This window comes from Homalodisca vitripennis, chromosome 3 (genome assembly GCF_021130785.1).
Source record: "Homalodisca vitripennis isolate AUS2020 chromosome 3, UT_GWSS_2.1, whole genome shotgun sequence".
Taxonomy (NCBI): domain Eukaryota; kingdom Metazoa; phylum Arthropoda; class Insecta; order Hemiptera; family Cicadellidae; genus Homalodisca; species Homalodisca vitripennis.
The window spans coordinates 128182451-128254539 of NC_060209.1; the positions used below are offsets into that span (position 1 = coordinate 128182451).

The window sequence follows — 72089 nt, forward strand, 5'->3', positions numbered from 1 at the left end:
AATAAGTCATAGGAAATGTTTTCGGGACGAAGCGCATAATGCTACCCCGCCAACCCTCTCGCCTATCATCACACACTCAAGGCCACGCGCACAGGTAAATTCCTCGAACTGTATATCAAGAAGGCTCTTACACTGATTTAACAATCATTGTTTTCACATTGAATTGCCAACTACCCACTTTGGGTTCCATTGTATACTTCAGCGTAGTTAATGAGAATAAAATAACAGGATCAACATCAGTTGTAAAACAGAGCTGTAACATATATTTTTATACCACGTGAATTTAAACGGTTAAATTACTTAATTTAAATTTAATAGACACCAAGAAATTAGAAGAAGTATATTAATGTCTTATGATGTCGTGGTTAACTATTGAAAATTAACCAATAACTCATTCGACTTACATTAATTTATTTATGTAACAAATAATGACAGTTTTATTTCAATTCAGAGGAGAATTATCATTTCCAATCCAAACCAAAAACGGTTCTACGAACAAACGACTAAATACTGTATAGTAATAACACTTTCTTTTAATTTTTTGTAAAAACCGGTTTTTTGCAAGTTTATAAAATTTAATTTACTTACAAAAGGAACTACGTGTTTCATGCTACAGTTGAATTACTTGAATAGAATAAATACATTAATTTGTGACCCCTAGTTTTTATTATAATATAAGTAAATAAAAAATGGTTATAATTAATTTTGAATACAAAATTGCAGTTAGATGAAAATATCGATTAAAGCAACAAGAAGGTAAAATTTACACTTAAAATTCATGGCTGAAAATAATAAAATATAAATATAATAATATGACGGTATATTATTTATTCAAGAAAGAATTAAATCCAATAAGCAAGGAGCATCTACAATGTATTGTAATTTTTTGAAAATACTATTACATGTTATTGAAAATTTCAATAGTCTTCAAAGTGCGTTCATGAGATATAAAATACCTAGGCTACCATTCGTAAGACAGGGATTATCCTCCTAAGGGCTATAAGTGTAGTAGTACATATATGAGTAAACCTTGAAGAATTGTACATAACCCGTTTAGTTAGTAATCATTTTAATGTTTTAACACAAAAATTTATAAGTATAAGTGTATAGTTTAACATTTGTATGGAGGTATTGATTTTTATATGTAATTAAATGTAATGCATATATTTTATATTTAGACATTTTAATTAGTATTTCACATAGTAACCTTACATTATCAATGGCATGTTTAATACATTCGGTACCAGCACTTATTCATGAGTGAAATAAATGTACAATTTTAACATATTTTTAATAATAAATAATACTGTTGATTTAGACCTATGTGGAAACAAAATAATCTGAGTAAATCTGTAAATTAAAATATTTAAATAATAGAAACGTGACCAGTGTTGGATTGTAACTAATAGCCCACCGGTTCCAAGAGAAGTGTGGCGGGAACGATCAGCTGGTGAAGATAAATAGAGTCACATTGTGGGAATCGCCGGTTTACTGTGTCAGCGAGTGAGCGCGTGTTTCTTAGCATGGCGCTCCTCTCCTGCCGTGATTTATATCTTCTTTAAGAGAGCATTATCTCCTATTTATTTTCCACTGTTACAGGGTCACGGAATTAAAACTATAAAGGTTTCCGTACTACTCAAGAGTAATATAATTGTGTAAGAATCTTATTATAATCAATTGTCAAATTATCAATCCTAATAATTGATAAATACTTGACGGATATTCGATATCTAAAATATAGGCTTGTAATTTAAACTATGCTTTGTTTACGAGTATTTTTGTAGATTATTAGCTAAAACAGATAGTTATTTCTTCACAAACGTAAACGTTATATAGTATATAAGAAGAAAAGCTCATCACGTATTAGCATTTTAGTATATTTTGTACAAAATTTATTCGTTTCCAGTCATTTATACGACTTAAACTTATATTTAAGTCAAAATATTGGTTTATTAAAGATTTATTAGAATTTAAATGCCAAATGAAATTATTTATGTATACTATTTGAAACAGAAATTTCTGATTGTAATTGAAGGTAATTCTTTTGCTGTTTTGTAGCAGTCATGTCCTTGTATGTCATCAAATACGGGATCTGTTAAGAACGATAGTCAATATTTAACCATCTTGAATCGTGAGAGTCGATATTATGGTGCTTCATATAAAAGTATTGCTTCGTACGATATTATTTATAAAACATTGTATGAAGAAACTTATTAGGTATCTATGAAGTGTTTTAAGGTAATTTTGTTATTTTGCATGAGATATGGTGTAATTAGAAAGCGTATGTGGATTTATGCTATTATACAGTGAATTAAAAATGTGTGATAGCTATAATTTTGGGAAATGTAATAGGTATAGTTGTTACGTTGATTTTTATATTGTTATAGGCTCTCATTTAAATTAAACAAAACACTGCTCATTGGTCGCCTGAAATTTTAGAACTAAGATAAACTAGACCTCAGCACAGTTGCACCTAGGTTTCCCTTTATGCTTTCTATAACTCCAAACTAATCAAATATTTCAACAAAAGTTCAAAAATAGAAATTATTTACTAACAAGTTAATATACTAATGTATTTTAATAAGCAGTTAAACATTTCTATACACAAATTAACATAAGAAAAAAGGTTCGAATAATCTAAACCTGTCACTCATAACACCGCTTTCAAGACATAAATCAATAAAAAATGTGTTAGTAATATATATTAGACTGTCATACTTTGCCAGTTCCTGTCTCAACTTTTTTACTACAGTAATATTTTTATGCTTATGTTTTATACCATAGGTATAACCACATGCCCATAAAAATAATCGATTAATCCCATAGGTTTATGGTAAAAATGTATTTCAATTTTGTTTATAAACTCAATTATACTTGAAATATTGCATACAACCTCATTATAGCCTGTTAAGCGATACATGGTGTAGCATCTCCTTCCATGCTTATTGTTCATAAAAATGATTTAACCGCAATGATGTATATAGAATTAATTTAATGGTACGATGCATAATATTAGGACGTTTCTGGATTCCAGCTGAACTTGGACAATACATTTTCAACTGGACAAAGTATAATTAACTCATGTGACTTTGATCTTCTCCATTACAGTATGATTGACTCTTAGTTGTTGCGCACACGTGGCTCAGCGCATAGAAAAAAACTAAAAAGGTATTCATTGTAAAATTCTGATACTAGGTTTTACTAATAACAAATAAATACTGTCTGTAATTACAAAGTGTAAGTATTAATTTGCTCCTTATAAATATATTTTATATCAAAACTTTTAGTGTATTCGCCGTCAGTTGGCATCCTAATTTTAAACTAGGTACGACAGGTAGGAATATTTTACAAAACAATATATTTATAACATACAAGTGAGTTATCAAATTACATGTTCTAAGTTAAACGATATCCACTAACATGTATTTTTATGTTCCTTCTTGCGCTAAACCAAATGACATAAATTCTTCCGAAAATGACATAAAAGACACATCATTTAGCTATAATAATAAAATTATGTTGTAATAGATGATAAATCAAGGGTAACACTTAAGTTCACAATAAATGAGTGTATTATGAGTGATTTTGTTAATAAAATCATTCCCAAACAAACACAACCTAATAGGTAAATAACAAATAAACAGTAAATTAATCTAACAGTAAATCAATAAGAGTATAAAAACGGTTAGCCCGGAAAGTAACATCGATAAATTGTCTCTATAGGCTCTAGACTCTGTTTAAAATACTCAAAAAGGCGTATAGTAGTGCTGTGTGTTATTTGTTTTTGTTTTTCGTTTCACTACAAGGAAAGTGAAATTATTTAGTAAAAAACTAAGAACCAAGTTTCTGGGTTAGTAGGCAATTTTATTTTTAAATGAATATTAGTCTAGCATTAGCCTACTGTACCGTAAATTGATTAATTAAATTTCATGTAATGTAATTTACGCAACCTAGTCAGCCAGTATAATTTAATATTATTTTTATCCAGTGTTCCGGAACTAAATTATTGGGCGGAGTAGTAACTACCTAATTGGCACGCGTATGAATATTTTCTTCTAACCCTTTGTAGCAGCCCAACTACGTGACCGATCAGACCTCGCGCGCTTTGTCCGTAAGTACAATTTATCTTTTCGTATTATTAAATTAGCCCTTTGATGCCAAACGTATAAAAATGAATATAACGTAAAGTAAAGATGTAAATAGTAAAGTAACGTACCCTTGAAGATCTTTTATTTGCTTGATTGAGATAGATAAAAGTTGTGGCGTCATCCTTATGGCGAACACGTTTTTATAAATAGTAATTTGTATCATTAAATGGCTAATACCGTCGCGAATTTGTTTTAGGCGAGTTTACGTGTCCCACGTGTCTCACGGCTCACTGAGCATATATTATTTGAGTAGATGGCTACCAGTTTCCTAACTTCTACTCATCTTCTAGTAACCACCGACTAGACATAACCCTTCTTAGACTACAGCGCCATTGTCTCGTGCCATGACGCCGACACCCGGGTTGTGAGTCTACACATTGCGAAGGGAAGTAAAATCTTTATGTTTTATAAAGTAAAACGTCGTAGGCATAATTCCATAGAACATTGGATATTTTAGGCCCACCTAGCAGATATGCAATTTTTAGTTATTATATTCTAATTGGCAGCAACGTGGCATTACATACTTTTCCTTTACCATCTAAAAGTGGTGCTTGTAAGTTTTCATAATTAAATTGAACTTATGAGTAAACTTTGCAATTCGAGTATTTATTACTACGACCTCAGAAGTCACCACCCCCATGTGTAATCGTCATACGGTACACTACTTTGTTACGAACTCGTTTATATCACGTAAGTCTTTAAATGGCTCTGTAAAAATGTATTATTACAGTTTTTATAGGATCAGTGGAATGTGTAGGACTTAAATTATTTGTGGTTTACATATGTTAAACGCAGTATGATTTTATAAAATACTGTTATTTTAGCTAAAATACCGCTTGAAATATCTACTTCTCTGGGACAATTAAATAGATTTTTGAAAATTAAACAATTGCTGGATGATTCTCGCGGAGGTTAACCAAACACGGAGAAATAAACGTATGCTATATGAGGCTATAAAAATTAATTATTTTTTGAGCTCCACCATTATCTTTTGAAAAGTAAAATTACACTGAAATGGACTATATCTCTTATGATAAAGGTGTATACGGAGTTATTAAACAGTAATAATTATGTACAAATATGATAAAAATATGATCAAGTAATAAATACAATATATTCTTGGTGTTACCAACAGTATTTTTTTCAAATGTTAATTTAAAAATTTTATAAACTTAACTGTTAGGCAATGTTAATAATTTTACTAAATGCGGAAACCTTATAAATAATTGCTAAAGGAATTATCACTGGCAATGTAGCTGCTGGTCTGGTACTGCCGCACATTGATAATGCAAGTTCAACCCGTATATGTGGCCATCGAACATGCTTATACACTTTCCACCTTATACTATATTTATATTGCCTCCTTCTTTATTCTGTGATAAATTTCTACACAGTCTCGTGGGTTTTGAGAATAAAGGGATTAAGTTTAAATAATGTGTAAAAAAGGTCCATCAATATTTTGGTATAACACTAAATTGTAGATTTTTCCCGTTTTATTTAAGGTCAGTAATTTGAATTGATATAAAATGTTTAATTTAACTGAAGTGTTATTAAATCACATTTTTGATAAGCAACATGGAGAAAATCGTATACGACATACATAGTTGAACCATTCTTACTCCTATACCTCGTATCGATAAACATCTTCAATAACATAAAATATAATCTAGGACGATTGTCTAAGATAGTACAACAATAAACGTGTGACCTATGATATTAATGTAACGTCATGCTCTACTAGATAGAACGGTTGGTGGAGTGTCATCACTATGATGTTCTGTTTAACTAGCTCTTGTCTTGAGCTCTTGATATACTCTCATGTGTACATAACCAACAATCATACCAAATATAAATAATTTTGATATCTAAATTACAATGACTATAATAAATATATGAGCCATGCTGTTATATTAGTTTCTCTTTTCTGTTCTTGAATAAGTTACACTCAATTCTATTGAATAAGTCCTTTTAGGTTTTACGTTTTGAAGTAATATGGTATCAAACAAGGTTAGTGGAGTATACAAGTTTTAAGTGGCCGTTAAGATTATTAGAGATATTATAATTCTTCGACAATCCGCATTAAGTATTAAATTCACAATAATACTAACATACCAAAACACCATATGATTACGTTGTTGTCTCACCTTTGTATATATATTGCTATTTTCAATTCGTTGAGGTGGCCAATAAACTTATCAGTTAATTTTGAATTTACAAGAAAAATTCCCGACCTAAGGCTAGTATAAATCACTCTATTAAAAAAAGATATTTTAATATAAAAGCTTATAGAGTTCAAGATCAAAATACATAAATATCTTCTATGCTGATTTGCCTACGTGAGATTTCGTTCACTTTAAGTTATATTAATAAAAAGTGATTTTTCAGTAAACATACGTTTTTCCTTTTGAAATAGTTTATAAGCATGATTAGAATCCATTTTAGGTATGTACCGAATTAACTTAATGCATGTGGTTAGAGGTCTGTGAGATCGTAGTAATCCCAGAGACAATTATAAGTTTGATTGTTCCAAATAAAGTACAAGCTCCTCTTTTAAAAATTACACGAAAAATTAAACTTTGCCACGTTGTTGCTAAAATATAACAACAATGATCTTAAATGATATCTTGAAGTGTGAGTCTGGTAGTTCCAATTTTCTTTGGAATCTTCGTATTTAATCATTGAATAACACATTAAAATTATTTTCCCTCGCGTTGATGTCGATTCACACACCGTGGCGTCAGCATCTTGGGTTAAAATTGCAGATGTAGACACAAAAAGGGAGATTAGAAAGCTAGAAGTCTAGAATACTGGAAGTTGAACAAGAACGGTATTTTCCATTTATCGAGACAACTTATAATCACGACGACGTGGTCTCGCCGGAAGGACATCACCACGACTAATATCTGTATTATTGTGACAAATAAAACACAAATAATATTACTTGGAATCATAGGTAAATTACTTTAGTACGTTGGTAATATAATGTTCTAGCAATTTAGTGACCTTAAAATGTAATGTCACAATCCTTTTACTTAATTCCGAAATGTCTGACAGTATTTTAATAACTTAATACCTCTACTCATCATCCAACTAGTTAGTTACTTATCACTAACAATTTCAGACAAACAATTACATGTGAAATGGTGATAAATAAGTTCGTGTTTTGATAATCAGAGATATGTATTTGTAGATTTTCGTTAATTGCTACTAATATAGATAAACAGTTTTTTTTTATATTAAATGTGAAAATTTAAATTGTTTCAATAAATGAAATGTCCGTTATATGCAAAATTTGTTTCTTACCAACACTTTTTCGTTTTTTTTTTTTACCGTAGTTTCCGTGCACAAACAGATCAAATGATTACAGTATTTTATAGGATTAACATTTTATTATTGAAAGCAAAACAAAAGCCTTTATTGGATAATTTATCTTCTATGCGTTTATCTCAGGCCTAACAACAATAGGTGACTGCCTGGTGGTGACGTGGAGCCATACAATGCATTATATGGATGTCCTTGCTGGCGTAAACCGTTTGTTTTATCCTTTAGGACGTTGATAAAATTTATTACGTTCACATCAAGTAATTATTAAAACATAGATTTCTATTCATGGAAACTTTGTCAAATTGATGGTAGGATATTTAAGATTTTTCAACTGAACACAAAAGAGCAATGTGAATACAGTAGGAATAGTTAAATTATTACCTATGCTTTTTGATGTATCGCTTATAAATATAAAATACTACTTACAAATAAAACCATAGTTCAGAATCTTTTTTTTATATTTTCAATACATTAATATGTATGTATTAAAATCAATTACTCGTAAATTCTTTATGAAATTGAACACCAATCGGTAATAAGGTTTAGTTTTTCGTTGGTTTATACTTATTATACATTAATAAAGACACAATACAATTTAAAGAATTAATTATATACTATAGTAGTATATCAGTTTATTGCCCTAGCATTTTATTAAATCTCGATATTTTGTAGGAACTTTCCATAAAATTTATCCGTGATATTTTCAATACTTCGTGCGCGTACTTAGAATTTACCTCACTTAGTTACCACTCACCTCATGGCTGATTGGCTTTCACAACATTTAACCCTTAAACGTATCGGAAAATTACCGTTTTGTCAAGTGTTGAATATTTTAATTTCACTAAAGGCCGTACAAATTTGTTGTAATATTATACATAAAACATGTTATTTTACAAGAAAGAAGGTTGATTTATTTTAGGTTGAAGTATTTATATACTTTTGAGGACGGAAAGCAAAATGGTACCCATTATAAATTGAGAATATTTTGAAATACTTACTAATAATATTTGTCTCTACCCATATCAATTATGTATATATATATATATATATATATATATATATATATATAGAAAATATATATAGAAAATGGCATGCTCTATTGAGTGTTGGTGATTACTTCAGTGATGAAGAATGACGAATATAGTTGTTCCTTAGACTGCTAACTTCATGTCATTTGTCATTAATCACACTGTGTTAGTGATTTTAGCGAATGAGGATAAATGAATATGTCTTTTAACTTTATATTTTCTTGGTATAAGGTATAGTTTGTGGAAAAGAATGTTTTGAACATACCATATATTATTACCTCACTTTAAAATATTACAAGCAGACACTTTTATTACATTGTAATCGTACTGTCACTTACATTTACTTTATACGAGTAAGATGAACATGCTTGCATTTGCGAAATAAGTTATTTGTGTGACACAGAGTAACACTTTCTTAACAACTCATAAAGCTAACATTCGCTGTACACAAGCATAATATTCGTGGCTAGTGAAAACTCTTGACCCTGCACACTGCTACTCAAGGGCCCTTGCAGGCTTAGAGTACCCTTCCGACTCGGTTGGCTCTCTCATTTGTTTCATCGGTATTTAGGATGACGTTTCATTTATGATACCAATTAAAGACTTAAAATATTCAATCTATCTTAAAAATCTTTATTTCTATTATAGTATGAAGTAGTAAAATGTGTCTTTAGGGGAAATGTTTTACAAAAATAATATAATGACTTCGCTTTTCTTTGAATATGATTTAACCATTTTGTGTCGTGGTAAAAAATAAGTTCGGGTAGGATATTAAAAAAATAAGGCATTATCAAATTTTAGTGATGCGAAAATACTATTCTTGATTTTAATTAACATTACCAATTTTAACTAAAACAAATGTAGCCGCTTTTTGGAGGCTATTGTAGGCAAATGTTTTATGTAGTTTAGAGTGAAATTTTGTAAAATAACACTAAGTTACTTTTTTAATATTTTAATGTCACATCGCATTGATAGATAAAAACTATGTTGACATATGCAACCCAAACTGTATAAAAATAATAAAGAATTGGTTTTTGGCTTTGTAGTAAAATATTAAATCATATTTTTTTATAATGGCTCTAAAATACTGGGTGTCCCAAAATTACAGGACCGAACCTCACCAAATTGTTCAGGAGGTCAAACTGAACGAAAAATGTCATATAATGTATAGTCCTATCTAGCTTCGTTTACCTTAGATCGGCCATTTTGTTTTTTACATACAAGTAATTTTATTTTCAATACGGGTTTACCGATTTTCTTGAAACTTTGCCATTTAAAATATTAAAACCTAAATAACCTGAAAACCAACCGTTTTTTTAATGGCCGCCATTTTGAAAATACACATAAGATTTTAAAAAAAATATTTTGTTTTACAACCTTATGTTCATGTTTATAATATTTATGCCAAGTTTCAACAAAATCGGTAAACCCATATTGAAAATAAAATTACTTGTATGTTAAAAACAAAATGGCCGATCTAAGGTAAACGAAGCTAGATAGGACTATACATTATATGACATTTTTCGTTCAGTTTGACCTCGTGAACAATTTGGTGAAGTTTGGTCCTGTAATTTTGGGACACCCAGTATACGTAACCATATAAAATACAATCTAGGTAAAAAAGGGGCAAAAGTGGGATATACGTTATTGACGGTTTTAGTTTAATGCTTTAGCAATTTAACAGTTCCACTGTTTGGGCTTTTGCTTCGTCCTGTGATTATAAAAGTATATTTTCTAACTAATCAAGTCCCTTCTGTTTTTTTGCGGCAGGGAACTATCCCTAAGAATTTTGGAAAGTGTCTACGTCGGAAATATCTGTAATTTACCCTTTTACAAGTGAGTGAGTGTAATAAGATACTTTTTTGTTATTTTGAGAGCTTTAGGGTACTCAAAACTTTGCACGTATATTTTCTGGATTTTTGTATTTATGTTTCGCATCTGAACATTTGGATGTAATGCTTGGAAAGTTGGAAGTCTTTGTTCCCTAAACTAATAAGTATTATTCAAATTTTTAAATGGTTTTTGTTTTTTGACCTTACAAATATAACATAATACTAATTTAACAATGCATAGCATATTAGCACTTTTTGAGGACTCTCGGTTAATTTTACCATAACGAATAATAAAATTCGATCTACACTGAATAAGGTGAGCCAAAGAATACAAGACTTGACCATTAAATTCATTAAATGAGGAGCTTCTACGTGTATCATACGGCATCTACCTCATATACCTACAGTATGTAGATTATTGAGTTTACACAGAGATTCAGGTTAGTAACTTTCGTAAACAGGGATTTGTGCATTTTATTAACTATGAGACTCGTATTAAATGGCTTTATATAACCATTACAAACTAAATACATAAGTGGTATTTCGATACATTCGAAGTAGCCTACCGTACAGGTAATATATGTTCATTGTTTTTATATGTCATAAAAATTAGAAAGGTTTAAACACAGTTCTTTGTTCTTAGATCATGGAACATGAATGTTTCAGCCGCTGAAATGCTGTTACGTTCAGTCGTATACGAGAAAGTTTGTCAATCATCAACAATGTCAACTTCCCAGTTGGTGAAGGCCGGTAACTATGCATGCAATATATTGTTGTGGCGTTTGTATAATGCGAACTATGCAACTATTGTTCTTTCAAAGCTCATGGAATATTGAGGGTATAAGTCAAAACACACACTTCTTACTGTAATCACCGAGAATATGTTATTACATTGTTATTAATATTGTGAGTGAAAGACACATTACGACAACTTATTTGAAATAAATATTGCTCTCAAAAGTACGTAATTTAAATATTAATCCATACAATTCATGATTCGTTACAAATTAATTGATTCCTTAAGATTTATTTCATACTATAGATATAATGTTTTACTGACTGAGCTCTCACTGGCGAATCATATTAAGTTGCAGATAACAGCAGCGACTGAAATTCTTGTAAACTTAATTGTAAGAAGAGCATATTATTCTTAGCCTTGAGCTGTAAAATATGACGCAACGGAATTGTAGTTTATAAGGAATTTGAAGTAATAAACTGGTGCGTATTACTATTATAGACATAGTTTGTAGACCACAGGTTAACTTCTCTATTTCTCTTTTTTCCGTAAATTGAATTTCGCCAATTACCTCACAACACAAAAGCACAATTGAACAAAGGCGGCTGAGAAAGCGACCGCACCGGGTAATAAACTGTGAAAGAGAGCCAATAACAATAAGAAGACGTTTTGTTTGCAGTGAATATAAACAGTAGCGTTATAGTGAGATGCATTTATGTGACTATCGTATTGCATATCGTAAAGCTTGCCTTAATGAGGCATGAGCAAATGCCCTGAGTCCTATTTCTCCACTGTAAAGATTACGTCTTTAGGTAAATGTGTTTTTGCAAATGCCTTTCCATAAAATATACATATGATAAAACCGTATTTACATTTACGAAGAAATTGTGGTTTTTTAAGGCTAAGTTGACTTCTTTGTCGGTGAGACTCATCTTCTCTCTATAATTGGCGATGCAGGTGTCTCCGGTAACTCAGGGAGAGTGTAAGGCTTTGCTTGAAAGATGGTACCCAATGCGTAGCAGCCGGGTGGTCCTTGGACACCTCCATACCCAGCCCTGTGCCTACATACTTCACCATGGTGATACCCTCTTCAGGATTAGACGAGATGCCTCTGATTTCGATATTATTCCTCATGGCATATTTTTTAGCCTTTTCGTACGATCTTTGAGCTCTCCCACCTCGTTTCTCAGGGTTGTATTTTTTGCCCGTAGTTCTTTATTTTTCTTCAGCACAGCAGCTAGTTTAGACCTAATTTTTTTCATAACATGATTAGTTGTGTCTATGGAAGACGATATGAAGCTCATAGACGACTGTACCTCAGATAAGCCTTGTCTATATAAGGATATATCTATCTATATGTATTAGGGCAACGCCCCTAAACCCTTAACCATTTTATTAGAGTTGATACTATAGAATTTATTAGACAGGCATTTATAATAATATAAGCATCGAATATCACATACCTGTATATACAACAAGTTATTATGAGCTTGCGGGAGTTATATTATTTGCAAAATTAGGACAGACAACCAGCGAGATAATGATTTCGGCCCTATCAAAGGGTGTGTGAATCAGCCACGCATTTAATCGATTTTTAAATTCATATAAAAGGAGAAAACATAAAATGTTGTGATAAAGAATATAATACAAGTAGGAAATTACTTGAAAAGCAACTTACATTTAGAGTAAGATTTCCAAGAGTTGGTGTATACCGTGTATTGCAATTTTGTAAAAAAAAAACGCAACATTTATTGACTTTATTTAAATGCCTTTAAATAGCATTTTAACTAATATTTTTCAGATTTACATCAATATGACAGAATAAAAAGCTAGTGCAGTAAAGAACCTTCTTTATATACTCCATGATGTAAGAGTAGTTTAAACACTTCTAGCGTCATATAATTTATTTGACAATTTAAATTTATTTGAAATCTCTGTAAACCGTTAAAATACTTTTAGCCTACACAAACAACGCCTAACCTTCCCTGCTCAGCAGCTTTCTCTCCATGGAGTCTAATTAAAATAAAACTTTTCCTTTGCCAGCGGCGTGTTGTTGACAAACAGGCCCCACCCTGTGATGAATGATACAAGTTAAATGTTCGTGCAGCAGCTGATGGTGTCCTGCGATAACGACTTCAGTTTATACGAAACTTCGTATTGAAAATACTGCAGTAATGTATATGCTTATGTTTGGTTCACTTTCTCTTCAAATAAAAAGGTTTATGATAATCTACATGTTTCTGAGTAGGAACAATATACTAAAATGGTTAGCATAAAATGGCCAATAGCATACTAAAAATCAATAAAATCTTATAAATATGTAAATAACTATCAACCGAGGTGCGCAGTTTTTCAATCTCCATTTTGTCCCACGCTACTACAACCTTAGAAGACCCTCCAACCTATTAAAATATGTACAACAGTAAGTAATGAAATATAATTTTGAGAATCAAATGCGAATTTGAATATTGTAAGGTAAAACAATTCGATTATCAGTGTCTAATAGTCGAAATTCACTTGATTCTAAATAAATAGTTGACTTTATATATGAATCAAATTCAATTTTTTTTAAATCTGTATATTCATTTATAGTACTTTAAAATTAAATACCTTTAACAAGTAATGCACTAATACGTTATTATATAGTAATTCAATAGTAGTAATTATATAGTAATTCAAATGACGTTACAACAATTTAATGTTACATTTTAAAGTTTAACTAAACACTACTCATAGAAATTTTAAATTTAGAAATAATTTTTTTATATATTATGTTATTATATGCCTATCCTCTGATTTTAAAAACTTAGTTATATAATAACTTTGGTTTAGATAGCAATATGAATTAGTAGTAGTTCTCTCGTTCAAATATTGATTCGTTCTCTGTTACTCATAGTCTATTGACGTAGAAAGAAAATATATTAATGAGTGAATAAACTCTAAAATTGTAAATGCAAAAATAATCATTATATTATGTAAGTTCACAACATGAATTTTAATTATTACAATGATGGAATGAACGCAAGATTATAAAATGAGCTCGTTATTCTGTTTGCGTGTTGACTATTCATTGAAACAAGCTCAATAGTTATATAAAAATGTAGTTATTAAACGTAATTCTTGAAAGCTTTATCCTCAAATCTAAGAAACTGTAAAGATACATTAGGGCAAGACGGTGCCTTCTCAGCACAGGCAGACAAACTGCTGACATCTAGTCTGAACAAACTTTTTCTGTAACAAAACTACTCAGCGATTCTTTAGAAGATCGATCGCACAAGGCAATGAATCTGAATAAAACACTTAAATAAATAAAACTTGTGCATACTTTTAAGCTTATTATTAGACATATTATGTTCCTGATACATTTAAGAATAAACAGTTTTATTTATGGCCATATATTTTAAAAACTTAACGTGCTGTAACAATTCTATTATGTTCTTTTAAAACAAACTTTAAATTCCAAACGTTTACATTTCTGCCATACATTACTATATGTATTATTTTGTAAATGTTATAAAATTTAATTTAAAGCACTGTGAGTGCTTTCCAAAAACGTTATTGATTCAAGAATATCACTTCATATGTCTGCCAAAGCTAGATAACGAATTAGAACTCACATAGTAGTGGTGAACTATGCTATATTCACTTTGTACAAGAAGAATGATAAGGTCAAGGTTAGAAACCAACTCCTGTAGATTTATCGTGAAGTAAAGAGTAATATTTTGGACATGACACCTTTAGGAAAGTTTATGTAGCTCTATTCTAGTCAAAGCGCAATAGCCTGTTATGTTAAAACTTAACTGATGATATGATTTAAAACTAAAGGATGTATTATCGACCTTTTACTTCTTTCTCTCGCCATTTTCAGTTGTTGATGATATGCTCCTAAATATCCTTTGGCATTCCTAGATTTCAATGATACTTTGGCTCGTTATTTACTCAGTTTTATTTCTAATCATCGATTCAATCCTTAATGAAGGAGAGTAACTTATCAAACCAGAAAGAGGATAATACACCTCTGTACCCTCATAAATTGGATTTCAGCTTGTACATGTCGCTTGTAATACTGCCACCCCTCTCCCATGTTTTTTAAAATTTAATTTCAAACAAAAAGTTTGTTAATATTATTATTAAGATTATTATTCCTCTACTACGGTTATAATTAATCTTTTTCCTCATTATGACGAATACTGTAACAATAATTTGTTCCTATCTAAAAACTGATTATGTACATCCAGAAAACCATTAAATGTTAACACATTAGTTAAAATTTCAGTGATAACGTAACACAAATTAAAATCAATTGCTATAGATCAGTACCATTTTCCCCATAGTTGTACTTAATACGTCCCATTCTTGTGTTTAATCTCACAAGAAACGGTATAGGTACGGTACTTAAGTTTACATTCTGATACGAGAGTGAAGGTCAATTTTCCAGTCAAACGGACCATCCTCCAATAAAAAGGGATAATAGATGAATAACGTTGTTGGATGGGGAACAGTTAATGTGTTGGATCGCTTTTTCGATGATCCGGCCGTGCGCACCCCTCTTTATCTGAACGGTGGATGGGAGCGGCGACTCTTTTCCACTTGTCAAGTGGGTTCTGAACTTCTCCACTTATTATTGTTCTGGAAGCTCCAGTGGCCTAATAAGCAGATGTAGCGTCGCAGCGAGTTGAGTTGAGCTCCAGAAATAATCTTGTAAGTGAGAAAATTAGTGGCAATACTCATGTTCGTTCCAGATATATTTGTGTTAATAATTATTGACTATGTCAGTGTTTAATAAAGTGTCGTATATTTAGATAGTCAATTTAGCTAATAATGGTTTGTGACAGAATACACTAGTGACAGTTAGTGAATTTTCTAAACTAATAGTAAATTTAAAGGCTGCATAGCTTTAAGTATACTATATTATAATTAGATTTATTTGTAAGATTAATAAATCGTTAGTTGATTCTATATTCACTGAGTGTTCCATTCAAGCAAACCCGTATGAATAGTGTAGTGGGATCGCTTATTGGGTACGGTGAATATTCTTTTTTGTAGGTTAGAATTTTGGGAAATTTTAAGTTTAATTAAGGGGTAAGACTTTCGAGCCAAAAGGTAACATATTTGAAACTTGAACTAGCGAGACGAGGTTTTGAAACGGAGTGAACGTAGTCTGGACTACAGAACCAGTTACGGAAGGCATTGGTTTTGGATGGTGTTATTCCAGACGAATACTTTTGAGTCCTCCGATGTCGGTAGGCTTATGATTACAGTGCAAGATGAATTAGAAGAGAACAGTAACAATTAGGAAGTGAATTAGAATAGAAATAAAAATGTAGAATGTAAATTAGATGATAAATTAGAAGAAAATAAGAGAATCTTAGTACATGATAAGAAAATATTACAAGGTAAAATAGTAGAGAAAAAAAATATTTTTTAAAGTGAACTAGGAGAAAAAATTAAATTTTATAGGATAAAGGAGATAGTTTCGTAAAAATATAGGTACTAAATTACCAAAGGTAACGATTAATAAAACAGGCTCATTAACCTAGAAGAGAAGATCAGACACTTAAAGAGCAGCGAGATCAAAACCTAAACAGGCCGGGCTTCCCAACAAAACAGAATCGTCAAGCGATAGAACTTTGGGAACTGTAACGTTTTCTGCATCACGCAGAGAATTACCTATCTTCGACAGTAAGATGCCAAGGGTATACTCTTTATCTTTGTTTTGGTCACTAAGATTTGCACATGGATAGACGCCCTCAGCCAAAGCGGGCATGTTGTGCCTTTGACTTCAAGGCGACTAGTTAGCGGTACTTGCTTATGGCTAATAGATAAAATTTCAATTATATGCTTAAGTACCTAGATATGCGATTCAGCCATTAACTTGTGGAAAAATGTATCGTTTCCCAACTGAAGATTAGGATACAGAAGCCTAACGAGTCTTTACAGGAGTTTGAGACTGACATAGCTCGCCTTGTGTGAGGAGTGCTTAGCCTTCATTAGATGATGACGTCTATGAAAGCTTAGCAGTAGAAAAGTTCTTGGACGGTCTTCGTGATGAGAAACGCAGAAGGCCACCAAGCTCGCACGCCCTAAAACCCTCAACCTTAGGCTCTAGAGCAGTGAGGCGGTCTATTCGGGTCCATGGAAGAGTGGCTCCAAAAGCTAAATATGTGTTCCTGCCATCAGTAGAGGAGATTGTCATGATAATAATATATTGTGCATAGTAGGTAAAATATCAATTATATTTATAGGATTTTATTTGTAAATGTATATAGTGGGCTCATAATGTAAGAAATATTTTTAAAACTTAACATTATACCAGAATCATATGTAAAACCATAGTATGTCTGAATATGTCTGTAAAGCAAATGGTATTTTTAATAGTTTTTAGTTTTGGTAATAATCTTCCATTCGACATACGAGATGTCTCTTAATAAGTCGGTACTGGATGATGGAAAATGCAGATTTCTAAATAAGATTGTTGTCAATGAAATATCATCGAGCCGATATAACGTATTATAGTTTTCATTACTAAAGTTTTCATTACATTTAGTAAAAGAAATAAACTTCAACTACGTCCTCGTTTGAGGAACATTAGGAGATAACAACTAAGAGCGTGTAAGAGGAACTAAGTTATAGTTCCCAGGACTGCCACGAGATGGCGTTATCTCCAGACATTTTTTAGTCTTTCTGCTTCTTCTCAACTGAAGAAAATAAAATACAACGTGAAAACAGTTTTAATTTCAGGCTTTATATATAAAGCAATGAATAAATTAACGCATGTAAGGAGGTATTATCAATTTAAAACAAACAAAATTTACACACTCTGCACAATATATAACTCATACAAAATATTCTTATTGGCCAAAGAAGTTTAACTAAGAACATTTACCTTCCTCTCACTTAGGAGAAATGAAAGTATCACGTTCAGTCAGTAACCGTAATGTGAGAGGCATTGTACTTTCTTCGCGACTCATGAACTAAAATATTCAAGCATTTCTGAGAACTTCCTGCTCCTAAGAACACTTAATCTTTAGCACCGAGCATTAGGTTGGGATGTGCAATTGTGCACGCACTTAGTACAGACTGCAAGGTTAAACATTTAATATCAGATAACAATAACAACAATGAATGAGTTACAGCAGCCAGTTGTACTTTATAGTAATATAATTCATTTGTGTTTAAGTTCCGACTAATCAATGATAAGTGCTTACCAATTGCTTTATTAACTTACGGTAACTCATTTTATAACGAAGCGTACAATTTATATTTGAAATAAATCTATTTATATAATTCTGTTACATAATATAATATTAACATGTTAACATAATTAAGTAAGATAGCTTATAAAACGTATGCTAAGGAAATAATAATAAAAACTACAAACTAAAATAAACTCACATATCAATGTAAAAAAATATAAAATTGTTTAATAAGAACTATGTAAAACGCGTGTATTCAAACAGATGTTGTATTGTTATTAGACCATGTTGAATAGAATTTTTACTAGACCAAGTTCTTACTGAATTTCAGAAAACCTCTTGAAAGTAGTACGATAAATAACGAGTTTATGGTTTGAGCTAGTAATCTAATTCACCAATTTGTTACTTAAATTGTAGAGAAGCTAAACATAACGATTCATCCTTTGTGGTCGTCTACCATCTCAGATATCTAGGAACAGTGTACGGATTTACATCATAGACCTGAAGTTAAATTATATCTTTTCGAAATGTTCAATTTGAATAATAGACTAAATCCTTGAGATACAATTATTTGTATTGTTTTTAATAAAAAATAAGATAAAGCGTCAATGTAGCATTGTCCAACTCAACACTGAGTACTTGAACCTTTCTGAGCAATGAGTGCGGGGCTCGATTGCTGATTACTGCCGCCATTGTTAGCTGTCCCTTGTTTGAAGCTATTGTATGTGTTTTGCAAACACGCTCAAATTTGCTTTGTTACATGACCGCAACAGCGAATACCGTATGTTTCCCAGTAAGTTGCGTGCTTTGAGAATTTTGATTATTGATTTTAATTATATTCAAGTTAAAATGTACAGTATATCTGCCTTTGTACTAAGATCAAATTAATTAAATTTTGTATGAAATTTACAACACTTCACAGAGTTATTTATGGTTTTCACGCGCGTGCGCTGACATGAAAGAAAAAACTTACTTAGAAATTTATTTATATTACTATATTACGGTCAAAATTTATGTTACACATATATTTGTATTCCATGTTATTGTCACTGCCATTACATTTTACTTTTTATTCGCAGTTTTAATTCCAGCAGCATATTTATATTTTGTTTATTCCAACAAAACATGCATTCATAATAATTTTCAAAACTAATTATATAGACATACCAACAATAAATGACACATATAATAAAGAAGTGAATGTGTTATTAGTTTACAATATAATAATGAGTGTTAGCTATAGCTATCACTTGAGGGGCTTAGAAAATTCGGTTCTGTCTATCTGTCTGTCTGTCCACTAGTATCTCGAGACCTAAATCATCTATATACTTGAAATTTTGTATGCACCTTCATTTGAGTGCAACGAATACTGAATTCGATGAAGGTGCATGTCACTAGATAGGATTTCATTGAGCATTAGCGAATATCTTTACATTTACATAATGGATAACCAAAACCATCTAGAAAATTATATAATAAACGAATTTTTAAACAGACAGAGTCATAAGCTACTTGATCATGTGAGCTTTGGAAGATTGGTTGGTAAGTTTTTCGTTACGTTCTAACAGGTCCTTCAATACTCCATTAAATAAGTTTATTTGTTTGCAGTTCAGTTTGTTTTTGAGTTCAATGAAGGTGCAAGCACCTTAAAGGGATTCGATAAAATCTCAGCAGAGCTTATAGCTCAGGGTGGTATTTTAAGATATATATAGGCTTAACACTTGTTTTATATTATTTGAGCTATCACTCAATACTTTTGACGATATTCCTTTTCTGTCTAAACATTTGTATGGAACGTAAGTTCTACGTAGGCAACGTAGTTCTTCATGAAGGGCATGTGTATGAATATATACATAGTTCACCTATCCACAGAATATCTCAAGAACGGTTTCATTGTAGACTTTAAGTTTTGCATGAAACTTAATTTATACATTAACAAGAAGTGGTTGAAGTGTGTAAATGTCTATGTATGGCTTTGCCTGATCATCAGTGAAATCTATTTATTCTCTAATTACTGCCTGAAGTAGGTAAACATTTCTTTTCTGCTCGACTGTCTGTTTGCCTGTAGGACTCTATAACAAATTTAGCTATGGGCTTGAGAGAAATCTGTGGCGTACATGTTGTAGCCTAAACCTACATTGCCATATATATTTATTGTGTTACCTAATTGGCAATATTAAATTTCCTTATACAAGTTATCTCATACATTTTACTAAATCACGTAGCTGAGAAAAATTACTTATAATTTAAATCGTTTTAACAAGTGTTCTGTACACATATATATATATATATATATATATATATATATATATATATACATGTGTGTGTGTGTGTGTGTGTGTGTGTGTGTGTGTGTGTGTGTGTGTGTGTGTGTTTTAGAGTTTATATTACACTACTTTTAAGTTCAACCTTCCTTAGTGATTTTGGTTTACCTGGAGAGCGGAACATTAATGCGCATAATAGTACTTCTCTTTCCACATTTGATCCTTTAGAGTACTTCTTTACATCACTTCTAGTTTTTAACCAAAAATTGTCCACTTAATTCTTTATAGATTGCATCTGTAATGTTGCCCACCCACAACACTTCACTTTTCTTAACATCAGAACCCATTTCTCTAACTTCAATATCAGTAAAACTGTATTGGAGGTTAGGTTACGTTTTTATAGCACAATACTCTTCAATCAAACAGCTGTTTTCAACAACGAGCGTTATTAAACAGCTATTCTTTAAAACTGCAACGCAGTAATGAAACCAGGTAATACAAGAAATGAATTTTTACAGGAAGCAAAATCGTAAAATTTTCAATATAGCACCATTTTATTTCTAAAATGTTTAGGGACCTATAATCTCCACAGAATATTTTGAAAACCTACTGTATTAATTGCGCAGAATTTGAAAATATACGGTGCATAAATGGGCAAGTAATATAAATCAAACTTTTTAACTTCTTTGTGGGATACTCTATTGACGCTCCAACTTATAATCTTTATTTTTACATGCTCTCTCATCTACTATTAAAAAATAAAAAAAATAATTAAAAATTGTACCTTAGATGATTTCTTGTTGTACGAATAACATTATGCAATTTAAGTAAATACGTTGATATTTAGATTTTTTTAATGTACGTTGTGTTGCTGTTCAAATTGAAAAAATATCTCTTATATCCTTTTAATTAATATTCTACCAAATCTTTAAAACATTGATTTAAAATACAATATGAAAATTATATTAAATGGAAGTGACATTCTATAAACTGTATTTACATCTTTGCTATTTTACATTGCGTTGTAAGTACTTATGTAAAATGTTGACTGCAAACTTAAGGAAGAAAATGGGTATGAATGCTAAAACATGGACTGTTATTTTGCCATTTGTTTGATTTATGGTTACAAGCTTTGCAGCTTATTTCATCCATTAAAACCCTTTCCTGACATTATATTGTGTAACTGAAGGTATAGTATTTCTATTTTAATTACTTACGTTTAGAATTAAAGTCGATACATCAACTTTTGAAGTATAAAAATTTAATAGTTGTGTAAACATGCTAATATTAATACTAAAGGGGATGCTTTTAAATTATTCGACGATAATATTAGACGTGTACTCATATTATTCCTAGGAATATCTTCTAACAATAAAACAAATAACTTATTCTACGAACACTATGCCCCGAGGGCAATCAGAATAATAGTTTTTCTCTTTTTTAGTAGTATGCGGGTACCTTCTTTTCTCGCGCAAGGTTTCATTAGTCTAATGCTCAACAGACTTTTATTTTTATGGTCAGTTATACTGTGTATTTTCCCAAAGTTCTCGAGGCTTATATACTTTGGAGTGCGAGAATTGCCATCAGAACGTTTTCCTATGTTCTGTACTATCTCTAAATTCAAGTTCTGATGTTTTTTTAACGACGAATGTTTTTTTAGTTGTGCCTGTCTTTAGGACGTTATTCAATAATTAATTGATATTTCGTAAGGTAATATGCAACTCTATTCTGTGTAGACAGCTTATTTGCTTTAGGAAGCGAGTTCTTCTGTCTTAAAGTCTCAAGATTTTCTTTGTGTCTAGCTTTTCTGTATTTACCCTAAATTGGTGGTTAAGCACGAAGTTGATATTGAGGTTCCTACGTCCTAAAAAATCACAATGCTACAAATATTTATCTTCGGAACAATTAATGCTACATATACCAAACCTTGCAGATAGTTTATGATAAATAAGAGGAAAACTACCCTTCCACAAACGTGAAAAACAGCTAATGCGTTTCAATTAATTGATGAAACATGTTTGTTGCTCCTCTCTTATGGGAGCATATCTCAAGAGAGGTTGTGATCGTGCTAGTTTATGTGTTTACGGATTTTGTTGAAAATTTACTGTTGAAATTAAACTAATATAATTAATATATAGTTCGTGTCTTGTAAATGTTTTACAAATATTCCCATTGTTTTGCTACTTTAATTTTAACATTACAAATAAATACAATTTTTTTATATTAAAGGAAAACCACATAATTACGTTTTAGAGCTTTCCTTATATTTATCAGCAACTAGCGCAGATTTTGGTATCTACTTCCAATAGTTATAAAATTACAATAATTTCATAAAAAATACAAAAATTAATTGCGACTAAACAGCACATATTTTTGTTTTAAATGCAGAATAAAATATTTACATAAGATTTTGACAAGCTTTCTAAACACCTTGTATATACAGCTGTGTACCATATTGTACGATAAAGAAATTGAGTAAACGAATAAATACAATATAATACAGTAAGCATAAAGTATTACAGTTTACTAATAGTTATTGTTAAAGTTATTTTAAGTTAAATACAGTTTCAAGTGAAACTGTGAACATAGGTTGTTATAATTTGATAAACAAACATATTCGTTCATTAAGAGGTTGCATCCCAGGATCAGCCAGGTAAAATATTGAAGCAGAATTTTATTTTTAAACACAAATTTTATCTGCCTGTATTAGGTAATGGACAAGGCGATCTATAAAACCCCGAAAACCACCTTATGCTATGATTTATGGTCGATGGAAGTACTGTTCTATGTGTCTGACGCAGTGCGTAGATTACATCTTCTATACTTCAGTGGACATGAGCTATTATTTATCATTGAATATCACTCGAGAATGTTTCATAATTAAATATTTATACAATAATTATTGTTTTCTGAAACAGATTGTGCGTTAGGAAGATCGTAGTTTTTCAACTCATTAAATTGTTTTCTTCTTAATATTTTACGGTTGGAACTATTTACTATAATGAGTGAAAATAGTTTTACTTTAAGCGTATTTTATGATTTATGATCAAAATTTTAAAGATGTACATCAATTTAAGTATATTTTTATTAAAACAGAAGGCTCATGAAAGCTAATCGGGATATTAAATTTCACTAGTAGGACTGTTTGGGAGCGGAATCGATATTTTAGGTGACTTTATATAGCTTTTAGTTTTTAAGACTTTTAATTAAGAATAAAGGATTAAGTACCCGTTTTATTAACCACTTACATAATGTACAATTAGACACAAGTGAATCCTACAAGCAGGGTGAGAGGTTTATAACTGAATGTATTATTTTATCTAATTTATAATAGATTTTTAATTATCTATTTCAGTCTGGTTTCAGATATTCTATGTAATATTGAGTTTATATTAGCTAGTACATTAACCAATGGCTGGACAAATGACTCTAACTGTTGGGTAGGACCTGAGTGCTCACCTGATAATTCTACCCGTGTACCATAGTGACTATAAATATTAATTATTATACGGTGTTTATTGTAATGATGTGCCTCATCTTGAGAATGCAATATTTATTTTTGTATGTCAGACTTTCTTTATAAGTCTATGTTTCACACTGATAAATATTTATGGAATTACTTTATTACAAAACTCTAATCAAACTATCGTATAATAGCGCAAGTAGTTTTATACTTCGTGTTATCGTTAATAGTTAATATCTAATTAATTTTGTTCACTTATGAACGGCCGATGCTTGAGATTACTTTAGATTTCCTTGGTAATTTTAGGTGGTGTTGGAAAATACATAAATGTTGGTTAGTATATTTTAAACCAAACTCTTATATAGAGTGCGTTTTAAAAAACGCTCAGAATTATTTTTTTCCCCTTGATACTAATAACAAATTTCCAAAATATTTCTGAACACTTTGTATTTTGTAGTGTTCCAAAGAAAACTGAGCGAATAATTTATTTTTAATATATAAACCAAAAACATCCAGTCAGTTAAAGCTCGCCTGGAACTCAACTACAGTTTACCATTTGATCTATACATTTGATCAAATACTGAACAAAATTTACCCTTGACATGATAAAGTATTTTATATAATAAATTTTGAATGTAGTAATTTTAAGTACAAATTTTGTTTTAACGTGTAGCTTACTATGTGTACATACCTCTTACTTAATAGGAGCATAAAAACTAATGTGTCCATTATTCACTTGTTGTGCAAATTGAAGTATTTTAATGTGAAGAATGTCTGCTATTGTAGGCCATAATGCTGAGAAAGGCCTGTTAGCCTCACGGTACCTCATTTGCCTTGAGACTGATATATATCCACATTGATATGACTGGGATGTTAAAATAGTGAATTGGAAACCAGGAGAGTTACATTCACGCATTTTAGAAGAGCTTTTAGCGTTCGCCTTGCCTATTACAAATATGAAATTAAAATTAAGTACGAGGGATAACTTACCTGTATAATGCAGTTGCGCCGTAAGTACAAACACTACTTTTGATATTAACATTAACCTCGTAATTTAACCAAAATATTTGGGTAGGTACTTTCTTATTATCTACAACTTATCCGAGTGTATAGTTATGATATCAGTGTATATAAAAAACTAATCTCATCCCCATAAATTAAAATATAAAAAATACTATATTGAATATTAAGTTACCATATGGTATCGCTTAAGGTTCGAAAATTTGGTAACTACAGTTTGGAGAGTTGTAAAATACTTTTCTTTTAAGTTTCCAGAACAGTGATGTTTAAACATGTTTTTTACCATGGTATTCTGCCCTATTAACTCCAAATGTTGTGTCTATTATCAGTTATGATTAAATTGTAAGTTATACTACGTTTCGATAGTATACTACTAATAATAAAAGATCCTAACTATACTTAATGCTTCAATTGATGGGTATTCATATAGTAGCCTGTATAGGATCAAGACCCCCTTTGATATACTTGCTAATTAAAAATGTATCAGGAGGTAAGACTTCTTGGGTTATAACGGTTTTATTGACGGACTTAAGGGTGGGTTCCATAGGAAAACACATTGAACCATATTTGGACAAATTCTAATAATTTAGTACGACCTCTAAACCGTTAACCGACAGAAATTGTTGATACTTTTCACGGTCAGTGGAGCGTTGGACTTCATAATCCTCAAATTATGTGAAATAAAACTATTTCAATTTAGTTTTTTAACGTATATCTGGTAAAATTCTTACGTTAATTCACTATTCAATTTATAATGTAAATTTTTAAATTTAATATAACTGTAAAACTAATGTTAACGTTCTAAACAGATTTTTCGTGTTGTAATCACAATAATTAAACCAGATTTTCATTGGTGTGTACTTTCTAAGTACGTAACATTTCCATACTAAATACTTGATAAATGTAATTATATATACAGTAATCTACAACATTTACTTTCCGGTGAACTGTAACAATACAATCTGTTGTTTTCCTCTCACTGTACGAAATACTTATAATTAACTTGTATACATTACATATATTAACTAAAAATTAAATGTGTATTGTGTATTATATATATATATATATATATATATTTCAATTCAAAAGATCTATAGAAACATTGTTAAATTGCGGAACACGTGTTTGAAGTAACATGGGCGAACGCATAATTAAACTTTCACTTGCATTTTCAGGAAATTAGTAATCATTGAGTTCCAATCGTGTTTACATTCATACATTATTTACATTCATTGGTGCAGATAATTTAATGGTTACTTGCAGGTCCAATTAATAATGGTAACGGTTTGATTAGAAATATCTATAGTACATTAATCCAAGCTCAGATAAATCAAGAGTTGTAAATGTGTAACTAATAAAAAATTACCGTTGAAAAATTGTGACAGTAAATTGTGGTAGAAATAATTACCACAAGAGACATGAACGTCATGGAAGCGGTATCGTAAATCAGGCTACTTCTGGGAGCTATGACAGTTATCGGCGTTATCTGGTGTAAAAGTGTGGAAGTAACCTTGACTATTGCTGTTACTGTAACGACAATACTAAGAAATGTAGTATATTGTCGTTTTGTTTAATGGTATTTAACCATTCATCAATAATTAATAAGTACTTAAATATCTTATCAATATGTTAACTTTCATCATGAATATATTTGTAATATAAATATTAATAGAACATAGCAAAACTAATAATATTAACCAGGGAACAGGTGAACTGCTATAACATCCATAATCTGTAAATAAATATTTAAATTTTTGCTCATGGGTTGTTATTTTACAAAAAAATTAAACGTTATTATTTCTAACCAATTAACACCACATTCTCACTTTAACACGAATTCACTAGATTCCAGATTAATTATATGAAATCACTGTATCTAGATAAAGCCTCATATCACTTCAGAAGTGTCTAGGTGATCCCAGCTCCATACAAATTTTAAATTTTGGAATTTGGTGGGCTTCGAGTAGTTATTGGTGTTTGGTGGATTCTAGAAAATCTTGGTTTGTAGTAGTCTTAAACCTTTCTGTTCACTAGTATTTCTGATAATTGGTAATATTCATGGCCTTTAAGAGCTACGGACTCCGTTAAGCATGACTCCGTTGACAACTAAATGTAGAAACTTGTTATAGATTTCCCACAATATTATTGTCCCGCTAAAATTGATCAAATAGTGAGGCAAATTGTGATCCTTCTTTAAAAGGAAGACTTCAGATTCTTCCTACAGAAGCTTGGATCAAAAAAGGACACAACATAAATATACCCAAAAATTATATTTCCTTTACTTTTTGATTTTTCTAATCACAAAATATCTTATTATACAACACTATTTTCATTGTTACGTGTTTCCACCATGAAGAGTTGAAAAGTATCTAAATATTAGATCTAAATTCAATGTTGTGGTAAACATAAAATGTTATGTTTATATATTTTAAGTGGTCAACAATAAATTTTGTTTTATTTCAAGACAAAGGGATATAAAGACATACAAATGATTGTATATGTCTATATATTTTAGGACGTTAAGTCTTGGTTTCAGAAAGTTGAGATAATACAACATTTTGGATATGGAGAAATACTTCAATGCCTTGTCAAAAATTAAAATTTTAATTCTATTACTTAGGATTGCTAGCTGATGCTTTATATATAAAAATGCATTTTTATAATAATTATTTTTATAAATTTTTGGACAGTTATAAATCAGTTTATATTACAAATATGTAAAATACTCGACATTTTAGTGTATAAATTCAACGATCGATATCTGCGTTTTAGTTGGAGCTTTATCTTTGATTTGTACTTCACGTTTTGTGGGTAAAAACTCAATCATGGAAATAACTCACAGGTGGAAGCGCCGTGTATTTGATTAGTTTATTTTACATCCAATCAGACTTCACAATCTACTGCCTCAATATATGATATTGCTTCCCTGCAAGCAGCAAAACGTGCTTTGTAAAAAAATATCCTTCGTTAAAAGTTAAATAATGATGCTCAAAATTAATTTACCAAAAAAATAAATATGAAAGTAATAAAAGTTAAACATAAAAATCATAACCAAATTATGTATCGATATGTACAATAAGCATAGTTTTAAATATAAATAACTAAAAACTTTTGATGGAAAGTAAGTGTTAATTGACTTTCTATGTCAACTATTAATAATTAAGATAAAATATTTTTCACTTTCATTTGTATGCGTATATATTTAGCCTATATATACCCCAGACTCTAGAGATGGGTATTGGTAAATTAGGGGATAAGAATTATATGAAGAATTAGGTATTGTTTGGATTCGGAGATTAGATTTCCAAATCTCATGGTCATAACTGTAAGCTCAGCCCAATGATGGGTAATTTATAAATTAATCACCGGAGTTTGTAGAAACATTAAGTGGTTTCTTAGCAACATTAGGATATACGAAAGTCTTAACCGTTAGAGATAAAACGAAAGGTCCTTTCTTGTAGGAAATTTAAAATTAAAGTTTTTTCTTCATTCGGATTTGAGCTACGATATCTGGTTTAGCTGGTACAGACATTGGGAGAAATGATTGCACTGGACAAATATTGTGAGTTATTTGTTGTTAATAAAAAAAAGCCGTCCAGCTTTCAAATATTTTCATGCTATTTCACCTTTTAAGAAAAAGTTTTACCAAATTTTAAATTTCCAGCATACCACTGACATAAATCAAATTATATCCTCTACTCTAACGGAAAGTGAAAGAGCAAACTTAACACAGATGTATTAATAAAATTGAAAATATCGATCGAAATATTACATATTTCAACAGTGCCAAGTTTTTTGTGATAAATTACAAATAGTATCAATCACTATCAGTTATCTGTTATCAGACTTACAGAAGATACCAGTGACGCATGACTGCCACGTGATAATTGTTTTTATTTTAAATCTTTGCACTTAAGTTAGTGGAAGACAATATGTTTTAACCAGATTCAGACAGATTATATTTGTAAATTAAACCTGCAAAACAATACTGTACATTCATTATTTGGTTTAAAGCAATATGGTTAGTTAAATAAACTTAAACAACTAATGTTGCATTATAAGGTTTTTAATGACTTTAATTCTTATTCTCAACCTAAATCCTGCACAACAACCAGGAAAAGAACATTTTCAGTTCACTCGCAACAAATATATCTGTGGTATTTGTATAATTATATACCTGTAAAACAGTTTTTTAGGACAATTGCTGTGAAAATTACGTTGTTTACATTTTTTTATACTAATACACCGGATATATATTCGTACACTCTCATTGACAGTTTTAGTCAACTATCTTTATCCAAGTTCAAGTATACAAGACCTATCTCACTATTTACAAATGTTAACATAAGTTGATTTTTTTAAATTAAATTGACAGCATATTTTCATAAATTTATATTGCATCCATTGTATATGATACGAGTAATTAAAATTCTAAATTATGTCTTTGGATTGAAGAGCTTTTCCTTTCAACCACGTTTAATAGGAAACGATATTTATGATATCTAAATAGTGTTTACCCTTCTTTTACTTTTATATTTGCCCACTACTTTACCTCTTATTAAGTGTAGATTATATTATTGTAGCGACAATTTTAAAAACGTTATGCATTTTAAGCTATGTAAACGTTAAGTTAATTATAGTCGTTAAAGTTGCTGTACTTTAATGGTTAAATAATTAAACGTTTATTTAGTTTTTAATTAATATTGTTACAAAGCGCTTTCGTTATAGAAACTTTATTTATTTTACAAAATAATAGTTTTTCAATAAATTATATTAGTTGACGCATATTAGTTTTTCGTAATAAGATGAAATGCAGTGATATTGTGAATGATGGAAAACTTACAAAATGCAATTAATATTGCTTTGTATGAATCAAGGTGATTCAGTGTTTATGAATATAGTAACTATATAAATATAACGCTGCGTATATACTTTCATTTCATGTAAAATATTCAAATGATTGAACATTTTATTCGGGATAAGGATATTCAGGATGAGGCTTTAAGGCCTCGATATGGAATCGACGGCCTTCCTCTTCTTCATCAAGATTGTTTAGCTCCTCCATCTCAGTAGCACTCAGTTCGAAATCAAACACCTGAAAAAGTTTTTATTTGTTATAGATACTGACTTCAAAACAATCAATTTCAAATTCTTTACACGCCAAAGTTATTTTTAATTTCAATCCACAAAATTTAAGTCATAACTATCTTTTAGTAAGAAATTTACATGAATATTTAACACACTGTAAATTATTTAATTAAATCTTAAAGACAATGTACCAGGGTGTTCTAGTACGAAACGGTACGTCCTGTTGGTAGTAATCAAGGAGGTAGATACCCTTGGCAAAATTTATCTATTTTACTCTATTCAAGATATCTTGGATATTGATGTTAAACCGATATTGCAAGATATTACAGATTGGGCTTTAAGAAAGGGTGTTTTTTCTTAGAACATGACTTATTTTTGAATTGCAGGCAGATTTATATTTTGGTGTAATTGCATATTCCTAGATATTTATGCTGGAAGACTCTTAGAGTGAAATATAATGTACCTGTATCTGTATATGTATTTATAAACAGGGTGTTGACCCTGTGACAATTTATATGAAGATACAGTATCCCAGCAGTACCATACTGTGCGTTTAGCAGGTAAAGAAGACCATTGGTATTATTCCTTAATCATTCCTATTCTCTCTATGTACACCTCCCCCTTCCTATCCACATTTGTTCTGTACTTTCTAACACATTCACTCATCGTTATCAATTTTGACTCATTTATGCTTTAATAGTATGTTGTCTTCTTCATATATGAGTCCAGGCTTTGTCACCGGTGATCTAGACAACCAAGACTTGGCGTCGTAATACATTTACAGTTTGCCTAGAGCGAAAGGGGCCTAAAGGACGATATCCTCCTGAGGTAGAAATTGCCAGGGACTGGAAGCTCTCTCTGTTTCCACTGATTCCAGAAATTAAGATTTTACAGTTTAGTAATTCAAAACTACCAACATTATGTAAAGTAATCAAATATAAGTTTAGGCCAAGGAAAATCAGAGAAAAAGCAGGAAAATTACAAATGCTAAAAGCATTTCAATATCAACGCCTATAAACTAAAAATTTATCATAAGCTCCCACAGTATGATATGTCCTAGAGATTGGAGTTTCTTGTGATGAACGTTTCAGTTTTTAGGAGGAATCACAAGCTGGTATATGCCACAGAAACTTTAAGAGAAGCAGTTCTACCAGAACCTGTGCTGAGAAACAATCGTATGTCATGTTAATAAATGAATAAAGAGCTTGGAAGTACTGGAACTTTCTAGCTGATAATAATAACTAGTATAAGACTTCCCAATATTGTCTTTTATGTAGGCTATGGAAGCCTACTGTTCAATCTAGTGGTTTTTTATACCAAATTAGTTTGTGGCCGTAAATTTTAACATATACTGTAAAGTTTTATTTTTTGGAAAAATAACTACAGGAATTGTTTGCCTTTTCTAGTGTTGGTATTTATTCAAAATCTTTTGCATGTATCGTTAGTGATTGATCTTATTGTCATAGAAATTCAAAATGTTCTTATATTTTGAAACGCAAAATTACTACTATAATTTTACACTTAAATTTTATACTACTTTTAATCAAATGTTCTAGGAATCTAAGGATACCATTCATTAGTATTAAACATTACTAATTTGTAATAAAGGCATGTTGATAAATCATTAGTTATTATATATTTCTAACATATTACCTGAAAATTCTCAGAAATTCTTTTTGGGTTGGAACTTTTAGGGATGATAGCGATGCCTAACTGTAGGACATGTCTCAGTAGAACTTGACTTGCCGATTTATTGTGAGCCTTGGCTATGCGGCAGACTACCGGATCCTGCAGAGGATTTAAGTTCGCTCTGAAATTAAGTAAATAACTGTAATAAAAACCATTTTATTTAGAAATATCCTGTCAGTGACAGACTGATTGTCTGTAGAATCCTAAACTAAAGAATTATATTTTCTTTATTTTAAACATTCTATCTGGAATCACTGCTCTTAAAACATACTCTAATTAGCAAAATAAGTTTTTAGATCGTGTTTAAATTCGAAAAATTTAAATTGTAACATTCACAAATTAAAACTAATACCAAATAAAATTATAATTCAATTAATAATAATTTATTTCTTAAAAATTATCTTTGAAAAAAATGTTTTTAATTCTATAAAAGCGAGTATTAAAGACAATTTGTTGTAGTAGTTATTTATCACAATATTGCTTAATTTTAGTTCTTATACAGGCTCTGTCATTCCACTATAATCTAGGTTTTCCGATTTACAAAATAAGTAAATTCTTAAAATATTTCGGCCTCGCTATGAAGGGCCATATTAAATTAATTGCACGTTCTTTTAGTTTAACATTTGATGACTGAAGATGGCTCTTCACAGCAAAGCCTTGTATATTTAACAATTTAATTGCGAAAACAATGGTTTTAATAGTAGTTATAATGTTGTGTGACTTAATGTGAAATGAATATCCGTGATTTTAAATTTGCTGCACGGAAACAAAGATTATACAGTTATTCAACGCAGGAACGAACGACAATACAAAATGTAACGCAAGAGCTAGCGGACAGATGGTCGAACTTATGTTCTATTTGTTATCCTAAAATCAACGCTGCTCTTCCTTTGACTGAAAACAACATATGCCCAGAGTTTTTATATCAAGAGTTATCAAACAAAGAGACGGAAAACGATTCTATTTAATTAATGCTCTGTCGGGTTCCTAGTAAATTACGAACGATGCAGCAACTTAGAAATGTAGTCATATTGTTATACATAGTTATGCTAATGAGTGTGGTGTTTACTATAACTAAAGGTTAAAATATAATACATACCCACAAAATAAGCCACTGGGAGCTCCAAGTGAGCCAAGTGTGCAGTACGAAGTTATTGTGATACCTTTCTTCTTACATAATTGCTGCTCTGCCTTCCCCTGATTGTAGAGGTACAGCTCTATCTGCAAGTTTGCTGGAGGTATGCGAGCCACTTTAAGAATACGCTCTATCTGTTTGACGTTAAAGTTGGATAGACCAATAGCTTTAGTTAGTCCATCGTCCACCTGTTTTTCCATTTCCTGAAAGTCACATAAAGTTTTTGTTGATGTAGTAATGAAAGAGTTAATGCTAAAATAAAATATTTATGACACTGTTCACTTAAGCTAGTTATCATAACTGCGTTTAAATCACATAAACCAATGTGTTTTTGTGAGGCCTTTCGATAGCAAGGCTATCTTCGTCATTGTACGTCATACTTTTGTGATGTGTGTGACGAAGATAGCCTTACTATCGAAAAACCTCAGAAAAATACACTTTTTTAATATTGGTTTATTCACTTTAAATTTATTTAAGTTAACAGTAGCCTACATAAGCTCCATCTTCAAAATTTTAGCTAGTTATGCTCTCTTTAATGTAATAAATCACTAAATGAATAATATTTAGGTAAAGTATAAATTCCTCTTCAGAAATCGATTGTTCCATCAATTCTTCATGAACCTTGAGAGATTGCATATCACCGTCAAAAAGGAAAATTCTGTGACAGAATATATGTACCCAATTAATATTTTTTATTAATATACTGAGCTAATTAGTTCAAAGTTATTATCAGCACAATCTACTAAATAGGATACGTAGATTGGTAAAAGTTTAGGCAAGAATTGTTAAGATTGGGCGAACAAGAATATTAGGAAATGTTTACTACAATTATTAATTAATTTATAAATACTTTTAGGTCTTCTGCTGTCTTATTATAATCCACGATGCATTTAGAAAGAGGGTTAGAACAGCTTGCAGATAAGATACTATAATATGAGTACAGCCAACATGAAAAGTTCTAGTGACCTCTATATAGTTTTGAAAGAATATGATGCATATCTGTTACAGCCACCTCTTGTGAAAAGATGCAGGGAATGATTCTCCCTCACGTTCATGCTTGCTAAAATAGCAATCTTGGAATATGGATTGATCTGTTCCTTTACATCGCTCCACGATAGTCGTTTTCCATTTCTATCTATCCATTGTGTTGTTCAGATGTAAAACAAAACAAAACAATAATGTCGGTTTACTTTGCTTAGTGTAAATTTTACTGGCAGGCGTGAATCAGCCAGAGATTACAATGATTCCTATCGTTTATAACTCATTAATAGTAGGTTATGAAACTACAAAATATAAGAACTATTTTGAAAATATTTCATATGTATGTGATATCTAGAATTTCACAACATTCTATAAGACTGTGTATGTCTGGTATAGACTAAAATACGCTATATATTTGGTGGGCACTTTATTAAACACATTACCTTCCATAAAGCCACGTGATCAGTTGTCATGTCCAGTTTCAACCCTGTATTGTCCACTGTGCTGCCTTCGTGTTTTACTACTTGCTCAGGCATGATTCCTACAGGATGGTGTATCAAGTATAGGTCTACGTAGTCCAGCTGGAGCGCTTTCAATTGTTTCAGTAAATATTCCCGTACAAACTTAGGGTTATTACCTTGAATAGGGAGCTGAAACATAAAAGGATGTTATAATACCATATTATTTGTTTTAAACTTCTTCAGTTTCTTATGCTTTCACATAGTTATAATCTTACGGTGAGGTAATCAATAGCCAAAAAATAAAGAAACTTATACTAATACTTTACATTATCACTAACATTTATCACATTGTGATGACATTGATTGTGTTACTCACTATTTAATTTTCTCTTTTTCGTTATACATAATGTGTATAGGGCACCTGTATTTAAATGGAAAATTGTAATTAAATGAAAACTGACTTTATTTTGAGACAATTTTAGGACTGTTTTAGCTTTCTCCTTTACAAAATCTTGATAATAAATGTACTAAATTAATATATTTAATACATAGTTCCTTTAGGGGTTGGTTCATGTAACTGATATGAACCTTAGGTATAAGTAATTTGTTCTGATAAACCTATTGTTCTCTTTAATGGTTTTTGTAGACTTACTTCCATTGCTGTATTGTGCTTGAAAAAAATCTTTCCCTAGAAAATGACTAACTAAAACAGAAAAAATATCTTTTCCAGCCTTTCGAATTAATGTACTATAATGACTTGTTTATATTACACACGTATAAGGGAATTATGCTACTCAAAAGCTTAGCTTTACAGAATTATTTCTTGTGTCTTTTGCGATGTGTGGAACGTTGACCGTGGAATGTTTTTCATCTATTTACTCGTATCTATTTTCTTTTTTTTTTGTATTTTTCCGGTTGTAATTCGAAACATCCTTGCCCTCTGTCACATTTCAGCCCTACCTAATTATGTATAAAGCAACAAATATGGGCCTCAACATTTTAATATATACTGAAATAAAATTGACTCCCTATATAGATATTTTAAATCCAGCTTAACCAATGTTTTGGCATCCAAGCAGAAGTTTTCTCTACGATATTACAGTTACTTCCTGAAATTCAAGTTTACCAGTTCAGAGACTTGGAGAATTTGTTAATGGTAACCACAATGTAATCTTTCAGCAAACAACGTACAAATTCAAAAGGGTTGTATTGTGTAGCAAATTTATTCCCAACAAGGCACCGCCTTCTGCCGTTACTATTCATAATATACGTAGTAGCATACACTTATTAAATATGTTCAGGAACAGTATAAATCGTTCTTTGAAAACAATACATTTGTATGGCTTTATGGAATCCCATACCACTAATATAAAACTTTCCATCAAATACGTTTTCCAGGATATGGGTAAAATAGGTTTTGATTGTTAAGCTTGTCTTTCTTTTAAATTAATTTCCAATTGTAATGGCCCAGATTTAAGCAAAAGTATATTTTCCCACAAAGTTACATTAAAGTACAATCTCAAAAAAATGAAAACTTCATAGCAAAACTTTAAAAATAAATATAAAACTATGAATTATTGAAAACATTAGAACTATAATTAAAATTTAATAACTCCTGTAATGTGATGAGTCGATACAGAATATGTAAGTGAACCTTGAAATACAAACATTTCACTTAAATGTTCTATTTTCTTGTTGTAGCCCATGTAATGGGGTGATCGGCAAATGCATGTAATTTCTAAGGTTATTTTATATTACCAGTTTATGGCACTTCTGATATTTTTAATAATTTAGCACTATTTTTAAATGAATTCTGTTGTGTATAATGTGGGGTGAAAGCGACCAAACCAAATCATATAATTTATCTTGCTAATAATTTTCAGTTTCATTAGATTCTTGTTGTTTAAAATATGTTTGTGTTGGTTTAAATACAATATTTTAACTTTGTTAAATTAAGTGATAAGCAGACTATGAATTTTATAATAACAATGTGAGGAGCATAAAAATGTAACCACAGTCACAACTGTGTCGTGTTACCTTGGTAGTGATAAAAATGTCTTTGCGACTAATCTTGCCAGACCGCAGCCATTCACTCAGCACTCGGCCGATAGCCTCCTCGTTGTTGTAGACGAAAGCTGTGTCAATGAGGCGATATCCGACCTGAAGTGCTGTGTTTATAGCCTTCTCCAGGTCCGCGTCCACACTCTATAAAATTATTTATTTCATTTCAGTTGATGCTCAGCCAAAACCAGACAGTAATCTATTAAACTATTTCACTGTATTGATGGATAATATTATTAATAAGGGGGTTTAAGGAATCTGACCGATGAATGCACTGCTGTACAAATTTGAGATAAAATTAAAATCTGTAAATAAATTTAATAAGCAATGCTATTGTGATTAATACTCACGCATATTTCCTTTCAGACTTGCGTAGTAGTATTAAAATAACGACTGTTTTACTATTTTAGTGTCAGTTTAGCACTTGATTGTAATGAGGCTCCGATTCGCTTATATCAGCCGTATCTTTTTAGTTAACATTTTTATATTATCCGCTGCACTGACTGAGTTAATTCAGTCATAGTTATATATCATAGAGAAATAAAACTTCCATTTATATTTAATGGCTATATAAGATTGGTTGTAATGATTTTTAGACTATAAATATTATTCCCATTCCATTGGTTTGTGGAACATGCATTGCAAAATTTACCTTTCTTTAAAATTGTAAGGCATTTTAATAAAGTATATGAAACAATGAAGATAAATTTAATTGCATTAGAAGTGAAATGGGGTATATACCCTGTATACGCATCAAATGTGTTTGGAGAGAACGTCTTGAATAAATATAATTAAAAAATTACCAAACAAGACAGGAATACACCACATCACTTACATTTAAAATTCCAAGTAGCATTATCGTTGAATTCTGATACTTTGGCTCTGCAATACTATGCCTCTTCCATAACTTAAAATAACATAATAATTATAACCAGTTTATTTACTAATCCATTAATTCTGCGATTTTAGAAATAGTTGTTACTAATAATATTGTGTAGAAATATCAAAAGTTCAGACATGCACAATCATCAAACTAGATGTTTAGTATATGAAGGATAACGTGTAAATTCAAGTCTATGTATCATTTCCTTCTCAAGATAGGCGGACAGAGAGACAGAAATGTAATACATGTAAGTCCCTCAAGTTATAAGCATTATGAACGTTCAAATAATAATATAATCCTTATTTAATTTGATAAGTTATCAAATCTACAGCCACTGGTTGTTTACACGTTATTATAATTGTAGTATTGAAGTATGTAAAACGGAATTTTTAATATACATCAGCAATGTTCACTACACTACAATAATTACTCAAACATTAAATTGAAATTAAATTAAAAGAGTAAATGTATTAATAGATAATCTATGATAATTTCTTACTTGCCACGTTCCTAAACCCAAAATTGGCATTTCCATGCCCGAGGCTGACCTGAGCACTGACTTGGCAGTCAACTTCGCCATAATAGTTGTCTGAGTCTGACTGATGTGACTGAAAACTGGATATGTACAAACTGTCAACATTCCGCGGTATCATAACTAGTTTAAAGATAACAGTTCTATAGTTACATAACCTTACTTTCATAACCTCGGGCGCCACACCTGTAACAATCTTTTTAGATTAAGCTTTTATTACACAGATTGCTGAAATGTTTCTTAGATTACACACTTCAATCTTATTATTTCTTTTCAGCATGGTGTATGATTGGCTATCTTACTTCATCACATCTACAGGCTTGACAATTTACATGCAACCATAAGGAAGCTTGTCACGTGACATATGATGTGACCGATTATGTACACTTCAATGCACAGATAAGCATTAACATTAGTTTAAAGTATCCTAAACTTTACATAAAACTGATAATTGAAATATTGCTACTAGTGTTGAACTCATCAATAATATTACTTTACATTTTTTTATTAATTTATTAATAATTATTAAAGTACTCACACAGTGTTTACTAATTTAAAAATAATATAGATTTATTGGTCTTAGGAGTAATTTCTATTTATTATACGTGGAATATTTTATAGCTCGTTCAGTTAATGGAAATAGTAGAGATACAAAGGATTTATAAACTGTAAACAAGAAAAATATTTTAGTATTTCTGGCACGATGTATCTAAAAATAAATAAAAAGAACCATTAGTTGTGTTTAATTATTGGAATTTATGTTAGGAATAAACTGATGTATGTAGTTATTTTTTCTTGCTATAAAAGACCAAAATAGAAAATTGACTAAGAACTGTCAGAATAATAGTTATTTGTACTTTTAACTTTTAAGTATTGTATAGTTTAAGTTTGAATTGAATTTATGAAATAACAAGGAGTTTAAATTTAAGCCAGAATAACATAATACTATCAATGTAACATTTTATAGGAATGCATAATAACTGATAAGACTGATGAGTCATTCAGTTTACCAAGTCCTTAGACTATTTGCCATAGTCAATACTACTGACCTATTTGACGGATTAATGAATCTTTAAAGTGTTTAATATTCATCTTAAAACAATAAATAAAATTCTTAAATGTCTGATAGTGTTATAAAAATTATGTTTAATATTTACTTGTAGTAACAGGGATTAAGTATTTTAGACTCACTCCTAATGGATAATTAAATTTTTAATGAATATGATATGAGAGTGTTCACCACAAATTGATTTAAAAATACTACATGAAGGACTTCAATGGCATTGAGTGTAATTATGATATTTAAAAGTAGCGGATTATAGTAATAAATGGTCCTGGTGACTAGTATTTTACTTAGCAGGTCTTATTAATGGATTCAACGCAATTTAATTTATATATATATATATATATATAAAATATAGAGGCCTATTTTATTTTTACGAAGTCAGCTGTAACTGATAATCAAAGATTTACAGTTAAACTTTGTACATACATGAAAAAAATAATAAGGATGCAAGATTATTAGTACAGACCCAGTTAAATCTTTCTGTGAAGGGGATCTGATGAAGGTGGGGATCAGACGTTTTACTATAAATATAAACAGTTTTTCCATCACTATTTCATAATTTCTCTATTAAATGTTTGATAGAAACTAAGGATCACCAGTTAAATGTAATTTCCTTTTTGAAGAGGGTCTAAAAAATCGGATTTCTTAGCAAAATCAGAAATATTTGTAGCATTCTCAGACAATTTGATTCTACAACTAACTATAGATTCAGCATGTTTAAAACAATTTCGCAAAAAAGGTTAGTCAACATAGGTAAATAATGTTTTATTAGTTCATACAAATTCACTATAGGAGCTAAATCCTCAACCGAAAATGAATCCAATGAAATGAGGTTGAAAACACATATTATGAACAAGGTAGCTAGACTAATTACGTGAATGATGATGCTCTTTAACTTCATATTTGAATCTTTACTTCGTTAAACTGTACAGTAACTAAATAAAGATTTGTAGTATTCATTATTTATTGTTTTTCTCGTTACCTATGCTTGGTTCTAGGTTTATTTCCAGTAGGTATGTTAAAATTTCTTTTGGAAACCCAAGACATAAAGAAAAGTTCCAAAATTATGCTCAAGATCACCAGAAGTCATGTTTCCTTTACTTATTTCCCACGAATTGCTCAAATATGCTAGTTCTAACGATTAACTCACGATTGAAAGGAAAACTATAATCACTCCTTAACGTTTTCTCAACTCTCTTTGCTCATAAATTATTGGAATAAATTAAATTTAGTAGTTTTTGTAAAATTATTAACATTCACATTATAGCGTCCTTAAATGGTTTTATTCTCCGGTTGTGAGCCAGTTATAGAGTATTGTAAACAACATATCCACACTTTTTTATTTAAACAAAAGCCATTAAACGTTGTATAAATATACTTTACAGTCAGGCCAGTTATACAACAGTACACTGAAAAGTTCACTACATCGTTCAGGATTCAACGTATAAAGTGAATGTATGGTTACCGTATTTAAAATCCTGTTTGAAAGCATCTGTATCATTAGCTCTTTAGTTTTAGAGAGTTAATCTGGATCTCGATCTATTCATCCAGTTTAAATGAAAACTGTAGAAATTATTCAGCCAACAGATTTACTACCCTTTGCTAAGTAGTAGTAGAGAAATAAAAACGACTAATATATATATATATATATATAATGCTCCTTTCTAAATCATATTTCTACCTAAGTAATACAACTTTAAAATAGATTTTAACCTTACGATTTAAATATATTAAAGGAATGTAGTAAAAATCATTTTAATTAGTCAAAAAATATTATGGACAAAAAGCACTAAAACCACGATGAAAATTTAAATAATTAATCCACACAAGTATAATCTACTTAACTGTTTAAATCATATTATTACCCTCACATTGACTGACTAAAATTAATTAACACGTTACTTATTAAGATACTGAGTACGTTTTCATAACTTGAAACAGGATAAAATAGGCAAACAATATTAAGCAAAATAGAAAGAAAAAACTATTTCAAGTAATAAATTTAATATGATTTATAGATAGTAAATTATCCACACTGGCAGTTATTTGTTATCCATTATGAAAATTCTTGTCATGTTTAACATTGTTAATGGGCCTAGTGTCAATATAAATGGTTATAGTCAATACTTTATATAAAAAATATATGAACAAAAATGTAATATTTTGCCTTCTTGGTACTTGCAATCGTTCATGCTTTCTTAGTACATATAACGTATAAATGGAGGGCCAATGGTCGCACGGTATAAGACTTCGTACTCTTAATCCGAGTTACAGATGGCGAAGACGGTTTCAAATACGGTGTGGAACCGTATGTAAAATTCTGTTTATCTACAATAGAAGAGTCCATACTGTTACAAGGGCCTCAGAGAACCATTTTAGTAATCAAGTAGCCGGGATGTAAAACCAAATTTATGTCCCTCTTTCTTTTTAGTTAGATATCCAGATTGTATTAGAGATGGATGAAATGGATGAAAAGATGATCTTATTAGCATCAGTATTATACTTCAAAGACAAAAACATGACTAACTTCCAGGTCAGCAAGTATACACGAAGCTCCTCACAGGTCATTTGAGCTATTTTGAAAACCTTAAAATTCAGCCGTCAGCGTTGACCACAGGTCATCCAATATACGACACCTGTACAGCAAAGAAATTAAAATATTATTTCATGCACCATCGTCAAGCTTAATACTACAGATGGGGTTTTCAGGTAGCTTTGTATTATATGCAAAACAGTCAAGTAACATTAAGTAGTATTCCCCATTGAGTAAGGCTCTATTCGATTTCTATTAACGCATGTAAACTGCCCGATGCCCGAGTTGACCAAGCTGAGGAATATTATCCACTCTTTTACCGAGAGTGATATGTAGTGTTAGTGTGGTACGACGTCCTAATGGTTCTTTACAATGAATCAGCTAAAACAGCTCTGATATATGGTATAACCTCACCTCTATGTGAATTAAACTTGCTATAAATCAGCCTTAATTAATCCTATTTAGTCCTGTGCGGTCTGGTAATAATGTACCATAACATTATACTTCCCGTTTATGTAAAGACTGGTATTATATGCTTGATCGTATTCCGTAGACTTGTTTGCAGAATATGTAATATTGATTTTCCATGTACATTCTTAAAAATAATATTGTTTAATTATAATGTGTAGCATACATGAATAAATATTAACAAATAATATAAGGATTGTAAGTTTTTTAAGTTTGGTTTAGTTTAAGATTAAGGTTGTGACATATTATGAGCAAGGGTTGCTGTGAGAGGATTTAATAATAGGTTAGATTGGCAGTACAATACCCTCAAATGAACCAACACATATTTTATTTGTGACAACATCTCATTAAATTGATTAAAAATTTTAATTAACAATTGATTGCGTCAACCGACATATTAAGCACAAACTTTAATACCTTAATACTTTGAAGACATATTTAATATTAAATTATTCATTACAATTTATTTTTAATTTAATTCATTATAACATGTACTAGTAATTTTGTAGTGTTGCAATAATTATGAGTTCATGGACTAACGTGAGAAACTTTTTTTTAAAATAGCTAAACATTTACATGAATTTACATTTTCGAAATTGTGAACATTTAAATATATATGGAATTGCAAATGATTAATGAACCCTGATATATACTAAGTTCCTAAAATTACTTACATTTTATTCCACTTCACACTTATTACGCCTAGAGATATTTTTTCCACACCCGAACACAAGCACTAGCACTCCCGAACGTCGCTTTTCGAATTCCCGTCCTCGACTTCCTCCTCTCCTCCTTGTTCTTCAGTTTTGATGTTATTCTCCCGCCAGCTCATGACCACGCCTCTGCCAAATCTCTCCATCATAATTGGTGAGTACCAATTTTTTCATATCAGCATGGCTGCCCCTTACATCGTCGCACGGTTTTTTATATATAAGCATTTCCGCTGCTTAAGCAAGCATTTCCTGTTTGTTCACCATCGGTGTCTGGGCGGATGTGCGTATCCACTTACATCCGGAGGATGTTTGTCTCGAATTGTAATACAAGAATTCCTTTCCAACAAATACCTGTACATCGATTCTATGAATTTTATTTTACTAATAATTACATATGTCTTACAGGATACACTAATGAATAGTGAAAACAGCACAGGATATATAATGTAATAAAGAATACATTACTCTAGCCGTTTAATATGAGTACGTAAAATGTTTTGTTGCTTAAAAAAAATATACTGAACAAAAATTAACTAAGATTTTTACACATTACGCATTTGTTAGAGCAAATTTAAGTATATGAACTGTTGCTGCATCATAATTATGCATGCGTTGACTTACAGGTCATTGATGAAAACTCCTTATTCGTGTTTTACAACTTTTTAGCCATATTGTACCGTTAGTTAGTTGTATGTGAACCAAGATGTGTTTCGATGTTCCGCTTGGATTGCTCTAGCGCAGAGTGATTTTGTTACCGTGGTCGGTCTCTGAGGAAAGGAGAGCTTCCTGTGGTGGTCTCCCAGGAACGAATGAGCTGCACCTGTGGGGAACTCCCTGGAACGAATGAGAGCTGTGCCTATGATGGTGTCCCTTATATAGCAGCCTCGGCGCATGAGCAGAACCCCCAATAGTGCCAGTCTGCTCCTAGCTGCGGTACCGGTAACATCTGTCTGTCGGGGTATATTGTTTGCCTCTTCCAACCTGTTTTAAATGGCGGCGATGCTGTTCCTGGAGACTCGACGTTACTATTTATTGCAGGGATGGGGTCGTTAGGGGTCCGTATGCATAGAGGACAATGTGCCGACATGTGTAAAGCGGCACTGCAGCACGTATGGGATATAGGAATTAGGTTGGCATGTAAGGGTGTTTAGGACAGATGTAAGGTTTATAGGGAAAGAAGCGGAAGGCGGTAGGGTAACGGGAAGTTTCATCGGTGGCGCAGGGTTGTGTCAAGCGACTGAGGGGCTGGACTGAACGTGGGAAAATAGGACAAGGCTTATTGTAATGTCGGAAAGCGAAAGACAAAGGAGTTGTAAAAGAAGTGTGCATAGGACGAAGCCAACTACCTGAAGGCGACGCCCAAAGCGGATTAGTAGAGCCACGAGGAGATGAAATGTGTAATGGTAAGCGGAAACACGGATAACCGGTAGAGTGCGGGCAAAGGTCGGGGTAAAAGACGTACGTGAAACTAGAATACGACGCAGATTGTTTACGGATAGGAGGGGAGTAAAGGATGTGGGTTAGGTGAAGCGAAAAAAAAGGATTTATTGGCGGAAAGAAAACAAAGGGTATAGAGCTAGACGTAGGGCCGTTGGAGGAGACGCTAAGATAAGATAAGCTAGGGACAACAGGACGTTCGTAATAGCGGAAGGCGGAAAATAAAAAGGTCAAGGGCAAATAGGGAATCCGACCGCGGCAAACAGGGTTTCTATTAGAAAGGGTGAGGATTAAGAACGAGCACAAATATGGTTGTTACGTCTCCCTTTTTTACGGACAAAAAATTAAAGCGAAATTAAAAGGAAGGTGTCTTTAATACAAAAATAAAACTAAAATCTAACCTCCATAAAACAATCAAATGGTAAGTTTAAAATAAACAAATAACTTAAATTTAACCTTGTTTTGGAAATTAAAAAAAAAAACTAGAAATTAGAGTTAAACTTGGGTTAAACATAACGGAAAAAAGGAACTTAAGCTTAACACACATTAGTATTAACGGTAACCCTAAAACAATTTATTTACATCCTTTATTTTACGAAAGTCGACTTTGGGATAGTGCTTTTCAATGATCGTTACCTTTTTGGAGTTCATCCCAATAAAAGATTCATCTTTTAAGAAGACTCGCTGTCGGTTGGTCTTCCCTCTCTTGCGTTGAACGCTGAAATGACCCTCAGAGGATCATTCTTATTTATTTATTTCATATATTCTGGTATGTATTCTTGCAGAAGGGCTTGGAAAAGCTTGTAGGGGCGGGTACCACCTCTTGACCAACGGGTGGCTACAGTGTGTTGTATTACCGATTAAACCTACAAACTAAACAAACTAAATGTTAAATGTACTGGAACATTTTAATATACGAATTTTTTAATTTAACCCAGACATTAAGCCTGGTTTCTTTGATAGTACAGCAATCGATTCCCTTTTTAGCCATTCATCTTGCAATCTCTCTGAAATTAATCACAAATAAAATGCATCACCTTTATTGGATATTTCATTATTTAGTTTATCGTGGCTAATTTATATTGTTACTATAATACATTTTTTACATGGTTGTCTCATACACTTCTTATTATTTTAAAAATGCAAAACGGTTTCTTGTGCGCTTTTCTTTGATGTTTTTTTTCCGAAAATTTGTATGGCTATTCAGTTATAATATAAAACGAAAAATACTATTTATCGTCAATACACATAATGATTTGATCTTTAGCAAATACAATGTATTCTGGTACAGATTATTCTCAGGCTATTCATTGTGATGTCATATTGTTTGGTTTAAAACTTTTAGCAGAGCCATAACTGTAGATCTCATACAGAACAATCTCCAAGATCGTTCGATGTACACCCTACCAGTTCGCTTGTCTATACTCCTGCTGAATCTTTTGATGGTATTTGGTGAGCACCACTATTTTGCGATATAAGCATAGCTGTCTGTCCTTGTTTTTTTCTGGTGTTGCTGTCTGTGTCAATGGTTTATGCATAATGTTTGTAAACTACGTGGTAGAGTTCCCTGTTTGTGTAGCAATGGTTCTAAGCGGACATAGGTATCCACTTACATCCGTAGAATTTTTGCTTGATTTGTAATGCTAGATTTCCTTTCCTACGACGATCTGTTCTTAAGTATGATGAATGTATATATATATATATATATATATATATATATATATATATATATATATATATATATATATATATATATAGTAGTAATTACATGTCTCTTACACTATATATATATATATATATATATATATGTTTTTGGCGGTCTGTTATATTTATCTGTGCGATCGTATTGTGGTTTTCCGATCACGTGTCCAGTACGTGATCCCTCTCATGTTTACAAATGTCATGCACGAGACATGAGCAATATTCACTGTCTCCCTATGTATCCCTCTTGTTGAAAGTACCTACATATTACTCTAGGAACACAATTTTGCTATTTCAGATTCCCACCCTCAATTAAGCATGTTACGTAAAGTATCTTACTTTTTCTTCCTCTACTGCTATTCTTAAATTTTTCCTGATAGTAACTATATGAAGTTAAAATATTGCAACACCAATTGTTAAGTGTTTAAAATCTTTGGGGCTTAACGAAATTAAAATTTGTTCTAAATAATGTTGATTTTAAAATTATAATAGTTTAAGATTTTTAACTATAATTAGTTTCATTTATTAAATATTAAACTAATCATTCAAAACTATGTATTGAATTTTCGAGGGCATTTAAATAATTTTCTTATCTCACTGAACCCATAAAAAGTAAAAAAAATATATTTTAGCAAATAACAAAGGTTTTGATAGTTTCATTAACTTACGTGTAATTTGAATATGTTTTAGGTCATAAGGAATTATCTCAAGGTTAGCCATACATTATCTTGTCCCTTATGATACGTCAAATAATATTTATAACTATGAACTGGTTTCTAACATTTGTATACTTTTTATAACCTTATAATATACAGCAGATATTCATTTTTGTATATAATATAATGTTTTCGTACATTAAAGTTCCGACAATTTCCTCACAACCATGAGGAAGTAAACGAAATAGGCTGAAAGATCATCCACACCGGATAATAAACTGTGAACGATAGGCAATAACAATAATAAGACGTTATGTTTAGAGCTTTCCTCGTAATGTAAGCAGTTGCATTACAGTGAGACGTATTTATGTGATTCACGTGTTGAATCTCCTGAGCTCACCTGAACCGAGGCATTGGGAAATGTTCTTAATCTGATTTTTCTTCTTTAACTCTTTGCTGCACGATATTCTGAGGTCTCTGTGACCCCTAGCTGCACAATAAAGGTTACCGTTACAAATTAGCATAAAAACTTATTTATTAGTCTTTATTAATCTTTAATATGATTTTAATATACATTTTGAAGTTTTTGAATCATTTTAAATTTTTTTATAATTGTGTGGCGCATTTTTGAATCACTATGCAGCATAAGATTTCGTTGTGATGCATATTTGCATCACTATGATACCTGGAATCCCTTTTTCATTGAAATGGTGCACATAATTAATTCTAAGTTGAATAAGATTTCTAGGTAGCTGTATATAAAACACAAATAAGATATAATAATTTTTAATGTGACAGAGGTAAAATTGGAACATAATATCATGGTATATAAAGTGCCATATATTGGAATGATGTCATTACAGTTCAATCGAAAAATAGGTAGTAAAACATACTTATATTGGATCTCTCTACTTGTGAAATAACTGAAAACAGTTTATCTTCTTATTTAAACACAGGGGCACATTGCACACAGAACACACCCAGAATGTCTGAGCAGGTTTAGCCTTTGTGCTACAAAAAGTACAACGCCTTCTTGTGCCTCTTTTGGGTTGGTGCTTTGATTTTACTTGTCGAACTTCTACTGGGATCTTAACTTTACACATCTCCAGTTTGTTAGTATTTCGTGGTGTTGTTGGTTGTTGTCCTATATGTGCAATATTTTCACTGACAAGACCAAACACTATTCTCCTGCAAAATGTTTTTAGGTCAAGGCGAGGGACTGGTAGACACTTATGCATGATGTAGGCATTGACAATGGCAGCATCAATGAAATAAAAAAAAAATCCTTACCCACCACTTTTTGGTCTTTCAGTCCAACTCATACACTGCCTTCATTTGGTCGAATCGATCAACACAATTCATGTGTTGATTGTAATCAAATATTGCTTCTGGGCAGCTGACATCAATTCGCTCAAAATTTTTTGTTCTCCTTTTTACCTGAACGACTTGGCGAGGATAATGAAAATTGGTAAAGGCATTGACTGGTTTATTGTCAATCCACTTTATTGCTGCAACCTCTTCATTGGTTGAGAACCATTCATGCTATCCTCGTAGCATTTGAGCTGTTTCTTTGAAATGAGGCAAGTTTTTTCGTTCAATATTTACAGTACCACAAGCATTTATATTATCTTTTTTGATATCTTTCATCAGGTTGTAGCTGACAAAATAGTTGTCAATGTAAATGGTATGGTTTTTCTCTTTCAAATTAGTAGTTAGTCTTTTTACAACAGATTCTCCCAAATTCAACTCCCTCTTGTCACCAACCTTACATGTGTACACTTCAAACTTAAGCATATAGGCAGATTTATTAGCCATCACCCATAATGTATATCCCCTTTTTATTGATTTTTTTGGAAGGTACTGTTTCAAACTGCTCCTCCCTTTGAACTTTATCATAGATTCATCGACTGAAAGAACAGCTCCAGGATTAAAGTTTTTTTCAAAATTTTCAGTAACCCTATTAAAAATGTCCGTATTTTGTGCAACTTGTCATACTCTGAGCTGTCTTAATTTGGCATCAAATTGTTGCCATTGATATGAATATGAGCTAGAAGCCAACTGAAACGGTTCACTGGCATTAATTTACTTACAGTATATAAGGATCATTAAGATCGCTGTCGACTAATCAATAGTCGCGATAGCTAGGGAGCTTTTTTATTCCCATCAATATGTTTATGCCAAGAAATACATCCATTTCTTCAGTTTTCATTGGTGTATATGTTTTCCCTTTTTTCTGCGCATAGAGGTTTGTTTGAAATACCAAATTTCGAATTAGTTCCTCGTCAATCATAGTTTTGAAGAGATCAATATGGCTTAGCATATCACAAATATACTGTGAAGGTCCAGCAGATCCCTCCATTATACCTGAAGGAGATGGAATATCAGTTTTACCATAAACAGGAGCTGAACATTCATTCTTTTTTTAAGTATTTTCTCTATTGGAATGCAGAGATTTTTTTCTGGTCACTACCTTTTTTCTTGGTTTCTTTCCTACTTTAGATGTTTCATATTTTCTGTAGCACCGTATGTGAGGTGGGACAGAATCCTCTTCTTCCGGTCAAGAATTGCAAGCTGGATGCAGATTTTCAACTGGTTTATCCACAATTTCTGAAGAAGGTGGGACATTAATTATTATTTCATCGCCAATAACAGAGTCTTCTACTATTCCCATCGCCTGAGGAAAATATGCCATTTCAACTAGAGATACATCCTCTTCGGGTAAGTCATCAAATAAATTAAATTAGACATCATTAGGTCCATTTAGCTCGGCCTCTTCTTCATTTTCATCTCCAATTCCATCCAGGAATTCATTGTCAGATGGAATCTGATGGAAAATAATGCAGTCTTCTATCTCTTGGTCAGTCAGGTTCGCCTTGGCCATCTTATCTGTGAAAATCTGTAACTTATGACGTTATATATTTATTAATTAGTCTCCTTTCGATGAAAAAGGGAATGTGATTGCCTAAAATTTTAAAATAAATTTAAAATGTGCAAACTAACTTCAAGGAACAATATTTGTTAGCAAAAACTACCAGAAGTTGGTTTGCACAGTGATGCATTATTGAATCGTAAGGCCATGACCACCTGAAGTTGGTTTACACAGTGATGCATTTTTGCACCCATATATTTCAATGAAAATAAGTAATCTAAACCATATCAAACCTATCAGTAACTAGTTGTATTACTAAACCATGTCTATTAGTTTATTAATACTTCATTACAAACTATGTAGTCATTATCTTACCTGTAAAATCATTTACACGGAAGAGAGACACAAAACTCACTGGTATTACTGTTGACAGAGTGAGTTTACGCGGGAAACCAGTGAAAAATGCATTAGGTAACCACTTCTGCACTCTAGCGGATTCTTTGAGAACCACATGAAATGTTGCAGAAAATTGTACACTCTTGTTCAAATCAGTAAAAAAACAAAACAGATGGTGATTCATTTCTGAATCACTGTGCAGCATGGAACTACAATTTGGTGATGCAACTTAGAATCACCATGCTGCAAAGAGTTAAAGATTACGTCTTCATATCAGTGTGTTTATAAAATTTCTATATTATTAGCACTGTAAGATTATTGTACTCAGATAGTGAAACGCAGGGTGAAGGAATAAAATTATGAGGATTAGTACCCTGTAATTAAACATTATTGTGCAACATGTTTAAATTAACAAACATGGTGGTTGTGATTTATGACTTAGGCGTGCCACAACGATTTGGTATGATTTGTTTATTTTAACCTAGTTTGTAATTATGTATTAGGTTAGTTATTTACCTGAAGAAGAGATCAGATTGCAAATCTCGAAACGTAGTGTTACTGATTTCTTGTTTCACTGAACGATGGCAAATGTCGGGAAAATCCTGTTTCCTTCAAAATTCTTCCATCGTCAAAAATAACCTTCAAACAAAGAATTAATATTCGTAATACATTATTTTAATTTACTATATTTATCGTTTATTAAATTTATAAACGTGTATATGAAAGCATCAAATAATGGATATTGAGCTTTCACGCATTGTGAAAGCGTAACAACACAGTATTTTATAAATGAAATCAGAGGAGTTGATAGGTAGTATTGAAAGTTTAACCAACTTTACGTAGGATCCTGTCATCCAAAAAGAATTCGTTTAGTTTAAGCACGAAATTCTAATTAAAAGGAACAGAAGAAGTATCTCTAAGTCTTTGCTAAAGGAAGGACTCCAGATAGAAATGCAAATAGGTATGGTCGCTTTATCGCAATCTAACTTTTTTAAATATGTTAAATTTTTATCCCACTGAACTGTTAGAGATTCTGTTAGAATTCTTCAAGAGTTTTAATTCAATGCAGCATCTCAGCACACTTCATGTTTCTATTTTCGTTATCGATAATATATACTATTTCTTATATTTTAATATAAATTTACTTCATTCATTTCATTCTAACTAGGTATTTAATTGATACTGTAACCTTAATATTGTGATTGTTTTATTCCCTAAACATCAAAAAAGGTCAAAATATGTTCCTCTTCCATTATAAAATCGTTCTATATAATCTACATTGAGAAAAAGTATGATATTGCAACTGATAGGGTTATCTCCAGACATTTGTTAGTTTTTCTGATCCTTCTCCACTAAGAATCTTATAACACGAATCGAGGTAAAAACCAAATCCTTTTTAAAGCTTTTAGATTATAAATTTGTTTCAAAATGTATATGGATGGTAAAAAATACTCAGTAATTAACATATTTACGAATAAACAATGATATGAATAGGTATAGAATATAATAACACATTGAAAGAATTATATATCTATCAAGTCAAATTAAATCGTTTATTTGTCATTGACAATAAAATTGCATAACAAACTTCAGAATTAACATAACAAAATTAATATACTAAACTAACTTAATTATACTACATTCCTGTCAGATAAGAAAGCATTAATAGAATAGTATTCTTTGTTTACAAGAAACCTTTTCACATTTTTCTGGAACACAGGCAAACTCTGTTCAGATCTTAGGTATACCGGCAAATAATGAAATAGTTCAATTGTTGAGCCCATTTTTTTTTTTTTTTTTTTTTTCAAAAAATTTTGTCCGATGCTGAGGATTTGGCAAGCGATAGAGATCCCGCAGAGAGTAACCGGGTTGTGTGTAGGAACTTAAGAGTTGAGCGTTTCGTTTCATGAAGGACGTGGTTTCTAAAATGAACTTACTGGGAAATTTCAGAACGTTGTTTGCACAAAATAGACCTTTGCACGATTGTGATGTTTTGAGGCCAAGAATTACCCTCACTGCCTTTTTTTGTTAGCGAAATACGTACTGAGTCCTAGCAGATTCAGCCCCCTAAATTGGCAGACCGTAGGTTAGATGAGGTTAGGTTTAGACAACCGAAATATGCTGCAAAAACGATTTCTCTGTTAGAAAAGTGAGAGAGTTTCGACGCAATAGAAAAGTTCCACTACTCACTTTTTCCACATACCTTTGTCTATATGGTGATGGTATTTGAGATTACAATCGATGACCAGCCCCAAAAGATCTGTTGACTCAGATGATGAGATTTCTGAGTCTCCTATCATAACACAGGAATTCAAATGTGCGAAATCATTACAATCACGTTTGTGAAAGTCAATGAATTTGGTTTTGTTGTATTGACTGCAAGAAGGTTATCCTCTAGCCACTGCAAAAGGAAACCACCCGGAATGAATGCATCTATTTTCGAGACATTCTCGGTTCTTATGAGAAAGGCTGAGCGAGGTATCATCGGCAAATAGGCTAATGATACCATTACTTATGCTACTAGAAATATCATTTACATACAGAAAGAACAGTGTTAGTAACTATTTGAACGCTTTTAAATAAAGTTTTGGACAGAATTACAGAATAGGTGTTTTAAAAGTAGTTTTCCACAATGTGGTATAGTCTAAAACAAAGGGTATTGTTTTGTTGCAAACTTGATTATAACAGTAACTATATTTTTTAGTCAAAAGTTCGTTATGTAATTTCAGAGTGCAATACGAAGAATTGGATTCAGGCTTAAGATTATACGTAAGTTATTTATTAGAATTTTAAATATTTATTGTTTCTTAGGTATTCTTAGAGTAGTGTATAAATCATTAATACATTTTAAATAATTAATATAATTTGATAAGGTGCCATATGTTTAGGTTTATATTCATATTAATTTCTACGGCAATTGAAAAAAGACTGTTATTTTCACATACATTTTATAGTGTCTGAAATATTAAATGGAAATTATCTATTTTAAGTTTAATATAATACTATAATTTCGTGACCTTTTAACCCATTTGGCTCATGTAAGTTTATCTTCAAATTTCATTAATTTAATTATAAGAATTATTTACGTGTCAATGTTTGTAAACGTATCATTTTAAATGTATATCTACATTTTTGTTTTTGAATCACCAGTATTTTATCTGGTATATTATATAACCGCTTTATATTGTACATAACACCTAGAACTTGGTTCAAACAAATTTAATTATCTTTGTCTCTGTTACACCTAATTAAAACCTAAAAGATAAAATTAAAGTTAATCAGTGTTGTAAACATTAATTAGACTCTTCTTTTTCTGGTTTAAATTTAAAATAAAGTTAGAAATTTTATTACATTAAAAAGATTTGAAATGCAACATTTTCTACTTAAATTACATATAAAAAATGTATTTATTTGTTTAAGAATTAAAAATCACTGTGATACATTTGCTCGCGTTTTACGTAAAACTATGAAACAGGTAATATTAGATGAAATTTCGTTTTTAATTTAAACGTTTTGCTGATTAAAACTTATCATAAAATTTCACCTTAATTATACTTACAAACATGCACTTATTAAAACACCGTAACATAAAAATTTCTTAGTAAATGTTTTTAAATATAGACGCTAAAGGAACCGAAATATATCATAATATCAGAGAAACTAGTTCAATGATTTTGGACTATCTGAACATTTCTAAATACTTTCAATACACCGCAAAGGTAATTTGTACTTTTTACCCATATACTGTAAGTGTAATGCCTTAGGCTTTTTTATATATATATATATATATATATAGAATTTAACTAACCGAACTGAAATTAAATCAAATCCACGGTGTGTACAAAGTAAAGACAGATGGAGGAGCCTCTACAATGTTACAGGTGAAAAATGGATTTCTGTATCCACGTCGCTGGAAACATGCCAAGCAAGACTAAGCACGAAACACTCAAGATTGTAACCTACGAAATACAAACTATTCTTTTTTTAGAGATCTTATTTAGCCAAGGTAATACTGTGTGAGCGGTTAAGCAATATTTAATACTTGCCTTATTTTCGCAGAACTCATCTGAGTTACACAAGCAAGGAGTCAGAACCGAAGTAATTAATAATACAATCTTGCATAGCTATTTTAATAAAGGAATTTCAAAATGAGTTTTTGCTGTGAGATGGATTATCTGGAACCAACTCAAATAATTGTTGTCACTACTGAATCGTTAAATTTATTCTATTACTGCTAGTTTATTATTGTGTAGAAATCGATAGAGATCTATATTCTATTTTGTTATATCATACAGATGTAAATACTTTTTATTTATTTAATAGATTTAAGTGTTATTTTATTTTCCCAGCAAGATGCCTATTGAAATACAGGTATATGCCTTAATTTGTATTTAATAAATATAGACAGCACAACAAACTACTCATAACTAAAGACCATTACATTTAATCATGTAATTTTTATTAACTATAATGTAAAATAAATATAAGTACAATGAACTAAGTTAATAATAAACTAACATTTATTCCCTAAACTTCAAACTAAACTCTTTATAAATTTACGTGAAAAAATGAACCGTTTAGGTTCATTTTTGCAGTTAACTTAAAACTGATTTGTTTCTAAATCGATTACCAATGTCAATCTTCTTCGAAAAGGCGTTTTAGGGAAATTTAACAATAACATTTAGCAATTGTGAATATTGAAGAAGGGAGTTGTTGGTAAATATATCCAAACATTGAAGATTTATATGTGTTTTTGTACTGTATTTTTCCTCGCGTATCAGAAATTAATTTTGCAGAATTTTTCTTTTTACATTAACAGTGATAAACGAAAAACATTTACCCAATCTGAACTTGTATATGAGAGCAAAAAGGTATAGAGGAGTAACCATTAAATCAATTATTAGAACATGAAATATTGTTTATGGGATTATATCTTTTGCCTCTATACAAGGTAGCAGGTAACGCATAAATTGTGAACATGCACTATGTATATTGCATTGGATAGGTATTGGATAACTTATGAATAACTTTTAAGATTTCGGAAAAAGAAAGTTAATATGGAGTTACAAGAAAGTTACAACGACGATATATATATATATATATATATATATATATATATATATATATATATATATATATATACACTAATCACTGTGTTAAATAGAAGAAAACAAAAGAAACATTTTTAATTCTGTATTTCCGGGGATTTAATACCCCCGTCTTCAGGAAGTTTTAAATAAAAATATATATATATTAAAAACATAAATATATAAAATTATAATTAAATATAAATATAATATATCTTTATATAATATATAAAATATATATATATCTATATTATTGTATACATTAATGTACCATTACAATAATATAGTTGCATATACAATTTAATATAAATTATCTTATAAAGGAATGTATACAGCATTTTCACCTCAAAATTAGTAAAAGAAATGTCAAATTTACAACAACACACCTCTTAGTTGGAAAAGTACAGTGATCACCGTTTGGCCCATGTCACAAAGCTTCTTTGAGCGTGTTTTCAAAACAATACTGCCAAACATGGCACAGCAAACAATTGGTAAACAACAGTCGAGCCCCGCACTAGTAAGGAAGAACTACTCAGTGTTGCGTGGGACTATGTTATAGAGACGCCTTTAGATATTTGTTATTAATATCGGTATAAATAATTGTATCCTAAGTTTTTTTTTTTTTATTTTGATATTGTTGGATACGCATTATGAGGGACTATGCTGGCAATCCGTACACGGTTTTCTGATTACTAAGGTGGTCAGCCCCCACTATGGATGGATCGTTAAGTTTTGCTTCTATGAAGCTTAATTGACCAACGTGTACATTAAATTTTAGCTCAAAAAGTATATATTTTATTTAAAGGGAGAGCTTAAGAAAAACCTCATAACCAACCATAACCTGATAGGTTTGTATTTTCTTAAGAATCCGCGGATTTTTAAGACATAAAAAAAATTAACATGAGTATGGCCTAATAAAAACTCTATTCAACGTGGTGTGATGAAGTAAAATGTATTGTAATATCTATTTGAATATTTGCGTTTAACTTAGTTATTTTGCACAATTTTAAATTTTGGTTTCACATGGACATGTTAGTTTTTTTGGTTACTCATTTTAATTTTATTTGCTAGGAATACCATCTGTAATTTTTGTTAATTGAATTAAATATAATTTTACATTTTATTCTAAAATGATACGTTATGTACCAGCTTTGCCTCAATAGGTTTATAATTATACGAGTGTTTTACGTCTATTTAAAAAAAGTCGAAATTTATGAACAGATTGTTTGAAAACTAATTATTAATTAACTAGAATATTTCGATTTTGTAATTATATTACAATAAGTTACAAGTGATTGATGTAATATATTGGTTGATCTAACAGATATTGTGTATTAAACATTTCAACTGCTATTCAGTAAGTGGTAAGTGTGTATATATACCAACCTAATGCTCGGTGATACAAGTTAGGTGTTCTTAGGTACAGGAGGTAAGAAAGACTCTTAGAAATGTTTTGAATATTTTAGTTCATGAGAAGAAAATATTACGCCTCTGACATTACTGTCACTAAGTGAAAGTGCCACTTTCATTTCCTCCTAAGTGAGAAGAAGCTAAATGTTCTTAACTACACTTACTTTGCCTAATTGAGTTTTATGTAAGAGTTATATAGTGTACAAAGTGTATAACATTATTAAATTGTTAAAATATGTACCATACTAAAGTAAGTACTTACCGTTTATATGCCCATAAAGCATGTATTTTTCACTCAATAAACGTTATATAGTACAAGTCACACAAAATACCACGTGATAAGCTTAATTGAAGTTGTATGCAAAATTTCATGTCTATAGCTCAATATGGGTATTTGATAGGCTACAAGTGTCACTTCGTTACGTGTAAAATATATTATTATTATATGCAAGTTTTTGAAGAATTATTTTATTTATTAACTTCATCGTTGCAATCATCATTATTAATCGACCAATATAAAAATGTTAGCTAACTCCCATAGAATAGCATTGACCATCATCAAACCTGATGCCGAAATCAAATAAATGTAGCTGCTCCTAAAATTTAAAGTTTACAGGTTTGTTTATTCCTAAGATAATTTGCTTCATAGAAGCACAGAACTGAAACTTTATACATGATCTAGTTATAAGCTTCCATAATGATCAAATGAAAAGGAGTAGAACTTTTTATCGATAGTTGATGAATGTTAAAACCTTAGAGCTTAATGCGTCAGCCAATCAGTTTTAAAATCGGACAACACTGTGTAATTGAATGAGTCAATCACTGTACAAATTATGACTGTAAATTTGTAAACCGTGGATACATGGCGTAAATAGAATATCAGGTAATTAGATACACAGGAGTAAGACTTGTTTTTATAAGTAGTGATATTCTACTTGTAAGTTTTCAAACACAATCAATTATTCCATTGTATAAGTTTTCATTAAATAAAAATTGCTTATTTACTAATTCTTCTTATGTGAATCAATGATAACGTTTTTTAGCAAGAAACGTAAATGATTAATACGATCATCTTCTACAATTAAACTAAAATGTAAAAGTATTTTATTTTTGGTGCTATGGGCAACCACGATAGCAAGAAGAGAATCACAGAATAAATTCATTTGGAAACAAACTAATGATAAATTTTAACACATGTATCCTAACCATCTGCAAACTACATCTAGACAAATTTCATCAGTAGACCTTTGCATGGAATTTAATATCTACACGTACAATAATGAGTTCTATCGTGATGCATGTCCATTTGTGGGACTTTGGCTGAGTGTCATGGAAGCATATAACTTAATAGGCTGGCAAGATGTCTTTTTTGTCTAATATAGGTACGTAAAATATATGTTGTTTGTAATTGTCTGAGAGTCACTCAGTCCACAGGAGATATAATGAAGAAAATAAGCTATTGACATAAAAAAGTACTTGCATTTTAACGAGACCTGTTAAGACACTGATGTGATATACTGTTACTTTGTTGATCTAATATCGTAGATACATTTAATTATATTGCGCTTGAATAACAAATGCTACTATGAGGGAAATATTAGGTGTTAAAAATTCAAGTTTGCAATAAGAGATGAATTCAGAAAGCTATTATAACACTATCTGCTACCCGAGGATTTGTGCGTACCCTTTACTCCATTGCGATGTATCTTTTCCTTAGTAACGGTTTTTAGAATCTTTTTTTTATCTTATCCATCAGTTTGAAAGAATCGGCAAACCACTGTAGAAACATTGTGACTGTAATAAATAATTTCTAGATCTTAACAGTAAATTAAATGATAAAAGCTTATAGTTAGAAACATCTATTATATATTGCTGTTACTAAAATAAAATCAAACAAATGCGAGTTAAAAAACGAATATAATGATTGATACAATGTTTAAAGTAGTACGTGTCTATCTATACCCGAAAAAAAGTATGTCAATAAATCTATCGATGCGTGTTATGAGGTTAAGCCGTCCTAAAATCATATTATAAATCAAAATAAAGCAACTCACTCACCTAATGATTCAAAGTTTTAATTTAAAAAATTAATTAATAATTTATGTATACTAATATACAGAGTCCTGGCACACCTGGATATAATTTAAACGGTCCGAGATATCTATGTGAAACCTTGACCCCACCTATTATAACATATTTTTTCAATTTTTCAAGTTGTTGAAAATTTTGCCCCCCTTTTCTAAAGGGGGGTAAAGGGGGGCAACTAGAAAAATTTTCAAATACAAACCCCTATCATGTGACTCCTCATTTTAAAGGGAATAAAAAAAGAAATCCAATAATGCAAACTAGAGGTCTCTACGCTTATTTTACCAGATTTTATGACAAATTTACAATTGAGATGTATATAATATTATATTAGAATAATAAATCGTAAACTAAAACCCTTTTAAATTCTTTTATTTCAGACACGTGTTTCGGTATAAACCATCTTCAGTGTGAACATTAACCTGTAATTAAATTATAAACAAAACAAATAAATATACACCTGTCGACTATTTAAACAGATGTTAAACTTATATGACACAGTTGTAATTTTGATTAAGATTCTGTGTTTGATATTTTTTTTTCAAAGATAGGATTTGTTTTATTTTTTAAATTGCTATTTAATATGTTGTGAGGATCTTTTTTATAATTTAGATAAATGTGTAATTCTTCTTTAGTGTTTAATTTTTCTCCTTTCCTTTCGATATCCAAAATTTCCATGTTCTTTTCAATATTTTTGTAGTTATGTCCAGTTTCTAATAAATGTTCAGCGAAATTTGATTTTATTGTAGACATGTTGTTTGTTTTCAAAGCTTGTATATGTTCTTTAAACCTTTTATTAAAATTTCTGCCAGTTTGTCCAATATAGTAGCTTTCACAGTAACTACAGTTAATTTTGTATACTCCACATTGTTTGTATAAATCTTGTTTGTCATCTTTTTGGCTTATTTTGTTTTCAATTAGTTTAAACGTATTATTTCTTGTTTGGTAACTGATGGACAATTTTGAATTTTGAATGTGGAGTTCATAATTTAATAATATTATATATATTCATGTGTCAAGTCAAACAGTTTTCGTAGATACGGCATTAAAAAAAGTATTTTGCAAAGTAAAAGCTTACTAGAATTAAACTCGTACATGAATGCAACAACATAAAAAATCCTCTTTCAGATGATTGGCTATCAAAGTAATAGGATTGAAATAAATCAGCTTCGACGATTTGGTTTCATTCTGAAAAGAAACATAGTACAGTTTGTTTGATTCAAAGAGAAACAGTGTTTGAGATGTCAGTTGAGATTATTACAAAATATAATTTGATGTCAACAGAGAGGAAACTAACTTCTGGCCTTTTGACAGTTTGAAAACACAGTTTTCCTTTACAAATATTTATTGAATATAAAACAAAATTAATAAAAAAATTATAATAAATATTTTGTACAAACAATATATAAACTTAAAAGTTATAAGAAAATAAAATGTCTTTAATACTGTAATTATCACAGTAATTATGATGTTAAAATTATTTTGTTATAGTGTTACAATAGGATTGAAAAGTCTTTAAAAATAAAACGAATAAAATTATCTAATGGATAAAATAAATTATTTATTCATTACACTTTATATTATCTGTAACAGAGCTGGCTGAAAAATATAATTATGTTTGGATTCATATTTTGTATTTAAAAACTAAAAATTTTACAATTTTATCCAAGGTACAACTCCTGTATTTAGCAAGTGTTGTTTCACAAAATAGATTTAAGGCTATGAATGCCTCACTGACACTTAACATAAGGACCAACGGTGTGAGACTGACTTCCGAACCAGAGCTAAAAAGAAAAGTATAACCTTAGTTAAGTGAGAGAGGTAAGATTTTAGATATGGAGTTTGGCTTTAACTCAGCCAGGTGAGATAAAGTTGTGACCACATAAAATATATTCTACCTCATCACAGAGAACTTCTTTCACTGCCTCCATTATCAAGGAAGTGTAATCACTAAGTCTCGCGATTAGTCCACTCTCTCTGCATTAATTGCTCACAATTTGACATAACTGAACCGTAGATTTGTATACATGCAGCATGTGTTCATTGTAGTCTTTATAGGCACTTATTTTGTTTTAAGCATAATCTTCTACAACACCAACGACAATCAAAAATAGTGTTCTAATTTATAATTGCTTATCTTTATCACATTTTGTGCTTGGTAAATTAGTGTTAGAAAATTCAAAATAGCTTGATCGATCGGCTGGTACTCAAGTTTGATGACAGCCATAGTAGCCAATAGGCTATAACCTTTTTATTACGTTATTTTCCGCCTAAATATACTAGGTTTTCCCTTACAATAAAAATTCCGTCGTTCTCGTTGAACGCTTGGCCGTATCAACGTTATTACTGGTACTCCTATTTGTTATAGCCTCGTTTTATACGAAGAAAAAGGATAATTTTTTGGGTTCGAAATGTTGCTTTTGGTAATTCATTTCTGAAGTAGATGTTGAAATTACAAGAATCTTCTAATTGTGTGACTCGGTGGAGTATTGAAATCCAACAGCACGATTTTGAGGTGCCCTATCGTAAAGGACCCTGTATTGACACCCATAGAAGACCAGGACGATTCACAAAAAATCAATGACGTGGCAGTTTTGTAAAATTGACCTATTGGAGAGTTATTAGTTGTAGTTCGTTTTAATCAAGAGAAACCATAGCACCGATCACATAAATGTTCATGGTAAGACTGTATTTTTTCTCAAGTTTCAAAACTCCTCAGCGATATCCCGGGTAATGCATAAGAGGCAAATAATTGTACCAACGTTGTTGGAGAGGTAAAGGCTTCTGAGGACGAACGGTGGACGTTATAACAACATGAAATCGTAATATATGTCAAATAATAAACTTCTTATACAGATTTCTATCAATGACTATTGAAATAAAAATTATTTTTTATTAAAATAACATCATAAATATTATAAAGAAAGGTGATCCCTATTTGAAAACATATGCATCTCAAAATACTATAACAACTCTATATAACACCTGTTCAACCTTGATATGTGCTATAATAGGTCATATCAGACTCACGGAGTAATTTTCAAGTACCTCTACTTTGGCAGAATCTTACAAAATCCTCATTTTGCAGATACAAGAAGACTGCCAATGCTAAGACACAGCTACTGTCACACTTCTTCATCACATACTATCTTTAAATTTAAAGAGGCAACCTTGGAACAGGTGAAAACTAATGACAACCAACTCGAAACAAGACATCCAAATGTTACTTAACACATTAAAACGCGATTTTAGGAAGTGAATATTCTCCACATCAATACTCTCATATCATAAAAAATTACCCTTGCGACAGTATATTATTGTTTTTGACTCTCCCTGCATAAAAACGTGTTAGTTGAACCGTTAAGAGCTCTAGCTCAACACTTACTACGTTTCCTGCGGTCTAATAATAGCTGACTGCATCGTTGTGACGTGGAGCCATACACTGCGTGTACGGATGTCCTTGCTCACATTTTATCTGCTTATTTATATGTTAGGATAATTTTATTCATTTCATCAATGTTGTACTCATACTTTAAATTATCGCATTTCTCGGTAAATATAGAAACTCCCACAGCATGACTTTGCGCATCTTTTAACCTTAAAAGTATGTAATATGTTTGTATCAGCTCAAACTCTAAAACCAGTCGTTCAAGGTTGGGGTCCTGTCTTTAATAGCAATAGCATACAATATAAAATAAAAGTACTAAAACTAAAGAAACTAAATAAATATAGCGTACCAGACCCATAGCCAATTAATACTCAATAGTATTAGAGTACTTTATCTAATTCCTAATCATTTCATATCATATGGTGAGGACAAAAATACTGTTTAACCTGATTTCTTTCCAACTTGAAACTTTTATTTTGAGAAAAATCCCATTTTAATCCCTTGACGATTTACTTAAAACTCAGATGATGGGCAATAAACTAAGCCTCTGCAGAGGAAATAATCAATTACTTGGAATTGCTTTGGAGGGAGGAAATCAACGTTCCTACCCAACCTAATTTTGTTAAACTGAATTTTGATTGAATATTTTGTAAATAAATATCTTAATTTTGTATGGCTTATTTACGCTGTTTTTTGATTTAATACTGCCTTCACAGACTAAAATAAAACAATACTATATTAAAATATTTGTTTACTCAAAGAAAAACTTTAAAACCCATAATTAAAGGCTGTACCCAGAGTGTTAACAGGGAATCTATGTAAAATTGTAAAACAAAGTTCTGTAAAACAGTTTCTACGGAAGTTTTGATCTTTTAGAATTGATTTAACTCTTTTATAGTTTAAAAGACTTACAAATATTCTTTTAATCACCTTGAAGTTACCGTGAGTACACATTTTTGCATGCATAAATTGAATTTTAATAATTATTTGTAGCTAAATTGTCCTATTTTATCAACGTCCTAGCGAATAAAACAAGCAGATAAAACCCGAGCAAGGACATCCATATGCTGCATTGTATGGCTCCACGTCACCACCATGCAGTCAGCTATTGTTAGACTGCAGACAAACGTGTGGAAGATAGAAATACGTAATACATAAAGTTTGTGTTATAAATATATATATATATATATATATATATATATATATATATATATATATATATATATTTCATATTTAATTATTAATCAATCAATTTGTTTACTTAGAGTGTGATATATTTAGTAGATTTAAATGAAAATAATTAATATATATATATATATATATATATATATATATATATATATCAGTCTCAAACTAAAAACCTAATTATTACCATTATAAAATGTACAATATGTGAACATTAAAAATGTTTAGTACTAAACTCGTATGCTTATAAGTAGAACTCCTAAATATACTAGTAACTTAGATTTGTGATTATTCTGCTAACACATGGAATTCATTGAACATTTAAAATAAAACATTTATTTTATTATAGATACTATCATACGTTTTATGAAACGATTCTCAATTTGTGTTGAGCTACACAATGAAAATTAAATTTTAAAAGTTGTGTGTTTAATAAATGTAATTTTAACTTGTCTGTAAAGTTTAGCCTAAATATAACTCTATGATTCTGACGTATTTGTACACTATACTTTTGATAATGACCAAATAATATCTCATTGCATACTTTATTACAGTTGAGCGACCCGAAATAATAATTCAAATATTTAACGTAATTTGTCTCTTCCCTAAAGGTATAACCTATTGGAGACAATCTAAGTACAAAAATTACTTTACGGTAGCTAAGCAATGTAGTTTAAAGCATTCATTATTTAATACACAATAAATAAGTACTATCCACTGGACGAAAAACAAAAATTAGGATTAGTAAAATCTAAATGCCTAAATTTCAACCCCATAATAATGCGTTATTTCCGATACGACAGGAATGGCTAACCACTAACCAACAAATCAATAAAAGCCAATCAACTTATTCCACGCAATTTTGTCTAGAAGGTTAAGCCTTAGAAAAAATTGAAGATATCAAATTTTTATAAGGGGTCGTTTTATTTGCCGTATAATAAATTATAAAAACATGGTATGAAAGATTGTATTGTAGCCTTTGAAGATTGTAATAAATTGTAACTATTTAAATTTACATATTAAAAGATCATAACTATTTTTAACTTTTTCTCAATAAAAATTTATTCAGTTCATACACACGGTTTAAATTACTTACAAACACAACCTAATAATTTTAGTCCAAAAATACAGTGTATCAAACTTTTCCTAAATTAATCTGTTACTTGTTTTCATATTAAATGTAAACTATCTCTAACTGGCTGTTAACGTCGCTCATTACATTACAAAAAAATTACTTAATACAACTTCCTTACTAATTTTAAAATAATAACTAATAACAGCTAGCATGGAATATAATCAGGCATAAATACAATTTAAAAAAAAGAAACTTACCTCTAATGGTAAATTAATTTAACCTTTAAATAAAATTACTTTTAATAATCAAAACTGGAGGAAAATTAAGCTAGAAATACCTTAATTTTTGACCTTGGAGGTATCAAAGATAGTATAATAAAACATATTTTAGTAGCTCATTTATATTATTCATTAGATGATATTATTTATTCATTTTAAATTAGATGGTATTTGTCATTACATGGAAAATAGCATTAAAAACATCACTTTAATTAATTGTATAATCATAATAAGGATATGATATTAATTTTTATTCATTTACAATAGTAAATGTATACATATTTTGTTTTCAGTCTAATACATTTTTATGTATTATTCTAAATAAGATATTTTTGTTAGGATTAAATTAAATTCGTATACGAATATGACTTGAAAACTATAAACCTTGTTGATATAATGCTAAAATACTGGTACCCGTTGCGCTTTTCCTTATTTTTTATTCAATTTATCTGTTATATTTATTAAGGAATACTTCTCTGTTTCAGCTTATAAAGTTTCACATATATATGATAAACTAAGTATGTTATGTAATATAATTCCTTGTCTAGATACAAAATAAAAGTTACGAATTATCAATGATTAGTATCAATTTAACATTTAATCCCGTACAGAACCTATAATAATGATAACACTAAGTGTGTCTTTAACAGTGAGAAATAAAGCAGAGATAATGCTCTCTTATAGAAATTATAAATCGCGGCAGGAAATGGGACGCCACGCTAAGAAACGCCCGCTCATCCGCTGACACAGTAAAGCAGCGATTCCCACAATGTGACTCTATTTATCTATGCCAGCTGATCGTTCCCGCTACACTATTCTCTTGGAACCGGAGGGCCATTGTTTACAATCCAACACCGATCACGTTTCGATTATATTAAATATTTAATTTCGAAATTTTACTCAGTTCTGTCAAATTTTAAATCGTCTACATCTAAAGTATTTTGGTTTCTATTTATTGCGTACAATTGTGAAAATAAAAATATATGTACCAAATTGTTGTTTTAGTCATAATTATGCCAATATGTAATGTATTAGGGATGCTATTGACTACGTAATTGTATTGGCATTTCAGTATAACAGTGGTACCGTTACTACGTGAAATACTAACTAATATATTATCTCAATATAAAATGTACATTACGCTCAAACAATACGTAGGATCTATTTTGCCATAAAACCATTTAAGATTAAACGCTTTCGTTTATAATGCTTATGTTAAGAACATTAAACCGTTACTAATTATAACGAGCTACGTACCGTTCTTCACTAATGTTTACTCATACAAGGCAATATTGCACCTGGGGCCCATGTCTTATGGCCCTTAGGAGGGCAATCCCAATCTTACGAAGGGTGGCTTACGTACTTTATGTGTCATGAATGCACTTGGAGGACTATACATCATATGTATACGCTCGCTGTGGTATAATAAACTAATTTATAACTAGAAAAATTCTCAAGATCTTGAAAATTTTTTTTAACAGAATAAGATGTAAATACGTTGTAGGTGCTCCTTGCTTATTTAATTTAATCTTAGTGGAATACAAATCAAGCAATAAAAAAAGGAATTTTTATTTCATTATTTTCAGCTAAGAATTTCATTCTTACATATCACCTACTTGGACTTTTTATAACGTGTGTTTTAAGGTTAAATACAATTTTGTTTACATTATTATTTAGAATAATTTAGTACTTAGTTATGTTGGTATGAAAGTAAAAACGAAGGATCTTGAAGGATATAATTCAATAATAATACAATTAATTTTATTTATAAAATATTGAAGGGTAAATGTAAAAATTCGTTGAACCTGATGTAAAATTTAGAAATTTTACAATAACATAATATAAAAATTATTCTCACAATTATCCGTAATGTGTACATTGTAACCTTTTCTAATTTTTAAGATATATAATTAGAAAACAACGAAACTCTTCAACAATTGTGTACGTTACATGATACCAATAGCAAATCTGATAATAATAAATTGATAGTTATACTATATATAGCTGCAATGAAAATAAGTTACGTTAGTAGAGGTAAGTAACTGTAATTAAACTGTGTGTTTATGTATATGACATCATTTGTTATCCACGACATTGTGAGATATAAAAGGAGGTATTTAATCTAGTGAATATTCCTGTTAGGGGCGTATCGTGAAACATGCACAAACAATGCATTTATCACAGTTTTTTCATAAATTATAAACATATGATTATAAATATAAAGTTTAATTGTCCTGTATTGTCACTGATTTTACAAAATCATTGCTTTTTAATACTTTGTCTTTACAATTTTTAATCCTGTACATAACGTACATAATTAAGAGGTAGTGCAAAAATATTATTAGCATAAATATATTTTTATGTTAATAACTAGGATTAACGTACTAAAGCTATATCGTTTTTATTTTATTAATTATTAATGTCCTATTCAATTACATTTTAGTTCATGAGAAGAAAATATTACGCCTCTGACATTTACTGTCACTAAGTGAAAGTGCCACTTTCATTTTCTTCTAAGTGAGAAGAAGCTAAATGTTCTTAACTACACTTACTTTGCCTAATTGGGTTTTATGTAAGAGTTATACAGTGTACAAAGTGTATAACATTATTACATTGTTAAAATATGTACCGTACTAAAGTAAGTACTTACCGTTTATATGCCCATAAAGCATGTATTTTTCACTCAATAAACGTTATATAGTACAAGTTACACAAAATACAACGTGATAAGCTTCATTGAAGTTCCATGCAAAGCTTCATGTCTATTGCTCAATATTTGTATTTGATAGGCTACAAGCGTCACTTCGAGACGTGTAAAATATATTATTATTACGTGCAGGTTCTTGAAGAATTCTCTTATTTATTATCTTCATCGTTGCAATCATCATTATTAATCGACCAATATAAAAATGTTAGCTAACTCCCATAGAATAGCATTGACCATCATCAAACCTGATGCCAAAATCAAATAAATGTAGCTGCTCCTAAAATGTGAAGTTTATAGGTTTGTTTGTTCCTAAGATAATTTGTCTTTTTTGTCTAATATAGGTACGTAAAATATCGTTGTTTGTAATTGTCTGAGAGTCACTCAGTCCACAGGACATATAATAAAGAAAATAAGCTATTGACATAAAAAAGTACTTGCATTTTAACCAGACCTGTTAAGACACTGATGTGATATACTGTTACTTTGTTGATCTAATATCGTAGATAAATGTAATTATATTGCGCTTGAATAACAAATGCTGCTATGAAGGAAATATTAGGTGTTAAAAATTCAAGTTTGCAATAAGAGATGAATTCAGAAAGCTATTATAACACTATCTGCTACCCGAGGATTTGTGCGTACTATTTACTCCATTGCGACATATCTTTTCCTTACTAACGGTTTCTCCATTTTTCTCTATCTATTTTTTATCTTATCCATCAGTTTTAAAGAATCGGCAAACCACTGTAGAAATAATTGTGACTGTAATAAATAATTTCTAGATCTTAACAGTAAATTAAATAGACAAAAGCTTATAGTTAGACACATCTATCATATATTGCTGTTACTAAAAAGAACCAAACACATGCATGTTAAAAAACGAATATAATGATTGATACAATGTTTAAAGTAGTACGTGTCTATCTATACCCGAAAAAAGTATGTCAATAAATCTATCGATGCGTGTAATGAGGTTAAGCCGTCCTGAAATCATATTACAAATCAAAATAAAGCAACTCACTCACCTAATTATTCAAAGTTTTAAGTTAAAAATTAATTAATAATTTATGTATACTAATATGTATACATATATATACGCGCCAGTAAAAATAAAAATTTTATCAGTTTTATTACCAATGATCAAACATACTCAATCAATGTTCGTCTAAAATATATAAAAGCTTATATCGTTTATTTCGTTAATCGTCGAAGCTGATTTATTCCAATCCTATTACTATGACAGCCAATCATCTGAAAGAGGATTTTTTTATGTTGTTGCTTTCAAGTAAGAGTTTAATTCTAGTAAGCTTTTACTGTGCAAAATACTTTTTAATGCGGTATCTACGTAAACAGACTCATGTGTCAAGTCGAAAAGTTTTCGTAGATACGGCATTAAAAAAAGTATTTTGCACATTAAAAGCTTACTAGAATTAAACTCTTATTTGAAAGCAACAACATAAAAAAATCCTCTTTCAGATGATTGGCTATCAAAGTAATAGGATTGAAATAAATCAGCTTCGACGATTTGGTTTCATTCTGAAAAGAAACATAGTACAGTTTGTTTGATTCAAACAGAAACAGTGTTTGAGATGTCAGTTGAGATTATTACAAAATATAATTTGATGTCAACAGAGAGGAAACTAACTTCTGGCCTTTTGGCAGTTTGAAAACACAGTTTTCCTTTACAAATATTTATAAAATATAAAACAAAAATTAATAAAAAACTTATAATAAAATATTTTGTACAAATAATATATAAACTGAAAAGTTATAAGAAAATAAAATGTCTTTAATACTGTAATTATCACAGTAATTATGATGTTAAAATTATTTTGTTATAGTGTTACAATAGGATTGAAAAGTCTTTAAAATAAAACGAATAAAATTATCTAATGGATAAAATAAATCATTTATTCATTACACTTTATTTATTTGTAACAGAGCTGGCTGAAAAATATAATTATGTTTGGATTCATATTTTGTATTTAAAAACTAAAAATTTTACAATTTTATCCAAGGTACAACTCCTGTATTTAGCAAGTGTTGTTTCACAAAATAAATTTAAGGCTATGAATGTCTCACTGACACTTAACATAAGGACCAACGGTGTGAGACTGACTTCCGAACCAGAGCTAAACAGAAAAGTATAACCTTAATTAAGTGAGAGAGGTAAGATTTTAGATATGGAGTTTGGCTTTAACTCAGCCAGGTGAGATAAAGTTGTGACCACATAAAATATATTCTACCTCATCATAGAGAACTTCTTTCACTGCCTCCATTATCAAGGAAGTGTAATCACTAAGTCTCGCGATTAGTCCACTCTCTCTGCATTAATTGCTCAGAATGTGACATAACTGAACCGTAGATTTGTATACATGCAGCATGTGTTCATTGTAGTCTTTATAGGCACTTATTTTTTTGAAGCATAATCTTCTAAAACTCTAACGACATTCAAAAATAGTGTTCTAATTTATAATTTCTTATCTTTATCACATCTTGTGCTTGGTAAATTAGTGTTAGAAAATTCAAAATAGCTTAATCGATCGGCTGGTACTCAAGTTAGATGACAGCCATAGTAGCCAATGGGCTATGACCTTTTTATTACGTTATTTTCCGCCTAAATATACTAGGTGTTCCCTTACAATAAAAATTCCGTCGTTCTCGTTGAACGCTTGGCCGTATCAACGTTATTACTGGTACACCTATTTGTTATAGCCTCGTTTTATACGAAGAAAAAGGATAATTCTTTGGGTTCGAAATGTTGTTTTTGGTAATTCATTTCTGAAGTAGATGTTAAAATTACAAGAATCTTATAACCGTGTGACTCGGTTGAGTATTTAAATCCAACAGCACGATTTTGAGGTGCCCTATCGTAAAGGACCCTGTATTGACACCCATAGAAGACCAGGACGATTCACAAAAAATCAATGACGTGGCAGTTTTGTAAAATTAACCTATTGGAGAGTTATTAGTTGTAGTTCGTTTTAATCAAGAGAAACCATAGCACCGATAACCTAAATGTTCATGGTAAGACTGTATTTTTTCTCAAGTTTCAAAACTCCGCAGCGATATCCCGGGTAATGCATAAGAGGCAAATCATTGTACCAACGTTCTTGGAGAGGTGGAAAGGCTTCTGAGGACGAACGGTGGACGTTATAACAACATGAAATCATAATATATGTCAAATAATAAACTTCTTATACAGATTTCTATCAATGACTATTGAAATAAAAGTTATTTTCTATTAAAATAACGTCATAAATATTACAAAGAAAGGTGATCCCTATTTGAAAACATATGCATCTCAAAATACTATACCAACTCTATATAACACCTGTTTCATCCTTTATATGTGCTATGATAGGTCTTATCAGACTCACGGAGTAATTTTCAAATGGAGGATTTTGCAGATACAAGAAGACTGCCAATGCTAAGACACAGCTACTGTCACACTTCATCATCACATACTATCCTTAGATTTAAAGAGGCAACCTTGGAACAGGTGAAAACTAATGACAACCACCTCGAAACGAGACACCCAAATGTTATTTAACACATTAGAACGCGATTTTAGAAAGTGAATATTCTCCACATCAATACTCCCATATCATAAAAATTACCCTTGCGACAGTATATTATTGTTTTTGACTCTCCCTGCATAAAAACGTGTTAGTTGAACTGTTAAGAGCTCTAGCTGAACACTTACTACGTTTACTGCGGTCTAATAATAGCTGACTGCATGGTTGTGACGTGGAGCCATACACTGCGTGTACGGATGCCCTTGCTCACATTTTATCTGCTTATTTATCTGTTAGGATAATTTTATTCATTTCATCAATGTTGTACTCATACTTTAAATTATCGCATTTCTCGGTCAATATAGAAACTCCCACAGCATGACTTTGCGCATCTTTTAACCTTAAAAGTATGTAATATGTTTGTATCAGCTCAAACTCTAAAACCAGTCGTTCAAGGTTGGGGTCCCGTCTTTAATAGCAATAGCATACAATATAAAATAAAAGTACTTAAACTAAAGAAACTAAATAAATATAGCGTGCCAGACCCATAGCAAATTAATACTCAATAGTATTAGAGTACTTTGTCTAATTCCTAATAGCTTCATATCATATGGTGAGAACAAAAATACTGTTTAACCTGATTTCTTTCCAACTTGAAACTTTTATTTTTAGAAAAATCCCATTTTAATCCCTTAACGATTTACTTAAACCTAAGATGAGGGGCAATAAAATAAGCCTCTGCAGAGGAAATAATCAATTACTAGGAATTGCCTTTGGAGGGAGGAAATCAACGTTCCTACCCAACCTAATTTTGTTAAACAGAATTTTGATTGAATATTTTGTAAATAAATATCTTAATTTTGTATGGCTTATTTACGCTGTTTATTGATTGAATACTGCCTTCACAGACTAAGATAAAATAATACTATATTATAATATTTGTTGATTATTCAAAGAAAGACTTTAAAACCCATAATTAAAGGCTGTACCAAGAGTATTAACAGGGATTCCATGTAACATTGTAAAACAAAGTTCTGTAAAACAGTTTCTACGGAAGTTTTGATCTTTTAGAATTGATTTAACTCTTTTATATTTAAAAGACTAACAAATATTGTTTTAATCACCTTGAAGTTACCGTCAATACACATTTTTGCATGCATAAATTGTACTTAAATAATTATTTGTAGCAAAATTGTCCTATTTTATCAACGTCCTAGCGAATAAAACAAGCAGATAAAACCCGAGCAAGGACATCCATATGCTGCATTGTATGGCTCCACATCACCACCATGCAGTCAGCTATTGTTAGACTCAGACAAACGTGTGGAAGATAAATTATTGTCAACATAAAAGCTTTTTAAGTTATCTTTAAATTATAAACTATTAATCCCAATAAATCCGGCAATTAAATCTGTTGTGCTGTAAAACTACTATAAACCCATGAAAATGAGTCACTAGATAGAAATACGTAATATATAAAGTTTTCTTTTATGAATATATATATATATATATATATATATATATATATATATATATATATATATCTTTTTCATATTTAATTTTTATTCAATCAATTGTTTACTTAGAGTGTGATATATTTAGTAGATTTAAATGAAAATAATTAAATATATATATATATATATATATATATATATATCAGTCTCAAACTAAAAACT

General features: G+C 30.6%; 1 protein-coding gene across 1 annotated transcript; it reads right to left on the minus strand.

The window, feature by feature from the left end:
* Positions 1-27847: 27847 nt before the first annotated feature.
* On the minus strand, positions 27848-37959 carry LOC124357499 (1,5-anhydro-D-fructose reductase-like). Its single transcript, XM_046809352.1, has 6 exons — positions 37809-37959; positions 36403-36570; positions 34348-34554; positions 32888-33126; positions 31753-31909; positions 27848-30106 (listed from the first exon to the last, which is right to left on the minus strand). The coding sequence occupies exons 1-6, from the start codon at positions 37947-37949 to the stop codon at positions 29981-29983; spliced, it is 1038 nt and encodes a 345-aa protein (XP_046665308.1). The 5' UTR covers positions 37950-37959; the 3' UTR covers positions 27848-29980.
* Positions 37960-72089: the final 34130 nt, after the last annotated feature.

Coding starts and splice junctions, on each gene's coding strand:
- LOC124357499 (XM_046809352.1), bottom strand. CDS start 37,949: ATGTTGACAGTTTGTACATATCCAGTTTTCAGTCACATCAGTCAGACT. Junction 36,571..37,808: donor TGGGTTTAGGAACGTGGCAA/GTAAGAAATTAT, acceptor ATAATTTTATAG/AGTGTGGACGCGGACCTGGA. Junction 31,910..32,887: donor CCCAGTGGCTTATTTTGTGG/GTATGTATTATA, acceptor ACTTAATTTCAG/AGCGAACTTAAATCCTCTGC.